The sequence below is a fragment of the Homalodisca vitripennis genome, chromosome 5, assembly GCF_021130785.1.
Source record: "Homalodisca vitripennis isolate AUS2020 chromosome 5, UT_GWSS_2.1, whole genome shotgun sequence".
NCBI lineage: Eukaryota > Metazoa > Arthropoda > Insecta > Hemiptera > Cicadellidae > Homalodisca > Homalodisca vitripennis.
The window spans coordinates 177,003,827-177,062,322 of NC_060211.1; the positions used below are offsets into that span (position 1 = coordinate 177,003,827).

Genomic DNA, 58,496 nt, shown 5'->3' on the forward strand with positions numbered 1-58,496 from the left:
CATATTAATGTTTGGTGAAAATGTTGTCTATAGTTGTGGCTGATGACTCCGTAATTCTAGTTGGAAATTTTACTAAAGAGCACATTCCATTAGAAACTAACAAGTTGTTCAGTTTCAATGCACTGTTGGATTGTCCCATCATATCAATGTTTATATCCCCCGCTATTAAAAATGTGCCTTATATCTTTTGTCTACATGTTCCAATAAAACTTCCATACTTTTTAAGAATTCTGGTTCATTTTTTGTTATGGGATTTTCTGTACAAGCCCACCACTAATAATTATAGACTGTTTTTCGAGAAAAAATATTTTTTATTTCAACCATGCAACATTCAAATATTTCATCCTTCAATAAATATCCAATGTCTGGAATTTTAATTTCTTTCCAAATCACACTTGTTTTGGATAATGTGTTTGGATTTAAATGTGTTTAACTATTTGCAGAAATTTGTCGCATATATAAAGTAGTTTTAGGGTACTGGTTTCTGTTTATCTAGTGACATAACACTGACATCAGCTGATTTTTCACTCATGGCCACGTTGGAAGATACTGTTGCTTTGACATACGTGTAAGCAGTGGCATTTTGTCGGGGCGCAGTGTTTATGTTCTTTTTTATCAATAAGGATATTAATTAAAGGTAATTAGTTTTCCATAGCATTAATTTTAATTAATTATTATTTTTAATTCTAAGCTATTTTAAACTTGTACTTATATTACGTTTCATAATTCACATACCCTGGTTTATTTACTAGGTTAGGTTATTTTTTGCCGATTAATATTTTAGATTAAAATATTATTTACGAAAAGCTTGGTACTTGTTTTAATTTTTTTTATCGCTACGTTGTTGGCAATTTTATTTAGACTTTAATTTTTCCTAAACTTCTTTTTGAAAATAAAACTTTCCACCCTTTAGATGCCCATTGAAAACTCCCTAAAAGTCTATCAGTGTATCACAACTTAATAAGTTTGTACTGTTTTATGATGTAAAATTTTCAGACTCACTTTTCAAAATTTAATAAATATATTCATTTAGCGTTAACACAATCTGCTATGATTTCAAATGCTCTGTGCAACAGTATAGCAAAAGAGGTGGATTTCTTGGCTAACAGTCTACTTTGTGTGATGCAAGGTAGCTGTAAAAGTGGACAGGCAAATCAGCTAAATTTAGGAAGAAAATATACATAGAATACCTGGAACAATGACTCCCTTACTACTGTCTGCACTCTGGTCTAGAGATGAGACAGTATTTCAGTAATCAGTACTTTGTAATGGTTACTTTTCTCCAGTATCTGTAACGGTTACTGAGAACCAAAACTACTGATGATGGATACTTTGTATCTAGTACTCTGTATGGTTACAAGATACAGGTATTTTCTCGTACCGATTACTTTACTACTCCTAAAGTACTCATATATCCTTACTAATACCGAATACTGATATACTGACTTGAGGCTGACAAATACAGTATAAATACTGCGATCATAAAGCCCCAACTGAAAAATATTGCTGTTTCACAATGCACCAAAGAAAATTAAAACTACTTATAAAATAGATTTTTATTGTCATGACCTTAAAAACTACCTAATGTAACAGCCCATTGGACTATATTCAAAGAAGTAGAGTTTAAATTTATCGTACAATTCACCTTTATTACATCTCAAAAAGTATAAACTTTATGATAATAATAAATTAGGTTTATATATTTTTTACATACTTGCACAAACTTTTGAATACTATTGAATACTATTAATTACATCAAAGCATTTACAAAACTGTGTGTTTATTAGGGAAAATACTCAGTATATTAAATGTTACAAATAAGAAATACTGACTTAGAGTATCTAGCATTTAAAGCGTGAACAGTATGGAAATACTGATTTCAAGTATCCAGTATTTGTACTCAGTATCGCTGAGTAACGGTATCAGAAGTAACAGTTACATGTATGTACTAATTTAGCCCATCTCTACTTTGGCCACCTCATTGACCTTTGAAAACCTGGTGGCAGTCGGGTGAAGCATCTAGTGTCTTGACAGTATCTATGATTAGTTTTAGGGTACTACAGTTTTGAACTATTTGACTTGTTCAGTGTCATCTAATGTCTGCTACCATACATGTTACTGATTAGTAACTCAAATTATCGCCTCAGGGAATCTTTTTGAATTCTTAGTTTAGAAAGGCAGTTTTGCTTGCTAATTGTTATCTGGGTCTAACCTGAGACAATATAATAATTTAAGGAGACTAATTATTCTGTTATTCAAATATTTTAGGCCTGATTGAAATGTGAGAGAAATAAACCGATACAAGAGATTAATCGATTAGAAGATTATGAATGAGGAGCGCACGGACAAACTAACCTTTTTACTTTTTAACCTTAAAATCAATAGAGCTCTTTCGTGGATCAAGAGGAACGTATGTTCAGAGTTTCAAGTGTCCAAGACTTTTCCATTAAAAGTTATTGACCCTCTAACCTTTTGACCTCAAAATCAATAGGGTTCATACTTTGACCAAAAGGAACCTATATTTCAAGTTACAAGTTACTTTGTATAAAAATATTATCGCACCAACTGCCAGTGAGACACAGATGGACTGCCCTTTGACCATATAATCAATAAGATTTATCCTGTAATGACAAAGTGAACCCAAGTTTCCAAGTTTAAAGTCTCTACCTTTCTGTAAATAATTTGATACAAATAGGTAGATAGACCTTTGACCTTTATATCTCAAAAGTATAGCAAGAGAAAACTGTACAAAAGTTTTAAGTCTCTACGTTCTTTCTATCAAAAGTTGTCATACAGATGGGCAGCTGGACATACAGACAGACTTCCCTTTGACCTTTTCACTCCAAAATCAATAGTGTTTATCATTGGACCAAGAGGAACCCATGTACCAAGTTTCAAGTCCATAGGACTTTTTTTATAAAATATCAGACGGTCAGACAGACAGATTGTTCTTTATCCTTTTCACCTTAATAGGATTTATCCTTTGGTCCAAACCTATGAACCAAGTTTCAAGACTCTAGGACAAATTTAGTAAACTACAAGTTACTCACTAAACCTTTCATTTATTTTTTAAAGATTTTTACAATTGTGTTGTTGGTATTCTTATATAGGCTTGTTAAATGCATGAGAAGTTTTTATAAAGTATTAAACTTTTTATAAAAAAACAAAAATACATAATATATTGATTTGGAATTATAGTACTCTTTTCCTCCTTCAACAAAATCTCCTTTATTCTACTTCTTTCAGTGCTCCTACCATTGATGGAAACACCTCTAAAATGGATCCTTTTCAGTTACTGTTCTGCATTTAGTTTTCTTTTGATTAAAATCCGGTTCCTCTCAGAGGCATTTTCAGTTTTAAAATAAACCAAAAGTTACAGGGAGCACTGTAAGAAGTAGGGAGCCTGGGTAACCAAAGGCGTGTTGTGTTTGGACAAAAAACTGAATCAGATCATGGTGGTGGAGTTGGCTTTGCTGACCACAGGATCATTTGCATTGTACAGCATCACAAAGGCAACGAAGAACTTCCAGGTAGTTTTCTCTCAGTAATGGATTGATCTTGTGATGTGTACTCATGATGTACCACTTCATGAGAGTCGAAGGAAATGGTCAACGTTATCTTGACTTGGCTGCTACTCTGTAATTTTTATCTCACATGACAAGTATCTTGTTATCTGGGTCATACACATAAACGTATATCTGTGTCACCTTTTGATCACATTGTTAAACAAAATATCATTTATATTGTTTGTCATGTCATTATTAACAATTTCAGAGCAAGTTTTGCAGATACTCTCCTCACGTTCAAATCCATGGTCAAAATAATGTGATCCCTGTTTTGTTTGCTAATTTTCAGACTGTGACAATACTCTCCTCTATTTTTTAGAGTCTGGTTCAGTGGTTCACTGTCGTCGCATGTGTGGCCAACTTTAAAGCAGTTTTACCACTCCTTTACTTGTGAGTTGCTCTTAGCATTGTCCCCAAAAGCCTGCTTTGCATCTCACCTAGCTTTTGGCAAAATTTGATGGTGTCACTGCTCAAAATGTTTGTAATTTTGTTACTTAATGATAGCACATAAGCACTAACTACACTTTCCCACTCTTAGGCTGATCACCAGCAGTTGGCGTTTTTGTGCTGGCAGGAAACACTGCACAACTGTGCATGACTGTCCCCTCTGTATTTTCACCGAAGGACATCTCCCACACTTCATTGGTTTAATGTGTTTAGTGTGCCAAGTGCACTAAGGCGCAGGGACAGTTTGAGTCTGCTCAGTCTCACTCAGTGTAGAGCAGCAGTGAAGGTGTTAAATGAGAAAAAGGAAAGTTCAGTACTTTTTGAACACGCCTTATACCTGCACCCAGTTCCTGTCTGATGGATATATCTGGCAACTCTCAGAATAAGTGTCCAAAATACATTGTAATCAAAGAGTTTGAATATTTCATTTGGCAAATAAAGCCATCATTGATTCATTCAATGCTGTAGACATGTACAATATTTAGTGAGATGACCTAGAATTTAACTCTCATTTTATTGCAGTTAATTATACTAGTTCATTTGTCTCATTAAAGTCTGTCTGTGCAGGAGTTCCCAACTGCACCAAAATGAAAGTAAAAGAATTGGACAAAACCGTGAACCTAGCATGGTCACCGGCCTATCAGGTGCCCGTGATGTTGGCTGCGGGGACCGCAGCTCAGCAACTGGATGCGTCATTCAGCACCTCTGCTGCCCTGGAGATCTACGACATAAACCTGAGTGAACCTGGCTTGGATATGGAGTTGAAATCTAGTATCCAAAGCCAGAACAGGTAATCATTACCCATATTCCAACTAAGGGAAGCAATGTAGTAAATTTAAATAGACTTTTCCATATTGTGCCAATATTAATCATTGAGATAAATTTTATTTCTATGCCTCTTTGTATTTTTTAAAAACAGTTGGGATGGACTACCTTTAGTTTTACCCTATGAGAACAATGTTAAATTTATAACACTCTTGTGCTCTTGTTTTTTTGTTGTAGAATTGTCATAGATGACTTATTTTAAAGATATGATTATATATTACACATTAAATGCTTTTTAGTTTTTCCTTTTTATACATTGTACAATTAAGCGGCACATGTTGGTCCGAGGGTTGTGTGGTTGGTGGAGGGGGAAAGAGGGGAAGGGACCTGCATCTGCCTCTTGATTGTAAATTATTATTGGACCAGTACTTGCCTTTCATTTGTAAAACACCAAGATATGATTATATATTTTAAAAACATCAAATGCTTTTTAGTTTTTCTTGTAATAATTAAAAAAAATTTAAACAGTAGAGTAATGAAACCAATAAAAATATAAAAACCGAAAAAGCTTTTGTATGCATATTGATCACATCTTTTAAATGACCTATATAAAAGACCGGAGTTCCTACGGGTCTAAAACCAAGGTGGTCATCAGTACAGTCGCTTAATGGCATAAAACATAGGTCATCAATCTTAATTTTTGAAGGAATAGGTCAACAAATTTGATGCATGTAACCCACAGTACTTTATTTGTACTCGTAACTAATTTCCTACTTCTCATATCTCTGCATTTTATGAATGTAGTGCTTGTTTGTTTTCTTATTGCAATTTTTTTCATCCCAATGAGAACCAATTTAGTGATTCAACAAAAAAGTAATATACAAAGAAAAGAACACTTCTTAGGGTTAATATTGTTGTAGGTTCACCTACAATTTTTCTTGTAGTAACCCTAATATATAGCCTGTATAAAAGATTAGTGATTGAAAATTGTTGTGGTCATTGAATACTTCTCATTAAAGAGAAAGCAAACGACCATAGAACACCTCTTGATTTTATTATGGTTTATATTGCACACTGCTTATCGCATGGTAGCTTTAAGTACAATGGGAACACTGTAAGCCAAATATATTATTTCATAAAGATGACTTTCTGTATGCCATTGACTCTCAGTCTGGAGTATAGCTTGCTCACCTGATTTGCATGCCATGAAAGTGATGAAATACTGAAATAATTTGTCTCTTACTTAACGACAATAAAGTTATATTTTTCATCTGCACGATCACTTGCATGGAATTTTCTTGTTTCAGCGAGCAGACTTTTTTATATTATTATTATTTTAGTTCTTACAAAAAATTGTTTAGTGGTGTGGGATCTTACTTGTCTGAAACTTTGTATATATGATAGACAAAATAAAATAAAATCTGGTATTTCGTACTTAAATCACATTCGTGACATATAAATAGATTAAATTGTGAATAGACCATATTGTTGCTAGTATGACAAAGAGAGACACCTCCAAAAATAGGGTTCTGCGTAACACCTTCTCTGGATCTGTTTTCAACATTTTCGTTTATCTTCACGCAAATTTACTTTAACGATTTATACCCTAGAACAAAGCATAAAATGTGGGCACCCCCACACTTACTGCAGAACATTTACTGGTTTCTTTCATCCTGTTTCCTTTGTGCATTTATTTTATTCAATAATTTTGTTGGCAGTTTTAAAAATAAATAAAAGCAGTTGAATTTTTGTAAGAAACAGTTAGTTTTATTCGAATTTCCAATGTAATAACAGTAAAAAGACAAATGGACTGGTAGGTTCCATAAGCTGGTGTGGGGAGCGACTGGTGCCGGAGGGAATGGTGTTATTGTGGGCGGCTGTGACAATGGACGTCTCCAGATGTACAATGCCTCCCGAGTGTTGGCCGGGGACGACGGACTGCTCTGTGCTCCTGAAAGACACACCGGCCATGTCAAAGCTGTGGATTTCAACCCTTTCCAGGTAATTCGGTAGTGTTTGTCATGAACTTAATTTTGATTTGTGATTTGATCATGAATGAAATATTAATCTAAATCAACTGTATTAATTTATTTTGTCTTAACAAAGTGTGAGCCTATACAAAAATTATTGATTGTGATATATAAAAGTTCAGTAAATACTCAAGAATGTGGATCTGTAACACCAATTGTTTGTTTCACGTAATGTATCCTTACTCTATTTCTATTAACTACAATACCACTCATTGTCTTCGTGATATTGATTCCAAGAAACGTGTTTCCAGTCCATCAGTTTTCGGAAAATTAGCTAAATCTGGGAATCAACCTAACTGAGTATCATGATTCTAACCAAAGATCATTGCCCGAATAAGGTTTATATATTTCTTTTTATAATTCTCAATCAACCTAACTGAGTATCATGATTCTAACCAAAGATCATTGCCCGAATAAGGTTTATATATTTCTTTTTATAATTCTCGTATTGAAAGGTTACAACGGCTGTCTAGAAAGTAGATTGTTTCAATAACAAAGTATAAAGAAAAAGATTCTATTATATACGTTTGAAAGTAATACTAAAATACTATTTTTCAACATAGTCACCATACAAATTTAGGCACTTATCATAGCAGTGAACTCGTTTTAAAACTGCACATTATAAAATTTTGCCACGAGAGACTTCAACCCTCCCGCAGTTCCACTCATCACAGACAACTATGTGCTCCCCTTGAATAGACAGAAATTTGGTTTCGTAATTCACGTATTTTACCCTAGTCTCATCTCCTACAATTATTCAAACGAGCAACGAGTCACCATATTTTTTGAAAGTATACAAATATTTTAATGAAGCAACCATACGTAGATTTTTATGGGTTTCTGTTAGGATTTTTGGTACCCATCTTGCGCAAAATTTATGGTAACCTAACTTCTGTGTAACAATTTCTTTGAAATTTGAGGAAAATTAAGAGAGAGTTCTGTTATTGTGAATCTGCAGTCTTCTTTAATCTTCTCATCGACTTTAGAGACAATTTCATCGGTTACAGTGCTTGGCCATCCACTTCGTTTGTCATCGTGCACAATTAGTTCGGTCATTTTTAAATCTAATGCACCACTGACACACTCCACCTTCAGTAATCACATTGTTCCCATAAACTTCACAAATTAGGCAATAAATCTCAATTGGTTTATTGTGCTTAGCCAATAAAATCCATATGGCTGCACTTCACAACTTGCAGGATTTTCAATTGCGTCACACATTTTAATTGTAAAACAACAAGGAGCCGCTGAACAGAGAAACGCTGTGACATCAAAATGACCCCGATAGTCCAGCCCCTACAGAGGGCAATGTTATCTACTTTCTGGATAGTCCTCGTATATTGTACCTAAATTCATTGTTATTTTTGTATGAGGTTTTCTTAAATTAATACTCTTAGTGGCTGCTACTAATTATTGTTATTATGTTTACAGACGAATTTGCTATCTACAGGAGCATCAGAAAGCGAGATATTCATTTGGGACTTAAACAACGTAAAGACTCCAATGACGCCAGGAGCAAAGTCTCAGCCTGCTGAAGAAGTTGTTTGGTTGGCATGGAATAAGCAAGGTTAGTTGAGTTGCTTGAAGTGACTTGTAATACATTTCAGTTTGAGTGGAAATACTAGCAAAGGCCAGTAAAAGATATGTAGTTATTGATGTAGTATATGAGCAACCATGATAAGTACAGTGTACAAATTATGTTCTTAACTTTGAAAATTACTAGTTGAGAAACGCACTAAATAAAAAAATAAAAGATTATTCTGTATATAAGAGCTTATATTTTATATATTCAATTGTGTAGTATATATATTTGATATTAGAACGTCTACATTATTAATCAAAAAATATATATAAACCATTTTGTTTTCACTATGTGTTCATTCATTGATTTGTAGACATGTTTGATGGTATTAATGTGAAGTGTATGAGTTTTGACTAAAGTTTTGTTTTACATTGTGGGAAAGATGAGTGTTATTTTGTTATATCATTATTGTGATTATTATATAATGTTTAACATATTACAAAATCCTGCAAATACTGATACTACTGCGGTTTATTGTGTAGATACTGTAGGCTATTTGTGATAGTTTAAGTAAGAATTTAACCCTCCGAGTGCCACATACCCACTCCCTTAGTGCCACAGCTTTTTTGGTGTTTTTACAGTTCTCATTTTAAAAAACCGTATAAAATACAATTTTGTAATTAAATTGTTCATGTTATATATCAATCTATTCACAACACAATAAGGAATAAAAGAAGTATTACAGTATTGTATTTAACCTCTGTCTGTTTAGATATGTAGCCCTCCGAAGTAAAAAAAGTTTCAAAATTTTGTCATGTCCTAACATCCACTACTCAAGATTTCACTATGTACACAAAAACACAGTTTCAAAATAGCCATATTATTCCAAATTTAATAAGTAAGTGGAAACATTCCCTGTACACACCTGTATTACAGCCAGGGCACCAAAATCTGCTTCTGTCTTTTTTTTTTGCTTTAGCAAACTGTGCACTGGTGTAATTTGGCCCTAGCTTGAAAATTCATTAGGGTCTGGTTCGTACTTTTTTCCATTGCCACTTAAAAAATCACGAAGTGAAATGTCTGAAGGTATATCAGGAGCTTCATTGTCACTTGTATAGTTTTCACAAGATACATATTCATCTAAAACATCCCGAATTTCACTAGAATGTTCCAAAGTATCACGATCCATGTTTGTAAAATCACGCAACACCGCAGTCAGCTGTTAGCAGTACGCAGTTGTAACATATCGTCAAAACAAAGTATGACGTAATGCACTGCCTCCACAATTATGCATTGTCGCGATTATATGCACTGTAACAAATCTTTATCTTTCAAATGATATAGAATTTGACTATTTTGCTTCCATTTTAATATGAATATAATACAAAGCGCTGTTATATAGTCGCGGGCACGACTCTGGCCGTCATAATAGGTTTTAATTAGTCGTGGCCACGACGAAAAGCGCTCGGAGGGTTAATAAGTAAAATACTGTACTTATATTATTTCTTTTACAATGATTGTTTCCTTACTATGCTTATTTTATTTTTAGTTCAGCATATACTAGCTTCAGCCTTTTCAACCAGATGTGTGGTGTGGGACTTAAGGAAAAATGAACCAATAATCAAACTCAGCGACAGCAATTCAAGGGTAGGTTTAATTTTAATACCATTAGTTTTTTTACAGATTTTCATTTAAGAGTATTATTCAGAGTGTGTTTAATTACAGACCAATCGTCACTGCACGGTTATAATAATTTAAAGTAGTGAACGGATCTTTTTCAAGCATTGTTTTAGTTAGATTTGAATAAAAACCTATGAATCTGTAAATTTTATTGTTTTCAGAGGAAATATCCTTATTTATTTTATTGGAAATTAGTCTTAAAAATGTTGTTTCCAAACTTGTGAAGAACCTTTCAGAAGCATTTTGAAGTTTAAATAAGACATAAATACAGGGAGTGCAAATGTTTTCTTTCTGTTTTATTTTTTGCCAAATTACCCTCGAAAGATCTTATTTCAATTATAGTAACAAAAAAAAATCTGTGAAAAATAATAAAATTTTAATTCCAGGAATATGTATATATTTCAAGTAAAAACTTTGGCTTAAGAAAATATTTCATACACTCCGAGATAATTTTGCAGGAAGTTTATATTAAAACGCAATAATTATTCTTTTTTAAATTTGTAACTGTTTACAAACATTATCAAATTTTGTGTCTTAATTATTTGCCATGAGAAAATGTTTGAATGAAATTAAGCTTGAAATTCTAGGGCCCCTATCAGTGGAATGCTAATACTCCAAGTAAAATATTGATTTTTTCTTGTTTTTTTTAATGTTAACTTTGCTATTAAAAAGTGTGCATTTTTACCCCCATAATATGGTGCTGAGATGGTTTGCGTAGGTTCGTAAACATTTGTTTTTTTAGTTTAATTAACTCTTTACTGTACAAGATAAGAGTTATGTTTCTGTAAAAATCAACAGTGTTTCTGGTAGAGAGCCAAGTTTATCAATTTTCAAAGAATTAAAAATAATGACACTTCCAAACCTGTATGTTTATTGCTGCATGATCGATGCAGCAGTAAACATACAGGTTTGGATCTTTAAATACTCTTCCTACAAGAAAACAAACTCATGATTATTTTACTTGGAAAAACCATCTTCTTGACATAGCATTAGTAAGATTAGAAAAAAACCAGAAGTAGTAAATTTTTGGCCTGTGATATTAGTATATTTTTTAACATTTGAATTTTTTAATTATGTGTGTTTGCCTCAGTTTAATAGCTATTATATGTCTTTGTTGTTATTGTAAATTTTATTTTAGTATTAGTATTTTAATTTAAAATCACATTGTTGTCTTTTCTAAATGTGTTATCTATAGAACAAAGTTTATAATATATTTTAATTAGGCCATTGCTATTTTTTAATCTCATTCAATTGTTAATCTGTGATTATATTGTCTGTTAAACAATATATAATTGTAATTGCTTGTAAATATGAACAAAATAATTATTAGTCTATGACTTTGTCAATTGCACTGTTTGTGTTTAAGGACAAGAAAAAATTCTTGAAGATGTGTGCCCAATGGTGTTGAAATTAATGGTTTTTATTTTGATCGATAAGGTGCGATGGAAAGTAGTGGCTTGGCACCCGGACGTCGCAACACAACTCTGCTTGGCCTCAGAAGAAGATTCTAATCCAGTTATTCAGCTGTGGGACCTGCGTTTTGCGACAACACCTATCAAGACCATGGAGGGCCATCACAAGTAAGACCATTATTTAATCGATGTTACTGTCACAATGTGTTATTTTTATTGGAACACTAATTTGATTACTTTTCTCTGCTCCTGGTGTTATTGTTCAGCTGTAACAATGAGATGGATGTGTTACAGAGGCGTGCTGTCCATAGCTTGGTGTGCTCAGGACCCTGAGTTGCTGGTCAGCTGTGGCAAGGACAGCCGCATCCTGTTTTGGAACCCCAACTCATCTCAGTCGGTTTGTTCTTTTCTCTTTTACCAAACAAACAAACAAAGCAATGATCTTCAGATTTAGTCGGTATAAAGTTAAGTTAGTTGGCTCCGATTTTATTGAACTTTTAGTTTAAAGTAATTTCCCATAATAGTATTAATTTATTATTATGGTTAGGTTATGTTAGGTTACGTTATGTTATGTTAGGTTACGTTAGGTTTTCTATTGTTAAACCTATGTACGTTTTATATACTGATGATTTTTGTTAACTTGTGTTATTTTTATGTAAAATATACTATATTTTTGCAGTTTTGTTTTTGTGCTGAAGCAGCTTAAATTGGACAATGTTGCAGGGAGGCGAGATGGTGTGCGAGATGGAAACCAGCAACCAGTGGAATTTTGAGGTGAACTGGTGTCCTCGCAACCCGTCTCTGGTGGCCACCAGCAGCTTTGATGGCCACGCCAGTGTCTTCTCCCTGGTCGGTGGGCAGCAGCAAATGCAGACTAGCAATAAGGTTAGTGTTTCCACACCAACCAACAGTCAGAGGAATTGCATTGTCTGAACAAGCTGTTAGAGGACTCCTAATAGTAAGAAAAAAAAGGACAATCCAGATAGTAGATTACATTTTGATATAAGCAAAAAACAAAGTAAAAGAAAAAAAATTTATTGTTTATATTTGAAAGTGTCACTAAAATACAATTTTTCAACATAGTCATTATACAAATTAGATACTTATCATAGCGGTGAACTCGTTTTGAATTTCTAGCTTTATAAAATTTTGCCACATGAGACTTCAACCAGGTAGTCACACCCTCCCGCAGTTCCATGTCGTCATCATAGACGACCACCTGCCCCACTCCATAGACTGTAATTTGGTTTCGCAATTCACGTGTTTTACTTAAGTCTCGTCTCCTGTAATGATTCAAACAAACAACAAGTCACCATCCCATTTGTACTTACTTACTCCCAGGGCCATTTATATCGGAGGTGATATTTAGCCGCACCAACAAAGCCCTCCATCTTGAACGGTCCTCTGCATCTTCCTCTGAAGCGCCCACCTTCTCCATATCAGCCTTCACCTGGGTTCCACCATCTCACTTTCGGTCTCCCACGGGTCGTCTTCCTTCTGGGTTACCGTACATTACCCTCCTCAGTTTGCATTCCTCTTCTCTTCTCAAAACATGGCCTGCCCAACGGAGTCTTCTGCACTTTATTTTCTCCTATTACATCCGTACTATTGTAGAGCTCCCCTGATTTCTCTATTATGTTTTCTTCTCCATACCCCTTGTTCATATGATGGCCCCATAAATTTTACGTAAAATTCTATTCTCGAAAACTAGAAGCTTTTTCTCATCCTTCTTATTTAGCCACCACGTTTCGGATTCCGTACAAAAGCACTGGACATATAATTGTTTTGTATATTCTAGTTTTTAGTTTTGTGAGAGAGAGATTTGGTTGAAAGTATCCTATTGCATGCATATACACATCTATTTGCTGAGTTGATCCTATTTTGTATCTCTGGTTCATCTGTGTTTTTTATTTAATATTGTGACCCCAAGGTACTTAAAGTTCTCCACTTGTTCGAAAAACATGCCCATCAATTTGTAGGGGTCCTCCTCTTTGATTTTGATTCCTTCTAAAGTGCATATATTTAGTTTTTTGCATCATTCGTCTTCCAACCCCCACTTCTCTGCCTCACTCAAAAATAGTCTAGTTAGTGACCTCAAATCATCTACATTTTCTGCAATATTACAACATCATCTGCAAAAGCTAGGATGTTTAGTTTAGCTCCAACTTCCACCCCTAAATCCCTCTCTGCTTACACTCTGAAGTGCTTCTTCTATGGCAATATTAAATAAGATTGGAGAAAGACCATCTCCTTGTCTGACTCCTGAGTTTATCCCAAAAGGTACACAGTCCCGACCATTAATTCTTACTGAGCCTCTTGACTCTGTGACACTCATCTTAACTAAGTTTATTAATTTTCTCGGGATGCCAAATTTATCTAGTTGTGTCCACAACTCCTTTCTGATTATTGCTATCGTATGCTTTTTGAAAGTCAATAAATATGGCAAAAAAATTCTTTATTATATTCCCAGTATTTAGCTAATATTTCTTTGAAAATGAAAAATCTGATTTGTGGTTGATCTGCCCTTTATGAACCCTGCCTGTTCTTCCCTGATTATTTCATTTTTATAATGTTCAAGTCGGTTTAAAACAATTTTGGATAAAACTTTATATGGGATGCTGAGTAGTGAGATGCCTCTGTAGTTACCCACACTCTTCTTTTTCACCCCTTCTTGTGTATAGGTATTATTATTGCTTCTTGCCATTCAGCTGGCATTTCTTCTTTCTCCCAAATACAAAGTATTAGATTCCATAGATTTTCCACTATTATTTCTCCTCCTTTCTTCAAGAATTCTGCTGTTATTTCATCCTTCCCAGGAGCTTTGTTGGTCTTTAGCGCTTTGACTGCATCCTTTACTTCTTCTATGGTTGGTGGTTCTATATTTTGGTTGAACATGATAGTATTCACCAACTTGCTCTTCGTCCCTAGTTTGGTCCTCTACATTTAGTAGCTCGCAAAAGTACTCTCTCCATCTTTCTATAACTTTTGTACTTTTCTGTCACCAACTCTCCATTTCTGTTTTTTACCCCATATGGGTATGGAGTAAAAACCTCTTTTGAAGAATCTTATTTTCCTGTAGAAGTCCTTTTGCGTTATTTGCTGTATTATCTTCCTCAGCCTTGTCAAGCAATCTATGCAGATACAGTCTTTTTTTCCGCGCCTCAGCAACTTGTTTGCCTCCCTATTTGCTTCATTATAGCTTTCTCTATCCTCTACCCTGTTTACTATTCATCCACGTTATTTTCCTTTTAACTCGTCTTTCAGAGCTTGCTCGCATTCCTGATCAAACCATGGTTTTTTGTTTCTCTTTTTCCTACTACCACATACCTTTTTCTGCTGTGTTCAGAACTACTTCCTTAAAATTTAGACCATTTGGCATCTACAGTTTCATTGTTCTCTATGTCTTCCAGGGCCTTAAATCTATTCTCCAGTTTCAGTTTGAATTCATCAGCAATATTCTTAAGCTCAAGTCTACCTACTTCTATTCTTCTTTCTTGCCTTACTTCCTTTCTTCTCTGGATTGCTATTCGCTGACACACTTTGGCTAAAACTAATGAGTGGTCAGTTCCACATTCCGCCCCCCTAATGCTTCGAACATCAGTTATACTACTTTTGTGCCTTTGGTCTGTGATCACGTGGTCAATTTGGTTTTTTTGTTGTTCCACCAGGTGATGTCCATGTATATTTGTGTATATCTTTTCTTGGGAACATCGTGCTAACTATTTTATATTCATTTGCAATTGCAAAACTTGCCAGTCTGGTTCCATTGTCGTTTGATTCTTGGTGTAGGCTCTCTTTTCCAATAGCAGGTCTCCAGACTTCTTCTCTTCCTACTTTGGCATTTGCGTCCCCTAAAATAATCTTCATATCAAAACTTGGTAACCTACCACCAGTTCGTCCAGAAGACCATAGAAGTTATCTTTTTCTTCCTCTTCTGCTTCTTCAGTTGGCGCGTAAAAGCTGACTAGAGATATGTTACTAAATTTTCCCCTTAACCTAATATTGCACAATCTATTATTAATTGCTTCATAATGTATCACAGCCTCCGAAATTCTCTTGTTTACAGCAACACCCACACCACCGTGGTATCTGTCATCTTCACAGCCACTATAATAAATGAAATTAATCTTTGGTGTTAATTCTCCCCTGCCAGGGGCCCACCAGGTCTCCTGAAGTGCCACAACATCCATGTTATACTTGTGCAATTCTTCTGCTAGTATGTCACTCGCCCCTGGTGCTGCCAGTGTTTCTTACATTCCATGTACCAAATCGTAATTGTTTAAAGCAAAGCCGGGTCTTTATCCGTTTTATTCCGTCCAGTTTCTACTCTTTGTTGGTGATTCGTAACAACAATTTTTTATGAGGCGGGTCGTCAGCCCAACACTCAACCCCCAACCTGGAGGACCAGGGTATCTCTCTTAGTCTGGCTCCTACCTCACGAAGACCTGTCCGGCAAGGGAGGCCCCTACCAGTAGCTACGCTACCGCCGGTATAGCTCTTGAGGTCGTTGGAGCATTTCTAAGTGTACAAAAATTTAAATGAAGCGTTTATACGCCGATTTTTATGGGTTTCTGATTTTAGGTACCCAGCTTGCACAAAAGTTACGGTAACCTAACTTTTGTGTAACAATTTCTTGTAACAATCTCCTTGAAATTTGAGGAAAACTTAGTGAGAATTCTGTAATTGTGAATCGGCGGTCTTCTTTAATCTTTTCACCGACTTAAATGACAATTTCATCAGTCACAATGCTTGGCCTCGCACTTCGTTTGTCATCATGCACATTAGTTCAGTCATTTTTAAACCTAATGCACAACTGACGCACTCCCATCTTCAGTAATCACATCGTTCCCATAAACTTCACAGGGTTGGCAATAAATCTCAATTTGTTTATTGTGCTTAGCCAACTTAAACCGTATTACCAACCGTACTTCACAACTTGGGGATTTTCAATTGCGTCATTCGTTTTAAACTGCTATTGTAAAACAACAAGGAGCGACAGTAACCTTTCACTAACACGGCTGGATAGCTACTAAATGGAGAAACGTCCTGACGCCCTGACATCAAAATGTCCCATCCCTATCAGCTATAGATCAAAATGTCCCATCCCTATCAGCTGTAGATCAAAATGTCTCATCTCTATCAGCTGTAGATCAAAATGTCTCATCTCTATCAGCTGTAGATCAAAATGTCCCATCCCTATCAGCTGTAGATCAAAATGTCTCATCCCTATCAGCTGTAGATCAAAATGTCTCATCCCTATCAGCTGTAGATCAAAATGTCTCATCCCTATCAGCTGTAGATCAAAATGTCTCATCCCTATCAGCTGTAGATCAAAATGTCTCATCCCTATCAGCTGTAGATCAAAATGTCTCATCTCTATCAGCTATAGATCAAAATGTCCCATCCCTATCAGCTGTAGATCAAAATGTCTCATCCCTATCAGCTGTAGATCAAAATGTCCCATCCCTATCAGCTGTAGATCAAAATGTCTCATCCCTATCAGCTGTAGATCAAAATGTCCCATCCCTATCAGCTGTAGATAAAAATGTCTCATCCCTATCAGCTGTAGATCAAAATGTAACTTACTTTCTGGATAGTCCTTGTAATTCTCTTCATGTGACAGGTTTCTTATTTAAAAGTTTAAACAGTTATGCTCTTGTGGTATTAGGTTAGAATACAAAGAAATTAACTAAACATAACATTATATATTTTAGTTGTAAGAATTAATTTCAATTTCTAAATGTCATTAATAATTTATTAATATACACATAATACCAAGCACTTGAATTAAGAACGCTGTTAGGGCTAACTGGCAGTTCTATCAAATTGTGTGATGATTATGTATATGATTCTGTATCCAATAAACATGATTGTAATGTAAAGTGTTGCCTAATGCAGATAGCTGACTCGTTTCCTGGCATGGAGCAGTACGCAGAGGCTCCTGTAGTACAGCCGCCCCAACACGCTCCTCTCGCCGTGGAGCTGCGCAAGGCTCCCAAGTGGCTCAAACGACCATCTGGAGCCTCTTTTGGTGTAAGTGAACCTTCTATGTCATGTAACAAGTGTAACTGAAGCATTCGGAGATTGAGCAAATTTCTAAAATGTAGAGATGGATTGTGGCCACTGGAACTGCCTCTTCACAGCTCCATAAGTGGAAGAACTATAGAACCAAATGAAAAATTAAAAGATGGCCCTGGAACTGTTGCGACAACATGAGCTTTGTAACGAATGCCTGCCATGGTAACGGATTCCAGACTGATTGGTAGTAGTACAGGAAAAATAAGATAACTGCTACACTATACGTTGCAACTTGGCTAGGCTGGCTATATTTTTTATCCCGTGATTTTTACTCTTCCCCAATTCTGTTAAGTCTGAGTACTTCATTTCTATTCTATTTAACTTTTTAAATTTTTAACAATGTTTTTATTCATCCATAATTTACATCTCTAGTGTAAAAAAGTGTTATATTTTTATTGTTTATGGTGCTATTAACATTTAATTACGATATTATTCAAACTAAATTAATATTTTTAGCATACTGTATTTTGATATTGTTTGTAGTATTGAATCTTATGAAAACCAAATAAATGTTCTATGTTGTAAAAATATTTTAATTCTATTGTTTTTAAAAACTGTTAGAATTTTGACCACCGATTACCGATTGGTATGTCTTTTAACTTAACCACATTGCAATTCAACAGACGTACGCAACGTAACGAGACGTAACAAAATGAATATGGCATTTCATTACAGCGGCTCTGTTGGCTGGAACCTCCTATCAAGAGTTAAGTGTATGGAATGGCTTAGCACACCTTTACTAGATTTTTATCCACATAGTTTATGTGAACTTATATATTGACTGATTAATCATATAACAGTCAGGCAGGTCCTTTTGTTACCTCTTTGTTTATGTTCCTGCTTTAATGAGGAACTGCTAGCAGTTCTCAGGAATCTTGACCCAAAATAATACAATATATAGGCAGAGAAAGTAGCAATAACAACATAGCCATTCTATTTCTTGCTTAAACAGCTCAGTTGGGCAGGCGATCACACGTACGTTACTGTTTCAGTTTGGTGGCAAGCTGGTGACGTTCTCCAGCGACAGTCAGGCCGTGAGTGTGTCACAGGTGGTGACAGAACCGAGTCTGGTGGAGCGCTCACAACGGCTACAGCAGCTGCTCGCCTCCGGTCAGCTGAGAGAGGTGTGTCACAGCAAGAGCGACCCGGTGTGGACCTTCGTGGCCGCGAGTCTGGAGCCTGACAGTCGCCTCGCCATGCGAACACTGCTGGGCTTCACGCAGGATCAGCTGGAGGTAACTCTCTACCTACTCAGTATAGTAACTAATTATTTCGTCACATCTTAATTTACTTACATTGTGATGTGTCTGAAGAAGATATCTTTGATATCGAAAGGCCTCACAAAATAATAAAAGTGTAAAATATTGGTTTAATGTTTTAATGTAAGTAAGTTATCAGTACCAATATAAGCTCCATCTACAACATATCTTAATTTAACCCTTTGTGCTCCAAAGGCCAGCAGCACTGGCCACACCAAGGTTGCGGACAGCTCACGTTAGTTTTGCCGTAATTTACCCTTGCAACTCGTACGCCCAGTACAGATGGCTGCGCTACTTTCATTGACAGTTCGGCGGCCATATTCGTTGTTTGCCTCTCCAGATCAGAATTATTTTTCAATATCTTCTGTGTTATTTGCATAGTTAACACGTTCGCTACCAGGCGGCGCATATTTGCGCCGCCCGGGTCACCGTAACAGACCAACGTTACAAAATGTGGTTGTTCTACACAGACCGAGAATAATTGGTGTGAGACTAACCATAGACCAAGGATAAAATATTGTCGAATTGAGCTATAATTCAACAAAATAACCTAAAATGTACGTCTGTACTGTTCTTATTTGATATATTGCTGATTTGCGTAATTTTTACGGCGGCGCATATGTGGGACGTTCGGTCTATAGCATCAAAATCTTAACATAGACCAAGCGTCCCATATATGAGCCACTATTTATTTGCTCAATTACTGTAGGTTTTAGGGTAAGTTTCAATCAAACATGCATATCTTATTATGATAGTATTTTAATTCATGGTACAAAAGCTCAAACAACAGAGTCATAAATACAAGTTCATTGAATGTATTATCATACATATCTTATTAGGCTATAGGCCTACAAGAATTTTAATGTTAGAAATTAAAAAAGTTGAATATAAAAAAATAGAGTAGAAATAAACTTTATTTTATTTTAAGGTACAAAAACATAAATGGGGTTCTTTTAACTCTACAAGACATAATACATGACTGTTAACCCATATGTCATAACTATTTAACAAAATAAGTGAACATTTATTAAATAAGTTATTAAATTTACACTTATATTCAGAATTTTCCACGCTACATTATATTTAAGTGCTCACATATTCATAGTCTAATTATTGTGCCACTGGTTATAACAAGTTGGCATGATAGGCCATGATAGGACGTAATTTTTAAGATAACCAGAGACCAAGCGTCCCACATGTGAACCAGACATCCCCATAGACCAATACAAAAGTATCAAGCCTATAAAATAGACCAGTGATTTTTCATGGCAATAATAGTGGCATGCAAACAGCGGCGCAAATATGGGACGTCAGTCTATTTGAGGTGCCCCGAGCGGCGCATATTTGGGACGCCGGTGCACGGGAAGAAACCATGCGGCTCATATTTGAGCCGGCTGGTCTGTAGGTATACGCCTTTTCTTAACATGGTGGTAGCGAACGTGTTAATTCAACATGTTTAAAGAAGAAATGAAAAATAATTTTTAATGTATTTTTAATCAATTGTTTCTAATACAAATATAAACGCATATTTGGGGAATTTAACTCTTATACGTATATTGTTAAGAAAGATGTGTAAATAAAATGTTATAAAGTAGGAACTTTATACTCAGACATGAACTATTTTACATTTTTTTCAGTCTTTACATTTAAAAAAGAAAATAAAACTTGTAAATACACACCTATGTGCAGTCAAGAATAGTTGGGACATGTCTTCTAGTAAAATGTTCTAGTTTCTATCACTTCAGTGTATAGACCCACTACGCGTTATTCGTATTCGTTCTTATTTGCACAGTCTATGTAAAGAAAAGAATTACAGGATAATTTAAAATGTACTGCTTGACCTAAAATTACTTTTAAAAAAAGATGCTCGATAGGTTTCAGCACTCACCATTTATTATAAAACAAAGAGAATATTAGAAAATTACTGCTATGTTTAGTGGCCAGTGGTGCTGGCCTTACGAGCTATGGACGTATTATATATTGGCCAGTACAGCTAGACATATGAGCTCCAAGGACAAATTATAAATACTGCCTTTGAGTGCATTGGGTTAAGTTTCAAATGCATTGCAATGAAGAAAAACAGAAAACTATTATAATTTTTTAAGTGGACTCAGTTTACTCAGGGACAGCTTTATAGAAAGTTTTTGGATACATTATTGTTTTTTATTAATGTAATAAAGTTAATTGAACTATATTGATTTGAATTTCCCGCATAGTCGTAATAGTTGTGATTAATTTGAGAGACCTTTTCTCAAGATGTGTGTTTGTTTATTGAAAAATGGTTAATTATTGGTGAGTTTTTATTTATGCTGTGGCAAGTGTTAATCTTTTGAACACAATTTGCAAGCATAATAATCTATTTAACGCTCGAAGCGAGTATGCCAAAAATTACGTTTTAAAATCCTAGATGGCATAGTAGTTCTCAAAATTTATACAGATGGCAGTGCAAATAATTTTTGCTGTCTACTGCTGTCTGTTAACGAGGAATTCCAACATGTGTTGAGTATTGATCAGTAACAGCTGTTTATTTGGGTTATTCTGTGTGCTCATAGCGAGTAATCCTGCCACCATTACACCTGTCCTTACTCACTCAGTGTTTGTACAATTTTATTTGGTTTATGATGTAGTTTTATTTGTTTATAATGAGTTCAGTATGTTCTAGAACTTTCTAAATAAATTATAATTTGTATTGTATATTGTATAAATTATTATTTTTATTATTACTTATCCAGGTGACTTGAACAATTTTTTTTTTGAGAAACAATATTGTAAAATAGTATCATGTGTTTATACTTCTTACTTTACTTTTTCTTAATTTACATTCTGTAATAATAATACTGTAATAAAAATAGTTTTGTCTAATGTTTCTATATATATATTGATTACATGATGTTAAGCCCATTTTTGTGGTATTTGCATTCTGCTTCAGGAGATACTCAGTGTTCAAATACTCAGGTTATTGTAAACCTCCAATGTGTCACTGAAACCTATATCACTCTGTAATACATTAAAAAGGAGCATGAGTAATTATTTACGTAGATGGTTACTCAGTAAAATTGCCAGTTCATAAATACAGTTTGTTATATCTATTATAGAGGTAAGTAGTGAGATTTGAATATTTTTAGAGCATCTAAATAATTGTTTTTAACAAGAAAGTCATTTAATGCTTTAACATTTTTTCAGCTTGACAAATACATCGGCCAGCCAGTGAATGCGAAGCTAGGCGATATCGACGGGTTGGCCGAGGATTTTTCAGTATTATCACAGGTACCAGTGCTAGTCTTTTATAAATGTTTAAACTGTACGTAACTTGATGTATTACACCAAGGTACAATATTGTACTCAAATCAGCTGTAAGAAGTACTACAATTTTTACCGCTTAGATATGCAGTAATTAATTTTGTTTTATATCTTTCAAACGTTTTTAACTAAGTTTGAGGGCAAAGAAAAAAAACACTCAACACAACTTGAGGAATAACCTCGTGTGACATTGTGGCCTCACAGTGCTCCACCGAGCCTGGAGCAGAACTCCGCTCTTGTCGATACAGGTTGAGGTTTCAGCTGTACAATATTAATTTTTATTTTTGCGAGGACAAATTAATTTATTTTGTCAATGTGGACATATTATCCCTAATAAAAATTTACGATTATTAAAAGAAATTACAATTACAACACACTTGAATGCTTGGGAAATATTTTACATAAACGAGAATTAAAAAAACTTGTCAATAATGAAACCGGACTTATTAAAAATTTAATTATACTCTCATCTCAATCTATAAGAACAATTAAAATGTAAATCTGAATATTTTATACTGGCTAACCATATTTCTAAATCCTTTACTATATGTTATGTGAATATTTATTATTTTGAAACACGTAAATATTTATTTATTTGTGAGTAACCTGACGATAAAATTTGTGATTTTGAAAGCTCTCGCAAAAATTTTAATCAATTTGGGGAAATGCGTGATCATTACTAGGGGTATCAGATTAAAATCTTTCCAATTGCTCTTAGAATATTTGTTGGCAAATAATCTAAGGTTTATTTGACTGATAATTCTCTATGTACACGATTGTATTTCACAAGAATTAAACCTATTGTATTGCTATCTTCAAGGTAGGGTTAAAAAGTTTCTGGACTTAAAATTTGCTGAAAATATGTACAGTGGATTTCTAACTTCAAAGTACACTTCTGTTGCATCTACACTTGTTCTACGTTTCATAAAACTGTTAAAATATTCCTGAAATCCTATTTTGAAACACAATTTATGTTTAGATTCTCATGAGGAGTGTTGGGAACAGTCAAGTTCATAGGCGATAGCATCAATTCTTATTCAACTGATAGTGTACATATTTAAAAAATCATCAATATCATAAAAGGAATGATTTTGATGTCATTGACATTCATGCCAATGTTCAGGCAGGGTAGTTTTATCTACTGAATAATCAGGAACAACTGACTTGTAGTACCTGAAAATTAAAGTCAGAAACAATAAGTACTATAACAGTTTTAGGACTAATTTATGATTAAAATTAGTTTGATATTTTTAGATTTATCTAATTTAGTTATATCTTATTCACTAGTGAGCAATATTAATTTAAAATTTAAATTCTATAGAATGCAATCGAGTATATATTTTTAGATACAAGCATTGCGTATTCACACGTATAAATGTATTTTTATGAAACAGTAGGGAATCTTATATTTAATTTATTTTACTACCATTTTAAATATTATAATATCAATAATGTTTTACATTTTTAGGATGGATCTGATGAGGAAGGAAGACTGATGAATGATTCTTCGTTGGTTAGTTTTGATTTATTTTTCACTTAACACTAACAAACACTATTACACACTATTTACTTAACACTATTTTCATTTCAACAAACACACTGAAGCAACTCTTACACTATATATATGTTGTACTTGCAGGTATGGTTAAATAAAATTATGCATGAAGCTATCCATAAACTCTGAATAGTGCATGTCAATAGAAAATATTGTTCATAATAAAATTACGCATTTCTTTAAGGGCATGTTCAGATAATTAAAATTGAGCTGTAATTTATAAGTATCATAATGGTGGATATACAGGTTTGTCTGTAAAGTAATGAGGGTACCCGCCGTGTTTTGCCCAGTGGTCCTCGGTATGTCCCCTGCGGTGGTTTTGGTGGAAATTGCATTTCAGCTGTGATGCATAGAGGTTACAATAGCTGTTTTAGACTTATTGTCATGATCCAAAAATAAAGATGTTTGTTGGACCAGCGGTTCACGATTAAATTTTGCATATTTTTAAGCAAACTGTTTCTAAGAAGTTGCTTTCCTTGGTTAAGAAGTTTCAGAATTGTTCAATGAGTTCAAGAACTGATGGGATATTTTTGAAGACTCAATGACCTGGATGCACTTAACTCTTTTAGGACGAGTTTGTTGTCCAAGAAGACGATGCGGACTATACGTAGCCTGCTTTTTGTTTTAATGTTTAAGTTACGAAACATCGTTAAACATGATTGTCTATCTTATAACCTTTCTACAAATATTTACACGGTCATGTTGTAAAGATTTCTACTTATGGTAAAGAAAGTAAGAAATTTAAAAATTTTGTTTCCCACAGTAAAATTATTTTTTGTCATTATAGACAAGACATCACACAAAGACATCACACAGACACAAAGACATCTACTTATGGTAAAGAAAGTAAGAAATTTAAAAATTTTGTTTCCCACAGTAAAATTATTTTTTGTCATTATAGTAAGCTAACAGCAGAAAAAACCTAAAAAGCAAAGTAATATATAATTTTACTTAATACCCAACCTAATTACTTTTAAATAACGTTATATTGTGGAGCATTTTATTTTGAATAATGGGATGAAAATTATACGTATCTTTTTTAATGCCACACTTATAATGTATTTATAAAACTATTTTTACCTTTGTCTCCTTTAGTATAACCTTCAGAAAAAAGTAGTGACTTCAAGTATGTACCAGAAAAAATAACAAAGGTTTTCTTCGTCTTAAAAGAACTAAACAAGTAGTATAAAAAAGTACCAAGTGAAAAATTTTCTGGACTCAGACTAATTTATACTTCAGGATGAACCTTCCACACTGTTTTCTATGAAGCCCTTGTGCGCCTGCACTGAGTTATCAAGGAAACAGTTGGTAATTACCGACAGCTGGTAGCTGTACCATAACACCACTACAGCCCAAAACCCCCCCCCCTCCAGAGCCACCAAGTGAACCTGAAAAATGTTTTCCTGTTCCAAAAACTCAAGAAGAATCCCAGCAGGCCACAGTTTCAAAGCTGTTCCTGGCACAGAACAGTCTGTCAAAAAACCTCTGAAAAAGGAATTGGCAATTGACTTCAAGGGTCCTTTTTGAAACGTGAAATTTGCAATGGGAGTGGTAAATCGTTGTCTTAAAAAACTATAATGAAGACTTTGAACCGTATGCATTGATCGAACCTACAAACTATTTTAGTCAGTGCCATTCTCATTACCTTATGGATGAAACCTATTGTTCAAAAAGAAAAATAAATGTATAATATGATAAGATCTTAATTAAATTGATTCAGTCAATTTTAAAAGTTTGATATTTGTTGCTTTTCCAGGCTGGATCATTCAGTGTTGTGCAAAATAATTCACACGAGTTCAACTCATTAAGATCTGAGAAAAGTTCCATCGATAACAACAAATCTCCATTTAAAATCAAAATAGGTGAAGGTAAGTTTGTGTCAGTATTATCTTGTACTTTCTCTAACTACTCATAGACGAGTTTTACTATGGCCAATCAGATGGAACAAAAGATTTTGTGTACACTAGAGATCCTTTATGAGATCAATATGAAAGTGGTCATATTAAAACATTTTAGAGTCTGAAATGGGCAAATTTTTAAGTTTAGTAGCATGATATTTGTGTCTTAGCAGATAGGTTTTGCTTGTTTGTTAATGATCAGTTGGAAAGAATGAAAGTCATTTACATGTTGTAAATAAACACTTCTTAACTTTCCATTGCTTTCTCAAAGTAAAATATTTATTCATCAACATCTTTTAACAAGTTAGTGATATCCATTGTAATAGTCCTTTTGAGACTACAAAGACTTATTCCAGAGTCTTTGCCACATTTGGAAGCAAGTCTTGAAGGCCTCTTTTCTTTCTTCTTCTAAGCTGGAACCACTTTAAGTATTACTTCAGCCTAGAAGTGTCTAGCCTCTGTAAACTTAGACGGGCATCTTGTCACAGCTTTCATAGGCCTCCCCTCACCCCTCATCCTTTTTCTTTTTGTGAAGAATGTCATGTACAAATCTTCTGGTTGCATTCCACATGTCTTCATTTTTCAACATACGGAGCACAACACAGTCTGGGGCTAGTTGATGATTTGAAGTCAAGTTCAAGAGCTCCCATTCTTCCTCCCATCGTTGGCATAGAAAGAAAGTGTGGTATGCTGAGTCCACCTCTCCACAGTACCAGCAACCATCGTCATCTGTCAGGTGAAATCTCTTCAGATAGCTTCCAAAGCTACCATGACCAGTTAAAAACTGAGTCATGTAGAAGTCAATTTCTCCATGCTTTCTCTCTGTCCAACTTCTTGTGTCCTTGATGAGAGTTCGTGTCCAGTGAGCCATTTCCTGCAGCATTCCTTCGCCATCTTTCCTGCCATGCGCTGAAAAGATCATCTTGATTTCCTTGCCTATTCTGGTTCTTATAATTCCTACTTCGTTCTTCGGCTTGTAGGTCGATGGGTACAATTCCTGCAATGACTTGTGCTGCCTCAGCTTATACTGTTCGGTATGCACTGCAGACTCGTAAGGTAAGCCATCTCTGTGTTCTGCCAAGAATTTTGCAGTACATACTGCATTCCACCAATCCATGCAGGTTCTGCATACAGTATGATCGATTGCGCTACCAAACCAATTATCTTTCTGGCTCTTGGTCCTCCTAAGTTTGGCATTAGCCTGCACAGAGATTGTGCTGGGCTCTCAGCTTTATCTGAAACTTTCTTGATGTGAGTTCTTCCCTTGATGTCTTTTGCCATGCATACTCTAAGATACTTTATTTTGTTTTTGGTTCTTACTTCCACACCTAGATTAGAAGGTCAATAATGAACTTGTAACAAAGAACAACTTTTTCAGGGCACCCTGACCTACAATAATTCTTTTATTATTATATTAATTTTTAATACTTAATTTTCAATATTGTATATTACAATTTTATTAAATACTGTAATTATTAGTATTAATTATCGTACTACTGTTTCTCTGACCTAATGTTCACTCCTATTTCTTTTTCTAAACTTCAAGACCGTCGTGTATATCCGAATTTTATTAGATAAAATTTTTTTAAATTTTTGTTGTACTTCAGTGTGTAATAAAAAGACTTATTCCAGAGCCTCTGCCACATTTGGAAACAAGTCTTGGAATATCTTTTGTACTGTTGCAGACAAGGAAGGAGTGATCTGCAGAGCATTATTGGCTGGCAATTTGGAGCTAGCGGTGGACCTATGTGTGCAGGAGAGCCGCATGACAGACGCCATAATCCTAGCCCAGATTGCAGGTCCTGACGTGCTGGCACGGACACAGTACAAGTACTTCCAGGCAAGTAACAACCTGTCAGTGTCATATTCGTTAAGTAATAATGTCTTTGGAACAGTGACTACAGAAATTCCAGGTTGAGATCAATCTTTTTTTATTTTAAAGGAAATGATTTTCTGCATTTGAATCTACTTAAGGCTACGGGTGTATTCACATCTAAGTATCTCAAATAATAATTTTAATTTGTCTTGTTACTTTAGATATTTAAGAAATATATGTTACTTTGAGTGCCAAGTATTTTTCAATAAAGAACTCAATTGAAGTCAATTGATCGGAAGTGTACTATAACAATTTATTTAGAAAAGAAAAATTCTTCATGAATAATTTAATATCATATTAGTTTAAAAATATAAATTTTTCGATTTTTATTGATTTTTTTTCCAAACGTCCAGTAAAATTGGACATTGGCATTCAAAGGGTTAAATACCAGATCAATTGCGAAATATTTCATTAAATATTTCGCAATTGAACTAACTAAATTCATATATTTCGAATATGAATTTAACTAAAATTCATGGGGGGGGATGGCGTGGGCAGCTCAAAATTTTTAAATAATGTATATACCCATTAAGTGACATCTCATTTGAAAAGTCTTGATGAAGAATAGTGGAAACTAGAGTTTTCTATCCCAACCCAGTATAAAATGGCAGCTCATTGAAATTAATTTAAAATCAAAGAAAAAAAATAAGAAAAGCATTTTTTTTAACTACCTATACTGGTTGGTGCAGTGTACACGTATCATGTCATATGCATAGGTGGGCCTTACCACTGTATCCGCATGCCTTGTCACACATTGTAGATGCAACAATGATAAAGAATAGCACTGGTTATTGATTTATTCTTGGTGTGACACACATTCCAGTTAAAATTTATCAATCCCAGAATTACAGGCCATTTAAAGAAATACTCTGTAATGTGTCAAAATCAATTTCAACACTCGCTCAGGTTGAATCTATAAGGTGAATAAAAAGTCAGGACCCCCCCTCTATTTTGTTCTAAAGTTTATAAAAGAGGATATCCTTTGTGTAGTTGTGCAATGTGAAAAGGAAGTTTTAATTGGGTGATTTTTTAAAAGTATTTTGTGTCCAGTTTTTTAATTGGACAATTCATAATTGACAACTTGTTAAACATTTGAGATGAGTTTTGTAAATTTGTGAATAATAAATAAATAAAAAATATGTGCAGCAAAACCAGAGCTACCTGAGCCACCTGCTGTCTGCCGTCGTGACAAAGGACTGGAATCAGGTCGTATCCTGTTGTGACCTGAGCAGCTGGGCCGAGGCGTTGGCAGCTATCCTGACCTACGCCAGTGACCACCAACTGCCATCACTTTGTGGTGAGTGGTTACGTCACCTACACCGATTTGATGTCAAGACGTATTGATTATGAGTTATTTTCAGTACTTTGGTATTGTTGGGAGTTTACTATTTTTAGCCATGATCAGGCTTCGGTAGCGCCATTACGTGAGCGCTCATAAATTTTTACTTTTTTAATTCGTAATACGTGTGTGTGTATATTATACCTGCTCATATATAACAAATAGTAGATAGGGGCAAAGTGGTCTCCAGGTAAAACCAAAGTACCTTAATATCAAATTGAGAGAGGATTTAAGTTCCTATATTATTCAAAGAGTGTTAACACGTTCGCTATCAAAGGTTATACTAGCAGTGTGTGGTGTGTCTCCCAACAGTCACTGTAGGGCTATAACTTGTGTAATATACAGTGTGAGTGAAAAGTATGGATACACTCTGTTTAGGTTTTGCTGGATAAAGATGGAGGGATGGAACTAGGGACGCTTTTCTAGGAAATAGAAGTGAACCTTTTAGTCACTGTTACAACTTTGCCCATTTCCCCAAAATGGGATTTTGGGGGGGGTTGGCGCAGGCAGCTCAAAATTTTTAAATGTAAAGACCCATTAAGTGACACCTCATTTGAAAGGTCTTGATGAAGAAGAACAGTGGAAACTAGAGCTTTCTATCCCAACCCAGTACAAAATGGCAGCTCATTGAAATTAATTAAAAATCAAAGACGAAATTAAGATATTCAAAGTCTAAACATTTTAGTGGTCGCCATTTTGAAAATACTAAAGCTAATTTAATGATATATTTTTTTAGTAACTGGTCTTGTTATTGTCAAAATTTGAGCCAAATTTGGTATAGTATAATTTATTACTTTAAGATATTTATTTTTTTATAAAAAAAATGTATACAGATAGACAAATGGGGAAACTAAGCATCGGAGACCCATGTTCATATGGTGAAATACGTTTGTCTTGACCTGAGCAATAACGTGGTATACCTTTGTCCAGAGAGTTATGTGATACCCTGGTATATACAGTTATATACAGGCAGGTATTATCTATTTTCTCTCATGAAAAATGATGTTGTTTCGATAATATAATTAATATTTTCTGTCTTAAGTTGAAAATGACCATGGTACTACTATGTTAGATTTTGTGACTGTCCACAGAGAGGCTGGGAGACCGGTTGGAGAGGGAGGGAGGGATGGACAGTCGCAGGAACTCTGAGATCTGCTTCGTAGCCGCAGGTCAGCTGGGACACCTAATACAGAATAGGATAGCTTCAGACCTCTCTACAGAAGCCTTACAGGTCAGTGTCAATACTTGCAGGCAAGTGGGTGTTTGTTGCTTTTTTAACTATCTTGGAAGTAGATATCGATAGATTAGTGTTGCTTGTTTTACTGTCTACTTGAAAGTAGGTATATGATTACCCAGACATGACACAGACCTTGGTTGCGCAGTGGACAAATGTCGCTGCGCGTATGCTCAGCTCATCTGATCAGCACAGACATTTCTGTCTGCTCCACGAGTAAAGTGCGTACTAGCGTCGCTAAAAACATAAATATCAGTGCTTAAAATGGACACCACAAAAGCTTCGGTTTAGAAAACTGTAAAAAACTATTAAATAATAAACAATGTTTAAATATATGGAGAAACAGTACCCCAAAATAAGTAAGAAATATAAATAAAATGAAATGTGTTTATTTTCACTAACCAACAGTGGTTGCAATACACATAGTCAAACTTACACTTAGCTTTGGTGTAGCCATAATCTCAGGTATTAAAGGTTACGTGTAAAATTAAATGGTTCAAATAAAATGCATTTATAGTCAACAAAAATTAATAATTGCAATATCTACATTTAAAATATATAACAATATGTGTCTTAAGTTAAAAAAAAACATATAAATAAATTAAACACAAATAAATAATATAAACATTCAAGTAAGAAACACATTTTTACATATAACATCTTGCATTAAAATTTTACAGAAGAGAAATTCCCATTTTCAAATTCAGTTACATTACAAAATGCTTGGCTAATCAACCAATTTTTAATTTTTGTTTTAAAAGCGTTAATTGGAAGGTTTGTAATGTTTAAGGGCAATTTATTAAAAAGTTCCATACAAACAAAGCTAAAAGACTTTTGGGTTTTACTCAATCTAGCATATCTTACATCTAACAGATGTGCTAGATGGTGTTGTAACAGTGGATTGAACCTCTTGAAATAAAAGTATTTAAGTTTTCCTTGACATGGGTGAGACTGTAGAAAATGTGAGACTAGGTGATGTGAGTATTTTAAGCTCAGGAAATATAGTTTGACATGAATCTCTATCCCCAGATATTTTATACACCTGATGTTTTTGCCACATGGAAACTTCTTGTGCTCCACTGGAATTACCCCAAAGAGTTACACCATAAAGTAAACGTAAATGAAAAAATTCATAATAAGCTTGGATCACTAAATCTAAATGATTTAGACATCCAATGACATTTTTAATTTACGGATCAGAAATAAAACTCTAGAAAGGCAACTCTAAATTATAGTGCATGCTTAGTGTACCTTCTTCCTGAAGGGCTTCAGCATTTTTTTTAATTATGATATTTGATTTTGTATAATGAGAATGTTGTTTGTAGGAATTGGTAGAACTGGTATTGGTAGCCAAGAGGGGAGATGTCCAAGACAATGGAACAGCCTACTTGCTAGACCGCTACGCCAAGCTGTTAGCTTCCCAGGGTGACTTCAACACTGCCCTCGCTTACCTGACTTCTTCACAACAGGTAACACACTACGAATCTATGTAGGCCGCTGTTTTCATATTCTAATTGCAAACCGTGTTGGCCACAGTATAATATTAACCCACTGAGTACCAATTTAAGTTCAAATATTTTTATCCTCAATACCACTGAAGTAATTGTTCATTTTTCATTGGAAAACATTGTGTAGGTGTTTAAGATCAATAAAAAAATATTAAACTATCATATAACATGTTAAAATTGTATTGTATTACCTTATATTTTAAGTTTTAAATTATGTGGATCATCTGTTTACCTTGTCCACTGCCAAGTTTGAAGGTTAGGTCTTGTCACATAATTTTCTTAAATTTCTTCATCACTACTTTCATTCAAAATATTATTGTCATACTTCATTGAGTATGTTCTCCACAAAGGTATTAAAACTCGCAGAAGACAGAATGCTATCTTGCCACGACACCATTTCAGACAGCAACTAATCTAATCAAACAATCAACAGATGAAACGGTTAACAACAATCGATTTCAAGAGAGCCATCTTCACTCAACAGATGTTAAGCCGAAACTGCTAATAATATGCATCTGTCTGTACAGTTGAGTTGAAAGAGGGTGAGCTTTATTATGATTTGCTGAAACCAATGACCAATATGACCAACAGTGATCGATATTTTGTTGAGACTGCCAGCTTTTGAACAATTTGATGCTACACTGTTGTGTAGCTTAATTGTTGAAAAATAATCTTCTTGGCCATGAAAGCCTCAGTACACTTACTTTCTGGATATGCCTCGTAAATCCTATGACCTTTCTGCAAATATTTTATGCAGCCATGTTGGTAATATGTAATCTACATCTTCTTTATCGCATAACAGCTGTCACATCACGTCACTCCAGCTGTGTCATCAGACAGGCAATTGTGTTGTGCATTTGTGTATTATCCTTATTTTCCAACAAATCAACATTGTATTTTGTACTCTTATATAAAATAAAGTAAGAAACTGACAAATGTTTTTTCCTACAGCAAAATTATTTTTTGTTCTTATAATAAACTAACTGAAAACAAATATCACTATTCAATGACAATGTTATTCAATCAATCAATCAAAGAGAACTTTATTCATATACATCGAGTACAGAATATGTGTCAATATGTATGTAAACATTTTATCTAGTTTAAAACATAGATCAAGATAAAAATGTCATGTCCAGTTTAAAAATTCCTCGATGGAGTAAAACGTCCTGTCAGCAAGCCATGCACTGAGATTCCTCTTCAACACTGACTCTCTTGTTATACTCTTGAGGTGTCTTGGTAGGAGATTGTAAAATTTTGCACCTGCATAAGATGGCTTCTTGGTAGTCATGGTGAGTCGATGAGGTTGTAAAGACGAAGTCTGTCACATTGTCATTATTGTAAAATAATAAGATAATATATATAGAAATAATATTGATCAGCCAATAAATGTGGTATTCTTTAAAAAAAACTTGTATATATATATATATATATATATATATTATTATTATTTATTATTACTGTACTTATAATGTATTTATAAAAGGTTTGTATTTTCACCTTTATCTTCTTCAGTACACGCTATGAAAAAAGTAGTCACTTCAAAAAGATTTACTGGAAAAATTACAAAAATTGTCGTTGTAAAAGGGTTAAAACATTATAAATATGTGTTTAATTGTACTGTACCCATTTTCTGGTATTCAGTCTCCACTATATTATGAATATATAATTTTACAGGAAGATATCGAGGAACTGCGAGAAAGGTTGTACGTGGCGAGTGGACAGAAGCCATATCCTGCTTCTCATGTACAGCAGAATGTCCAGTATAAGGTCAGATATTCAATAAAACCAAAGCAAATTTGAATAAACACATAATCTTAATTAACCCTCTCCCGCTCCCATTGTTTCCAGGCGCTCACGGTGCTTCTAACCTCAATTAATTCGCTCTGCCGGTTGGGCTCGGTCAAAATACGCGGCGTCTGAACTTACATACGTTCTGTCATTGTAATTAACTATAATTATATATATTAATTATTTTACTATATATTGGTTCAATGAAGTTGATTGTACGAGACCATGGAGGGGGCACACGGACAGCTGGGCGCCGGGTTGTTTGTTGCACAGTTACTTGGTGAAGGTCATTGTCTGGCTCGCCGTCACTGCCCCTGCCACTGTGATCACTCCGAACTACATCCTCAATGCCACTAACCACTTCACAAAGCTCTGGTACATCACTACACTCACTTGAATCGTCGCAATCACTACTAATAACGAGATCGATTTCACTGTCACGAAGTGTACGACTACAACCCGCCATTATTTCCGCACAACTAATATAAATAGCAAAATAATAGAATAAATCTACTTTTAAAGTAAAGTAAATGGTCTCCTGATAGCAAACAACCCGTAGTAGTACAAACTATTGCTACTCGAGAGCAGCAGTTATCGGCTCTAGTAGATAAAGCAGTGTGTGTGCCGATCTGTACCGTTTAGGCTGCAGTGGCTATATTGTGGCCGTGCCGATTCATGCCTTGCGAGTGGGAGAGGGTTAAATATTTTAGTGTTGGGTATCTCTATTTCTTATAAACAACTTTAGTTGTGGATTTTGTTTTCTAAACATATAACATGATGGATCTGAGGCGATGTTAGGATTAATTTTCTCTGGCCAGGCTCAGCTCTAGTTGAGTAGCTGATGCTGGTATGATGGGTCAAGGTGAATCTTTAGGAGAGGAGGAGTCTGGCCAAGGCATTTTGCCATGATTACGTCAAAGCTGTCCACACCCTTAAAAGTAGTTGCAAACCTCAACTTTCTATATCATTCTTTGTTATAGTTGTAAATTTTCTTTTGGTTTTGTTTAAAAAATATTGTACTCTGAATATAAATACAGTCATATTTTATTATAATTGACTCCATCCCAGCGGAGCAAGTGCTTTTTGTAATTCAATGTTTATTGAAATTATACATATACATTGTTTTATACATTATTATGTATATTACTGCACTTACTGTTGTTGTTTAATCCAATATTGTATATCCCGGATCCAACAGTCTGTTCATGAGGTAGAAGCAACACAACGTAATTTTGATTTGATGAGATTTAAAAGCTGAAAATTCCATCGGCCTGTAATAACATCCTCTTTTTAAGCAGCCTCATCTTTTCATCCATGTAATATATAGTACTTTAAATCAAATTGAAACATATCGGATTTGGATGTAAATAGTAGCCATGCGTTTTAGTTATAACTAGACAATTTTATTTTTTGGCGTACAAAAGTTTTTATGGGGAACTTCTTCATTGCTCATTTTTGGAAAGTCACCAGTCTGTTATTATTTGTCAATAGGTCATGTTCATTTATGGGTCTGGCCTTCCAGACACGAGCTTATTTGCTTTTGTTTTATTTCATTTGTATAATAGTGACACAAGAATCCTTTCACGAATAATCAATTTTTGATAGTTAAGGATTTTATTTCAGTTAGCTATACAAGTTCATTCGATTGTTAATTCTTTATTATGATCATTCACATATTACATTCGTTATTCTTTATATGGATCTACGTCGGCAAAAAATTTTGATTCAATTTTAATCATAATAAAAAAAAAACAATCCGTATTATTCTAAAATTTCAATGAAATGAATCAGTTAAAACGCATTTCCCTCGATTAAGAATAATGACAGTTTATAGTGTATATATCTATAGCACTGTACTGTCAGTCAAAAATCGTGTAAGTAACATTAGTACTTGTGGGGAAATTCACGACTATAATACCCGAAATAGAAATAATATGATTATAGATTGTCATAATTTGCAATTCCATTGTAAAAAGCCAAAATAAATGGGTCTAAAATTCTTTAGTATACTCCAAATTACTTAAAATTAACGGAAGAGACTAAAATTTTTCAAATTAAATTGCGGAATTACCTAACCAACTTACCATTATATTCCTTCTCTGATTTTTTGAAATTTATAATAGATAAAGATTGTATTTATTTTTGTTGCCCTTTTATTTCATATTTATCTAAATGATTCATAATTAATATTGTTTATATTTATAATTTTTTATGGATTTATTGTGGACTTCACAAAGACCCACTTATGTATTTAAAAATATATATTGTTTTTATATTCTTGACACCATTCATGTACACCATGTGTAAATTTTGAATAGAGATGTTTCTGATTCTGATTTAGATATTTTTCTATTTCCAGAACACCATGCAGACGGGGCACTATGGGAAGGCAGTGAAGCAGCAGCAACAACCCCCCTCCTACCATCAGCCCCCTCTGTCCTCATCCGCGTTCCCGAACTCTGCGCCGGCTCCTACGTACTCCATGCCTGCAGCTACCCCTTCCCGCAAACCTTCTATCAGCAATCCTCTTGTCTCCTCTTTCCAATCGTCCGCTCCTGCGAACTTTGCTTCTCCCATGTCGAACTTTCCACCACCCAACACCCCTCCCTCCTTTCCTACATCACAGCCGCTATTTCCCCCACAACCACAACCCTCCTTTCCCACTGGACCTCCAGCTAATTTCACTCCAGTTTCGTCTGCCTTCGCTCCTCCCCTGCCGTCCCAAAAATCCTATCAGCCTTCAAGTCTACCTCCTCCCCCTCCTGTGTCACGGACCCCTGTACACTTCAACTCCGAGACAGTTCCTCCTCCACCTTCAGTCACTCCATCTGCCTTCTCACACAGGGGCAATCCAAGTCCTTCTCTCGGAGGTAGAGTCACTCAAATTTTTAATCTAAGAATTTGTAAATATAGTTTTACTTGTTGAAGTGTTGCATATGGTCTTTACATTAGAGGAATTATATCGTACCATAATAGAAAATCAAAGTTTCATGCTGTGATTCTGATGTAATAATCTTGCAGGCAGTGCACGTAAATATGTGGTGGATCCATCCGTAGGCGGTGGATCTTCTTTTAGGAGCCCATCCAACACACAGTTCAACAGTAATCCGTACGTGCCACAATCTGCCCCACTCCCCTACAACGCGATGCCTCCGCAGCCACAATCGTTCGCCCAGCCTGCGTACAACAACCTGCCTCCGCAGCCACAGCAGCAGTCCTACAATAGTCTTCCACCACAGCCGCAGCCACAAATGTACAACAATATGGCACCTCAATCACAAGTGTTCAACCCTCCATCTTCTCTACCACCCATCACAAGCCAACCAGGTATTGTGATTGACACGATAGTATATATTGTAGGTTATATCTCAAAGTCGATACTTTCCTGAAAACCACATTATAATGTAATTTTACTTTTTCAGCACACAAATACCATTTACTAAGCTGTGATATTTTCTTTGCTTTTAAAGTTCCAGATTAAACTGCTTGTTTGTTCTGTATCAGTATACTTAAGAAATGTTCTTATTTCAAAGTTGAGGTTATAATTGACATTTTTCAGAGCATTTCCCCCCGCAACAGTTTGTGCCCAAGGCAACTGCTGCGCCAGGGTGGAACGACCCCCCAGCACTCTCAGGCTCTGCAAGAACCCAGGTAACTCTAGCATAATTAGAAATTATATCTGTATTTATTTCAATAAGTTAATAAATTACAACAATTTGGCTAATAGTAATGGACCAAAATGAATAAGTTAGAGACTTAAATCAGGCTCGGACGACAAAAATGAATAGTGTTTAAACGAATTAACCCTTTGTACGCCACTAATGAATTCCAAAATCTTCCTTTAAAGCCAAGACATTTATAACAATATATCTTTTTTTAGAGTTAAATGCTAATTTATATTATAAATATGCTGTAAGAAATAAACGCAAAAAAAATATAAAACAGGACATTTTAGTTCAAATTAGCGTAGTTATTCATAAAAATCTAAAAATAACTATTTAACATATTGTTAATTTGATCTACATTCAAATTCATGGTGCAATCTAATAAAACTAAAAAAATTGTATAAACTACTAATTATATTAGAGCATTTTCGTATCTAAGGTTTCGTAGATAAGGTCTATCATATTATTTTATCATCTGGGCAGCCAACGAATATATTTGGTTATGGCTCTGTAGGACACACAAAACAGAGAAGCAGGGGGACGGAGCTAGACAAAGGGCGATCCCCCCTCCCCCTGCTGCGGAATGTAGGTTGTCTAAAAATACTTTCTAGACAACCGTGATAAGCAAGGAGTGTGCACCTGCCGTTCTGAAGGCTAAAACTAAAAAAACTCCAAGGGACACAATTTATAATTTCAGATATAATCATGTTTGGTGTTTCGGTCAAAGTCTATCATTGGAATATATCCGTCTATGGCGTGGGAAGGGATAATAAACTTTTTTGGTAGGATAGAAGGTATACAAATGAAGAAAGGTTAAATAATATAGGACTGCCAAACTCTCCGAAGTTGTCTTCATCTGTCACACAGCGCAGTACAAGAGTAAGATTCACCTTCTCATGAACGGATTGTCACAGGGTCGACACACTATCTGGACAATTGAGAATAGTTTAGAGTTCAAACTATACAGTCAGGCAGTGAACTAAGAGTCCCTTGTCAGTGTGGTTTAGGAGAGCGTGGTAAAATGGAAAACCCACAACACAACATTTAAACACCGTACAAGAGGGACGAAGCCACACACCTCATAAAAATACAAGATTTAGTGAATCATTTTAGAGGCAAGCGACTCAATGTGCTCAGCCAAAATAAATAACTCCAGGTATGAGACAAACTCTAGAGTGACTCAAGACTAAGAGGGCTAAGATATGCTACGGCCCACACCTTGCTATTTCCAATTCTGTCTATGGGGGTATGTTGTATTGCTCCAGCCAATCGGTGACAAGATGAGCGATCACAGATCATACAACAACCATCTGTCTGTATGCAGCTAGGTAATGCAGAATTATATATAAAACTACACATATAACTAAAAATTAATCTTAAAGAATGAAAATTATATTATAACAGAGTAAAGTTATAATGTTATACTCCGGGACATTCACTGGGTTGCCCAGATTTAAGTGTAACATCGGTTTTTGCTGTACCCAGTATAGTTTCTACTGGCAGGTATAAACCAACCAGAACTGAACCCTCCTGGGATCATTTCGCTATTTATAGAAGAACCGGTTATACTCATATAGCCAATGAGCACTGCAAGCCCTAAAGGATTTTTATTACTGCAAAAAGCAGCCTTAACTATATTAGGGTTAATATTCAAGGATGCTGAAAAATATCAAAACAGTGCAAAATTATACTGCAAAAGTATAATATTTTTGTAAAAAGGAAATTTGAACTACCTTTAAATTTTTATAATTTTTTTACTGCCATAAGGCTGTAAATTTTTACACAGTAAATTCTTTGAGATTGGTTTGTAGCAAAAAATTTTCTTCTAGTCTAGATTATAACATAATGTACAGCTGTACACCTTGGAGTATACACATACGCTGGCGCCGAGTCTTGCGCCAGTTACGTTTTCTGCATTTGACATTTTACTGCTCATTTAGTTCTTCGTATATCACTAGATTTCATTGGGATATCCCTTACTAAATTTTGGATGCATAAAAAAACTGAAATATTTAATTTGCGTGAGCGTGGCTAACCTTATTTTTGTTAATTTTTATTGTCTGTTTTGCTTGTCACCAGTTGGCAGCTCTGCTGTACACTGTATTGTCTGACAGTTTGTTTATATTGTGTATAGTGATGGATCGTGAAAACTGTGTGATTGTGAAGTTGAGGTTTTGTACAGTTATTGTGTTTTGTGATAAGTGAGATTGATTTACTTGTGAACAATTCCAAATGCCACTGCACCTTGAAAATTGTTTCAAGGCTTTTTATAGTGTAGTAAATTACTATAGAAAAATATACTTCTATGAAAAAAGTTTGATGACTATTTTTGTATTCAGTGTGTGAATTACGATTTTTTTCATAAAAAAAATAGTCACTGACTATTCCATGGAATAATTGAAAAAACACATTGGTGTATATTTTCAGATTTTTGTTTGATATGTATTAGAAATTTTTTAGATATGTATTTAACTATTTTTCCCTCTGTAAAAACCTTTATCAACAATTAAAAAATACTAAATCACATTTAAAAACTGTTAAAAACATTATCTTGTTTAATATTTTTAATAAAGTTTTGTATGTAAATACATAAATCATTTGTTTCGTTATTTAACTTTCGTATAAAACAATATAGAACATTTATTTTAAATAAGGTTTCGAATTTCATTGCTGTACCATAAACCAAAAAATTTATTGCTGTATAACCAAACTTCTACATTTTCACCAAAATTAATTGCTGTAACCAGGTCTGCAGAGACTTAAATAACTGCCACATCAGTGTATTAAAATTATCATGACGTCTTCCTTTGTCTATCTCTCCGTACAATTATCTAGCCTATATCTAAAATTAACTGATCATGTTCAAAACGATCACCAAGATTTACTATTAGAAGCTGTCAAATTATACAAAATATTTAACCATTCTTTGACTTTTTATTTATGTTTTGTGACTTCAATAGTCTTCCTCTCATATAAATTATTATCATACAATGATGGTACGGGTTAGAAACCCATCAATGTATTAATCACTCAATTGACTGTCCCTACCACAAATGAACTATTGAGTGTAAGGCGCTCTAATGGGTTGTGTGCGGCAGTTGACGGGGGGCTGTATGTCGGCCCGAACACGCAGGCACACGTCGCTGGGGCCACATGTTGGCACATAACAAGGTATTCGTGTCATGCTGCACCATGCATGAACACAGTGTGACTCTAACTGTCTTTCTCCCACCATAACGTGTTGGAGTGCCAGATTGTTAGATTACGTATTTTGTTTTTGTCTTAGAGCTATTTTTTTTTTTTTTTTTTTTTTTTTTTTTTTTTTTTTTAATGAAAACCCCTGTTTTCCTTGTGTTACTCCTGTTTGTAATTTATTAGTATTCTGTTAGGATCTATGAGCAGTTTCAAAAATGTTTTAGATTATAATAAATATAAACATTTATTGTATTACCTTAATTTAAACTGATGAAGTGCTACAAAGTGCAATTGTAACCATTTGTTTCATAAAATCTTTGCATGTCTGTGACAGAAAAGTTATAGAGTAAATGTTGACAGTTTGATTTACTACTATTATAAATAATAACCTCAGATGTTTTCAAATTAAATCATTTACAAGTTTTATAGTTTTTAATATGCCTGTGGAAGAAACATGATACAGTGAAATGTTGACAGGTTGATATCTCAATTAATAATAATTTCGAATTTAAGTCATTGATTTATATCTGCATGTTACAAGTTCACAGCAAGTCTGTAAAACTTTAACAGTTGTAGTTAACAACCATAACCCAGTGATGAATATAAGATAACAACCATAACAAAAAGAGGAATTGTAGTTAAAAACCATAATCCAGTTATGGATATTAGTTAATATCCATGATACTAAGAGGAATTGTAGTTATTAACCAAAACACAATGATGGATTGTTGTCAACAACCAAAGCACAATTAGAGAAAAGGATTCAGTGATCAACCTTAACACAGAGATTGTAGTTAACAACCATAACTCCAATTAATTGTTAACAACTATAACACAGTGATAGATTGTAGTTAACAACCATAGCACAAAGAGGAATTGTACTTAATAACCATAAAAGAGATGGATTTGAAAAGTAACAACCATAACATAGACAAATGAACTGCAAGTTAACAAACATAACACAGTGATAGATTGTAAGTTAACAACAGTAACACAGCAATGGATTGTAAGTTAACAACCATAACACAGAGATGTATTTTAGTTAACAACCATAGCACAAATAGGAATTGTAGTTAATAACCATGACACGTGGATTGTAAGTTATGAATTATAACACAGAGATTGTAGTTAACAACCATAACATAGAGAAATGAACTGTAAGTTAACAAACATAACACAGAGATAGATTTAAGTTAACAACTATAACACAGCGATGGAATGTAGTTAACAACCATAACACCAATTAATTGTTAACAACTATAATACAAAGATGGATTGTAAGTTAACAACAGTAACACAGAGATGTATTTGAAGTTAACAACCATAGCACAAATAGGAATTGTAGTTAATAACCATGAGACAGAAATGGATTGTAAGTTAACAACCATAACACAGCAATAGATTAAAGTTAACAACAAAAACAGAGAGAGGGGGGTTGCTCTGAACAGCCCAAACAGAGAGAGATTATAGTTAACACCAATAACACAGTGATGGATTTTACATAACAATCATAACATTATGGTTAACAACTATATTATGTGTTCTGTGTGCACAGAAAGAGAGAGGGATGCTGTTAACAACTCAGACACAGAGATTGTAGTTAACAGTTATAAAAGTGTTGGATTTTAGTCAACAACCTCTTCATGGTAAATGTTTATAATATTAGAACCAAATTAATGCACCATTGTAACATGAATTTATAGAACTAAAAACATAACATTGCAAGGTTTCCAATATAACTTTTTCATAGCAGTAAACTCCATTGAAAATTAGCAAACGACATTCCACTGTATACTCAGTTAATTCTGAAAGGAGATGTTTTCTTGTTAGAAAGTAGTGAGGTTCAAATAGCTAAACTTGTACTTCGAGGCAGACAAGTTTAAAATTAAAGGTAACATCTCAGAGATTAAGAAGATTTGGAATTTAAGAATTAGGTACATTCATCCTCTGCTGTGTAGCAAAACAAAGCATCTTAAATTTATTTGGAATTTGCCTGACAAAATGCTGTGGCAAGGCAGCTAGTTATGCTCTAACCACACTCTCTATAGTTGAATTTTTAATTTTTGTTACTCAGTAGTATTAATTAATTTATCAGACATTTTTGAAACTGTTCAGTTTTCACAGTTAATTTATACATATTTTTAATACTTTATTAGTCGAGACAAAATTGTTTTAGTTGAATTATTTATATTCTATAGAATTTTTTTCTGTTTTAAATTTTAAATAAATTTATCAGACACTTTTTTATATTAAATTTTTATTAATTATCTACATATTTTACTTAAATAGTCCAGATATATTTTATCTACCTTCTTACTTGATTTTCATTGGGTTTTTCTTTCTCTAAGTGATAATTTATTATAAGATGACTTGGAAGTGGAGAACATATGGATAATATTTCATTATTTCCATACTCAGTTGGTAAAAGGCTGAATAGATTGATATATTTCACATTGAACATTTAATGTGTTCTTTTAAAATATTATGTGAATACATGAACGAACTATCCAAATTTTCTATACAAAGTGATCTTACTCAATTTTTTTATTGTTGCTTTAAGCAATTCAAACTGATTTCACCAAACTATGGACTACTTGAACAGTGTCTATAAAAATCTATCAATAGTTTATAGTATAAAAATTCAACTGACTTGTTTTTCAGATTAAAGATGTTCAACAGCCGCCTCCTCCACCGATAACACATCCTCTGTTTGCCGTTCCCTCTCAGGAGATGCCTCTACAGGTAAGATTTTGTAATCTTGTCCTCATTCTTGTAACAACATTTTCAAACGTACTTTGTGTGATTCCTCTTAAAAACCAATTAACCTTTCATATTGACGTTAGATTGTGTTGAAACAAAACTACTCCAACACAACCAACATTTATAGATTTGTGTATTTGTGATCAAAGTTTCTCAGAAGTAACAATCTCAATTCTTGAATGATGGCTTCTCTCATGCCATCAGGTGTGCAATCAAGCAGGGTCCGAAGGAATTCGTTTTAAAAAAGGGGGTTTAAATTGTGTCTTACTTAAACATAACAATTAATTGTGATTTTTCTATTGTGTGTTGGCTTCAATCAGAGAACCGGTATGAAAGATCTGTATGGAACACTGTTTGACATCTTGAGAAAGTCCTAGCACAATTAAATAGTTCAAAGCCTTATCTGATGTTATAAATGAAAATGATGGTAGCTCCAAGGCAAGATTTATATTCGATGATTTAAATAAAGATTTCAAAATACTTGTATCAAAAACAACTTGACCTATGTACTAAACTGTTGTTTTTTTTTTCAATTTTTTATATTTAAAGGAGAGGTCGATCCCCTTTTAAACCTTATTCTGTCAGTCCTCATGAGCCACTGGCCTGTGCAAGGATTTTATCAAACAGAATAAATGGGAGAGTCGATACAGTACAAGGTCGATGGTACGGATAAAAAGTGCAACAGTCACTGACAGGATTTGAACCTGCGCTATCTCTAGCTCAGACTCAAGTCCAACGTCTTAGACCGCTCGGCCATCGGCACTCCCAGTTCCTTTTATACTGTAGGCAGGGGTCTGAATCTCTCTTTTATTAAGTATTTCAATTTCAATTTTCTAATTAAAATTACAATTTAATTTTTCACATTTTGTCCATTTCCCACAGACAAACTGACATAAGGATTGTATTCAATGTTATATATCACTATCAAAAGATCTTGAGGGAACTCAATCTATAATATGCTACCTTTTACAATGTTATATTAGCACCAAAACGCGTTATATAACAAAGGTTATAAATTGTGTCCACTGATCACCTGGTGTTTGTTATGTACAGGGAGTCCCTCCGATCTCAGTTCAGCAAGGAGTTGGTGGGGAAGGGGAATCTCACCCAGGGTACAACTTCCCCACCCATCAAGTCATGCCCCCGACTCAAGCAGCCCCTCCCCCTGCTCCCCCCGTAGCCAAGGCTGTGGAACCCCCCCGCCCCAAGCCACCATTGCCCGAGGAGCATATGTACTTGCAGACTGTTTTTGATGAACTCTGCAACAAATGCATATGTGCTGCAAATAATCCAGTAAGTAATTTTTTCAATCATAATTGATTTTATTATCAGGGTTGCTACAGGAGTCCAATAATGAAATTCCCTGACTTTTCCCTGATTTCCAGACCAAATTTTTCATTATTCCCTGACTTTTTTCGACGCAATCCCCAGGGTTTTTGGCAATTAATGGGTGGAAAAAAGTGGTGTTGAGGCTAACAGGGTGGCAAATATAAAAAAGCAAAAAATAAAGTGAACACAGTTTAATACGTACAAAAAGATTGACTTAAATGATCTTTTACAACACAGAAGTAAAATACAGGGTGGCGCAGAGAAATGGGAAATTTTTAAATAATCATATTAAACCAATGAATTGTACTACAAAGTTTTTAATGCTTAAAATGTGTTAGGCAAGAGTGGAAATTACATGAGAAATATTGGAAATAACAATAAAGTTAAAGTACCTTTTTTTTAAATAACATCAGTTAAGTGCTGTCCAATGCGCCCAACACATTCATTCAATCGATTTAGAAAACTTATCATTGTGCGACACAATGTGTTCTCTGGGATGTTGGCGACGTGTTCTTCAATCTGAGTCTTGAGCTCAAGAAGATTTCATGGGCTAGTCTGGTACACAATGCTCTTTAGATGTCCCTATAGAAAGAAGTCGCATACTGAGAGGTCTGGAGACCATGGAGGCCAAATGACGTTAGCGTTCCTTTAAATTATGCGCTCCCAAAACAAACGCCTCAGTGCTGCCATTGACAGATTGGCAGTGTGTGAGGTGGCTCCATCCTGTTGAAACCAGATTTGCTGAATGTCAATATCTGGAAAAGATGGCTCCAGCATATGAATGTAACGTTCAGATGTGACCGTTGCAGTGGAACCATTAACATCCTCAAAGAAGTAAGGTCCAATTATCCCTCGACAAGACACTGCACACCATACAGTAACTTTAAGGCTGTGTAGCGGACGTTGATGAAGTTCTCTGGGATTTCTGTGAGCCCAGTAACGCATGTTCTGCTTATTGACATGTCCATTTAAATGAAAATGGGCCTCATCAGACATCCAAAGATTTGCGAGGGAATTTGCGTCCTCAATGATTTCAGTCAGTAGTTGTTTACAAAATTGTAAGCGTAACTCACCGCCATTTGGTTTTAGAGCTTGAACAATCTGAAGCTTGTAAGGATAAAGCTGCAGGCCGTGGAATATTCTTTGCACACTCCGACGCTCAAATCGCAATGATGAGGCGATTTTTCGTACAGAATTATGTGGACTCCTTTCCACTGCGACTCGCACTGCATCAACATTGTCTGAGATTCGAACAGTCACTATACGCCCAGGAGGTTTTTTCTTTAAGGCCGAACCAGTCTCTTCAAAATTCCAAACCCATGATGATATGGCTTGTGAAGAAGGAACTCGACTGCAAGTAGGAAACTCATAATGGTGTCGGAACACTCGTGCAGTTGTTACACTGTCGCCATTTTTTGTAATACACTCTCACGGCAAAGGCATCCTCCGCACCACTCCACTACTCCATCTCAACTAAATGACCGTTCCTACTTGGCGACATGACTTCCGTCCCCCGCTCCTACGAGACTTACAGGTGTACCAACAACAACATCAAAATTTCCCGTTTCTATGCGCCACCCTGTACTTTAGAACACTGCACCATAAGTAATTAGTAGCACATAGAAATTACAGAGTTTATTTGTGTAAAGGGATTTTATATTTTTCCCTGACCAACGTCGAAATTCCCTGACTTGAGACCGGATTCCCTGACTTTTCCCTGATTTCCAGTCCTGTTTTTTTTCCCTGACCAGTAGCATCCCTGATTATGGATTTGAATCACACAATAGATATATAAATAATAATAAAATTATTATTCATATTTAATTAATTTATATAATTATTATTATTAATTAATAATAATTAATTTAATTAAAAATTATTAATTGATTTTATTCTTTATTGGTTAATAATTTTATTTTTGGAATTTAATTATAACTTATGCTCCAAAATAAGATTAATTTGCTTATTTTATGTAAAGTAATTTTTGGTGTTCAGTGTTATTTAATCTTATTGGAAAAGTGTATATATACATACACTGATGGATATTTTCCAAACATTTATTCTTACTCTGGATGGGGGAGAGATCCTATAGTAGGAGTTGTTAGCTAATAATTATAATCGTAGTACCTTTGCCTATACTTTGTATGTGAGAAAATAAAAATGAGTAGGCATATCTACTTTAAATGAGTCCACAACTGAAATCTTAGGAAGTCCAAGCCGGACATTATAATTTAACCCTTCGCACACCACTAATAAATCCATTAACTTTCCTATAACGCCATAACAAGTAAAAGAATTTTCCCGTAACAACACTACCAAACGATGAAGAATAATAACGAGATATGTAGTAGACTCACACTCTTGACAACCGAGAAAGCAGTAATACACGCCACGGATATGTTTGGTTATGGCTCTGTAGGAGACGCAGAACTGACGAGCAGGTGGTCAAAGTTAGACAAAGATTGCTCCCCTCCCCTTGCCGCTGAGTGAAGGTTGTTTATAAATACTTCCTTGGCAACTGCGATAAGCACGGAGCGTGCATCGGGCATTTCAAAAGCCTTTTGTGAACTAAAAAACTCTCCAAGAGACATAATCTATAATATCGGATATAACTGTATTTGGCATTTTGGTCAAAGTCTATCATTCTAATATATCCGTCTATGGCGTGGGAGGGGTTAAACATGGAACCATACCTTTTTATAGAGATTTTTAAATATTTTTAGAATTAATACAATCTCCCAAACATAGATTGTATAAATATTTTAATACAATTATTGATATTATAATTCTTTATAAGTGAATAATGTGAAAAATTGTTATTTCAGCAATTGAAGAGAAAACTTGAAGATGTAGCAAGAAAGCTGGAAGTACTCTATGACGGGCTGAGAGAAAACAAGGTGAGAGAGGTTATTTTCATTTATAACCGTGCTGTTATTTTGAATAACAAACTTCTCAAATTACTTTATTATTCTTAAAATTGCCTTCATAAAGAAGTGTTTCTTTCTTTCTTTTTCATCTAGGGAATTATTTATACTTATTTCCATTACTGTTAAAATCTTGCTTTATCATATTTTTATAACTTGATTGTATAGTAGATATTAATTTTTATCCTTTTCCCTCTTATAAGTCATTGATTCCTTCCTAGTTCACTTTTATGTTCCTCCCCATATATGTTTTTAATGTTAATTAAATATAGAGTTAATTCAATGTTTTTTAAGCAAAATGTCTATATTCATGAATTAAATATTGTAAAATATTAAAATTTAATTCTCAGAAATTGTTGATAAAATTAAACAAAATGAAAAATTCTTTATTTAACAGGCAAAAGCTAGGGGTCACATCACCCTTTCTTACATTAAACACATATAAACGATAATTTTAAAAAATTGACTGTATATACTACAATTAAATTTAGCTAATATATAAATTAACAAATCTAGTAAAATTAATTAACTGATAAGACTTTCTTAATTACATTATTAATTAAATATAAAAACAACTAAACGAAACAAACAAACAAAATGAATTATTTTAGTTATTATATTTATAAATGGACTATATACAAATACATGTAACATGCAGAAAGACGAAAAATTCGTACAAATAATACTACTACTATTGATTAATTAAACTAGAAACAATTATTAAATATTTTATACAAGTAATTATACTGGTAATACAAGTAATAAAAAAAACTAACACATACATGCACACATTCATCCTTTCACCAGACCCACACTCACAGCTCCTCAGGCCAGACTCGCATATGTGTTTATTTATATGAGGTTATGTCTGTGGCAGTTTTCGGGCACGACTTTGACCAGCTTGCATCAGTTGGTACAACTGGTACAGAGAGGCGACTACATGAATGCCTTGCAGCTACACACACAACTCATCTCCGGGCACGACTTCTCACAGATCTGTGCCTTCATGCCAGGCCTCAAGGTGCTCATCCAGTTAGCCCTTCAGTTGGGTGTCTATTTACAATAGTATTATGTCATACTTTATCATCTGTAAAGATATATAATCATTATTTGTAAATTATAAATAAAAATATTTTATTGATTACTTACGTATATGTTTACTTACCTCTCATTTGAGTTTGAGGGGGGTTATAAGACTGGTCTGGATGAGGATAGGCCAATCGTGTACCTACAGTGCATCTGATATATCTTTCAATGTTAACGATGTAATAAGAATTTTTCCACGTTGTGATAAATTGATCTTTTTCAACATTATCAGTAATTTTCATAACATATTAGGTTAGTATTTTTGCCTGTGTTGTCTTAGGATTTTACAATGGTAGCTCTTATCGGTTTGAAAAATATGTTAACATTGAACAGTAATACTAAAATTTGAATATCCTCAAAAAAAGTATTATTAAATCGCTGATTTGTGTAAATGAAAAGCAAAAAGACCTACCATGTAGAATTATATACAATCATTTTAGTCGCTCTGTACTTTAAAATTGAATGGAGTGATTTCTCTTTGAATATTTTTTCAGGATTGAAAAAAAAATGTAGGTTAAATGAAGCCTATGAAAATTTTTCATAGATTTTGACATAGTTACCATGATATTTTATTTTAAAATACTGTTTACTGATTTGACGACAGGGACCTATTACATGGTACAAGTTAAATTATCTTACATTAAACATGAACTATTGAATAAATGACGTTAAACTAGAAATTTAAGATTTACACTTTAAAATTAAATTTGATAAATGCATAGAGTACTTTGTCAACAATATGAACATAATCTACAAAAAGTCAGACCCAAATACTGTTTAACTATGAGAAATCCATTCTAGTATTTTTTCTTTTTTTTTAAAAAAAAAAGGAGAGACCAATATTCTTTTAAACCTTATTCTGCCTGTCCTTAAGGGCCACTGTCCTGTGTGAAGATCTTATCAATCAGAATAAGAAGAGTCAATACAATATAAGGTTGACAGTACCGATAAAAAGTACTATGGTCAAAGACAGGATTTGAACCTGTAGTATCACCAACTTTGAAACAAAACCCAACATCTTAGTTTGCTTGGCAATCGACGCTCTCGTTCCGTAATACATGAGAATTCAATTGATGATACTTACATTTACGATAGCAATATTCCAACATACGAGTATTATTTAAGAAATTTGTTTCGTCTTTTGTAAATTGTCTGGTAGAAGGATAATTTAAAGTTTGATGTTTCCTCATGATTTACATGGTTGATAGTTCTTTCACATTTCAGAATGTGTCTTTTTTATATTCCAAATTTTAACTCAAGACACCAAATTATGTTTTTTGTTCTTAGATGTAATACTATTTATCATTATAATTTTTCTTTATTAATAATTCAGATGTTTATTAATTCTAATGGTGGTGTTAATATTTTTATTATCAGCGCAAGGAAGTTTCTTAGTTGTGTTACAATATTGTGTTTTAAATTTTTCTTTTAATATTGATTTGATCTCTGCAGTAATACTCATAAATTAATTTTATTTTTAATTCTTTTAGATAATGAAGAAATCAACCTTGTTTTATCTTGATCTAAATTTTTATCATTAATTATTTTTACTTTTCAAATGTTGATAAATTGTTATGTTATGTTTTATTGTTTTGTTCACTTTGTTTATATGTGTTAGTTTTTAGTTATATTTCTTTAAATTGTTTTGTTATATGTATGTTTTGTTATAAGCTATTTACAATTTAAATATTTACTTAGACAGATAGATTATTATTATTGTATGTAACTGTTTTATATATTAAGATTTTAAAACTTGAATTTTCTGTATTATAAAAGCAAAATAAAACTGGTTCTCCTTTAAAGTATCTACCAATCTGTTCCCAAAATTTAAAAAAAAAATTGTTTAAACCCATTTACAGTTGGTTTTATTACTGATTAATACAATTATGTAATTGTGTGAATTCAAATAATTTTTATGGATCATAACTTTTTTTTATCCCATTTATTTAGAATTCTTCAAACCATGTTGTATGGACCTATAAACTATCAAATAATTTTGGTATATTGTTGATATAACAAAGTCACAAAATTGAGCCCAGAATAGAAGCTTGAGGAACAGCAAATGACACTGTTTGAAAAACTGTAGATCTTAATTTTTTTATTTCTTATAAAATGTATTATTTCAACCTATTGTTTCCATTTTGATATGAAGGATTCAAAAGATTTGTAGGCAACAATTTTTTGTTGCAATAATTTTTAATTTGGAAAGAATAATTTTATGAATTAACGCTATCAAAAGCCTTAACGCATATCCACAAATATCCCTAATGTCTTTTCTGCTTTATCAGTTGTTTCAATAACTATATAAAAGATGTTGCTGTTATGACTACAGTTTTATTTGATCAAAACCTGTGCTAGGAGCTGTCCCCTCTTTCTAAGTAGTCTCAGAAAGCACCTTCGTGAATCCAATATGTTGGAAGGATGTTGAGCAGTCTAGGCATGGCTGGAGAGGATTTTGACATCTAAATATAGCATGCCTTTTGTATGGGTTGGTGTTTGAGCTATACCCATAATTTGGTGAGAGAAGCTGAAGCGAGGAGTAACACAGAAGATGAGCAGTGTGCTCGGAGGTAAAGTCACACATACTCCCAGAGTCAAACAGTGCTCTGAAAACATGAGTGATGCCGAGTGGTGAGGTTAGTTGCACTAATGTGGTGCCTAGAAGAATTGCAACATGACCAGCAGAGGGTTGATATTGAGATTCTATTACCACGGATGTATTTTTGTTTGGGTAGAAGCGTTGTTGGAGGCATTAGAGGGCCTAGTCTCTTGAGACAGCTTTGTTTGAAAATGTAACAAACTTTGGGGATAACTTGAGCACGTTGACTAGGATTTACATTGTGATTTCCTGAACACAACACACAACGTTGTTCTCTTTTTATAAGCTGTTGCCGTTCTTGAGGAGTTTTAGCTTTAAACGCTTTACATTTATAGATTTTGTGGTCATTTTTACCACATGCAAAACATGGATGTTTAGGTAAAGGAGGTGTAGTAGGTTGAGCTACGGGTTTGTCCCTGGAGTCCCATTTTTCAGGGGAAAACTCAAACCTTTTTGAATTTTGATGGGAATAATTCACTATGTTGGGCCTTCATAGAGCTAGAAGCGTGATGTAAACTAGCACCCCCATAATGAGAGCAATCCTCATTTAAAAATGTTATTATTCATTGAGTGTCGGGTAGAGCATGAGGTTCGTTGCCGACACGTGCATGATAAAGCTAGAGACTCTTCCTTAACCTATTATCCATTTTGCGAAGCGTCATCGCAGAGAGCAAGAGGATAGACAGAAGTAGTCACATTCAAGAGCCTTGAGGGCTTGAGTGTGATCAAAGACTAAGTTCAAGAAAGATCTCATTGTTTTTGTTGAGTTTGTGTGAGATTTCCGGCAAATCCACGATGTGATATAAGTGGAGAGCTGTCAAACGACGAGGATTGTGATAACGATCACAGAATAGGTCATACGGAATGGTATAATCTGCAGCAGTCAAGTTGAGAGATTGAACAAACGTCAGCTGTTCATCACTGAGCGTGGAGAGAAGATATTGCATCTTTACTACATTGGAGAGTGACGCATTGCGATGTATATAGTACTGTTGTATAAATTTATGTTAAACGTCCATTTGGTGAGTTCGCCACCAAAGTTACGCAGCTCCAATTTCGGGAGTCTAACGAGTGCTAAAAGTAGAATATGCTGGGGCACTTCATTGCGCGTTGCAGTGAGAGGCAACGGTGATTGTTTAATTGGAGCTAAAAGTGGTTCAATAGCACTGGAAGTTTGGACAAACACAATCATTTATATTTCCCGCCATTTCAACTTGGCTTAAATTTGCCTTTGACTCATCATCAGTATGTTCTATGACGCGTACGAGATTTTCTTTGAATTCACTGCGTATCTACTTGCTAGTGATGGGATAACCGAATGGATTTTATAACCGACTAACCAGTCAGTTATTTTTGTCGTTAATCGGTTATTTTAGTCGAATGAATAACCGATTACCTTTTAAATTCAATCCACATTTTAGGGATGGGGTGGTGGGGGAATGAACCATTCCTGTTGAGGACAGGTACTCGGCGCGGCGCGGCCAATTTACTCATGGCCGTACTTAGCTTTGGCGAGCCCTGGTAAAGATATTCGGTCGGGCCCCGTCGTGTCCCCCCACCAGACACAGTCCCTTCATATAGACGTGTGACTGGCTCCGGAAGAAATTGTACGAAAACCCGGTCTGAGTTCGGACCTTAATATACAATCAAAAAATCCCAAGCAAACCCTCACTGGCAGAACCGTAATTGAAAACGAAATTCTGTAATTGTATTATTACTTTTTTCTGTGCATACGTTATAGTCATAACATTTTAAAATGATATATTATCATATATCATTTATAACACTACAAGATAATTACCGTTCAAATTGCAAAATTATAATTTATTTTAATTACGAATCACGAAAGTTAATCGCTAAAGAACGATATTTCAGTAATAAAAATAACTTATTATAATAAACGAGCAATTCAAGTATAGACTGTCTGCACAACCAGTTAACTTACAGAAAATCATTCGGTATAAAAACTAATCTAAAGACTAATTTAAAATAACCGATCAGAATCAACGATTAATTCAAATATAGACTAAGTCCTTCACAACCAGTTAACTTATAGAAAAATTAGACGGTAGAAAAACTTATCTAAAGACTAATTTCAAAATAACCGATCAGAATCAACGATTAATTCAAATATAGACTAAGTCTTCACAACCAGTTAACTTATAGAAAAATTAGTCGGTAGAAAAACTTATCTAAAGACTAATTTAAAATAACCGATCAGAATCAACGATTAATTCAAGTACAGGACTAAGTCTGCACAATCAGTTAACTTATAGAAAAATTAGTCGGTAGAAACACTAATCTAAAGACTAATTTAAAATAACCGATCAGAATCAACGATTAATTCAAATATAGACTAAGTCTCACAACCAGTTAACTTATAGAAAAATTAGTCGGTAGAAAAAACTAATCTAAAGACTAATTTAAAATAACCGATCAGAATCAACGATTAATTCAAATATAGACTAAGTCTTCACAACCAGTTAACTTATAGAAAAAATTAGTCGGTAGAAAAACTTATCTAAAGACTAATTTAAAATAACCGATTAGAATCACCGACTAATTCAAGTACAGACTAAGTCTGCACAATCAGTTAACTTATAGAAAAATTAGTCGGTAGAAAAATTAGTCTATAGACTAATTTAACTGGATGCAGCAAAAATAACCGACTAATCGGTTAAAATAAAATAACCGAACTAACCAGTTATTTTCATCCAGTTATTCCCACCACTACTACTTGCTTTCAGTGAGATAGTTAGCTAAAGTTCGCAGCACTGAGGGACCATCTTGATTGGCAAGTTCATTAACCGCTGCCTGGATGGTTGTCAACCTTATTTTTATTACAGCCGTTGACCATTTATAGGTTAATAGCTTGATTGTTTCATTAGCCATATTAAATTGCAAAAATTAAAACAAAAGATATGTATAGTACACAAAGAACTTAAAGAATAAAAATTATGGTTGCCTGTAAAGTCGGTTTTACGGGCGAAGATTTTACGTGACAACGTCTTTTTCTCGGTAGAATATTTATTGATATGAATATTATTAAATTGCACAATAGGAACAAGGAATTGAATGAAAATAAGAATTGCACAAATTTTAACTATAGAAATATATTTTGTTTACTAAAACATTGCACATAATTTGAAATTAATTAAAATTTGTTATTGTAAATGGTAAAGTTGAATAAAACATTTACTAAAATTGGAATTTGAAATTCTTGCTAAACACAGTTAAATTCTAACTCCGCGCGTGGTGATTGGTCGGTTTAGTTCGTTTGTTTGGTCGCACTGTTATGACAGATTAGAGGTTATAATTTGTTATTTTAAATGTTTGACTAGCAATACGCGCTGTTTCTTCTCAATCGACTGAATTACGATTGATTGCAGAGTGATTTAAACTAATAATTTACTTAACACTATCAACATTTGTCAATAGTATGACATAACCTATAAACTCAGTTTCTCAACTTTTGTGTCAATCTAACAATTAATCAATCAATCATAGTTTACGATAATGAAATATCAGTGTACAATTATTTACCTTTATTGTTGTAGTTGTTGTAAATGACGAATCTAAGCACTCCACATTTTCACGAATAAACATAGTTATCTGCTTTATCCCGTGCGGCGGACCCACAGTTATCTGCTTTATCCCGTGCGAATCCCGTGCGGCGGACCCACTGGACGGGCATCGTAACGTTACCGGGCGTTACACTTTTTCATGAGTGACTCCGAACCGCAACCTAATTTAAGACGTTGTCACGTCAAAAAATCGCTTTAACGTTAAAAAAGAGTTTCTAGCACGATTTAAGAAATTTGCTATTATATGTATCAAGTGGTTCGAAATATTAATTTAATTATATTAGAAAATAGGCCGGTAGACACGCAAATAAAAGAAAAGAATTTATTTAGTCTTAAACTAAATTTCAGGATTTGACAATATGTGTATATAATTTATCAAGGACATCTAAAACAACATATTAATATTAAATTTGATTAATATGGAAATTACACAGTAATTTTATTGAAACAATAAATAGAACAAATTAATTGTTTGTAATAAAGCAAGTAATTGTTTAGAACCAACTATTTACTTGAGATGTGATTATACACAAAGCCTATTACATTTGAAAAACAGTGTTTAACAGCGGAAAATTAAATTGATTAATAAACTAATAAAGTTGTAAAATTAAATCCTAGAAATTTTGAAATGGATTTATTCTAGAGAGAACATTAATGTATTGCGATGAGTGTCAATAATACAAGGGTCAACGTCCCGATCACCTGAGACGGGTATAATCGATTGAGCAGATTTAAAAATCCAACTTCAGTTCAGTAAGCAAGATATAGTGGTGCGGGGTGCAGGGGTAGATAAATCTATTCCACGCTAGAATGTCACTGCCGACTAGGCTCGTTCTTGAGGGGAAGTGTAGTGCCCTTTTTATTGAGGCTGAACTAATAATCTATTATAAATTACTTATTATAGAGAGTGCATACTAACCTACAGTTCAAACAGTTGAGTGTGAGAGAACGAGAGGGCAGAGCAACAGAACAACAAAGTCATACATTAAGTTATATGAGTGACAATGAAACTAATTTACTTGCTTAAATTCACGATTAGCGGTCTGGTAGTTTTTTGTAATATCCGTCAAAAACCTATTCGTTATAACAAGTAAACATAAACAAGTTTTACATCACAATAAAATTGGCAAATGAACAAAGTTATTATTAATCCAGAGCGTGATTCTATAGCTTCCGGCCCGGAGGACCAAACAATGTAGTGTATAGAAAAGAAATAAACTGAATCAATCTGTTATTTAAGAATAAATATTTTTAACGTTCGGAAGACCAGTCAGGTCAGTCTCCTGCTTCCGACAATTTTAAAGGAGACAATTTGAGGATAGGAAATTTCATAGACTGTGCCTAAGAAGTCTCTCACCAAGGGAAGTTGTCTTTTTCGAGCACAATCACAAGAAGAGTCACTGGATCAGGCATACGAAATCAGAGGACGACGAGACCAGAGAGAATTCAAGGAAGTCTCCAGAGGTCCTTACTGCCGGATAGTCCAGGTTTGGGGCAGAACATACACTTTAGCACGCACAACGGGCTAAGGGGTGAACAAGGGATAACAAAATAGGTGTAAAACAATAAAGGAGAGTAGTTAACTAAAGAGGGTAAGATATGATAATTAACATAGAAGTGAATGTGTACTCAGATACAGGAGTAATGTAGGAGATGTAGACATTGCTATCATAACAGTAAAAAGATGCCGCCCCACTGACAGCCAAGCGGCGCGAGCACAGAGATGGATTTAGAATTGGTATTTGAGTGACAACAGCTGATCTCTCTCGCTCGCTTATTGATGAAACTTAATATGCATAATTAAATAAAAATATTACCAAATACAATTAAAACTAAACACCTACCAATTATATACCTTAGTCTACCGAGAAGAGATTTGTGACCATTATATACACAAATATAATTGATCAATTACTAGCTTACCACTATATATTCAACCATGACGTTATAGTTTTTTCCTTTAATTCGATAATATTACCTAACTAAGGTAGAATGCTAACCTATTAGCTGATAAGATTAGATGTAGTATTGTGTAAGATAAGAAACTACAACAACCAGAAATGGTTATAAAAACATTTTAAAATTTATTCAACCAAACCACAAAACAAATATCTTCAAACAGTTACTCGTATTTAAAAATTTACTCCGAAAAAACTCAACACGATTCGACAAAATCAGCGTATATGTGCTGAAGATCGGTCATAAAGAAATTTTTGAGGCACGCTTTGCATAACAAACAATTCACTACAGGAATAAACCTTTGTAGAAAAGAGTGACTTGGTACAGATAAAATCAATTTTCATAGGAATGGAAACCAACATTACGAACCATTTTCCATTAACACTTCTACTTGCACTCTCGAAAATGTTTGAATGGGATACTGTGCGACCAACTGACTCACTATCAGAAAGTAGCAATTCATATTTGTAATGGACATGGTCAATTTTTTTAATCAAAGCTTCGATGCATTGCATGCTCTGAATGGTTGTTTCGCAGATATTTCCAAAGAGTTTGACTGCGATAATGCCAACATTCTTAAAAAAAAACTTGAACCTTTTTCAATAAAAGAGCAAGTCATTGGTTGGCTTACTTTTTTCAAATCGAAAACAATTCACAACAATTTCAAACCAGGCCACATTTAAAGTCAATTGTCTTTTTTCACCCAAAGAACAAAATATCACAAATAGTCCTTTGTTTAAAGGTTGTTTTTGACGATGGAAGGATTGTGAAGGAAACAGGATTTTTCCGGACATTTGCCATCGTTCAGTGAAACAAGAAAACAGTAACACTACGTTTCGAGATCTGCAATCTGATCTCTTCTTCAGGTAAAGAACTAACCTAATACATAATTACAAACTAAGTTAAAATAAACAAATCTTACTAAAGCGTTGTGGCACGCCTAAGTCAGGAATCACAACCTACATGTTGTTGTCAACTTCACTAACACTAAAGACATGCACTTAATACAAAACTATACAAAACACTAATCATTATGAATTGGGATGAAGCCCACATAATACACCGGGAACCACATTTCTTCAAAAGGAAATTAATTGAGGCAACATACATTAAATTGGCAGACCAACCAATCAGTCAACCATCAGTCGAGATTAGGCCGCTTTGGTTGCCAATTCTAAAAAATGAACTAAAGAGAAAACCAAAAGTATCAAACGGATCGGGTATTTGTAATAAACCAATGCGGAGTCACAATATGGTTTTAAGAAGTTCATCTCGCATGAACCAATAATAACGAAAGGGCCCATTCCTGTTCCCCTTCCCTTGTATTTCCGCCATCTTGTTTTAGCCAGCCGTCACGATTGCCATTGGCTAGTCCCTCTGGTCAGTCGTAGGTGGTCAGTAGACGAGTGAAGACGCATTGTGACCTGTTTCCGTAGTTTACTTTTAATGATTAGTGTTTTGTATAGTTTTGTATTAAGTGCATGTCTTTAGTGTTAGTGAAGTTGACAACAACATGTAGGTTGTGATTCCTGACTTAGGCGTGCCACAACGCTTTAGTAAGATTTGTTTATTTTAACTTAGTTTGTAATTATGTATTAGGTTAGTTCTTTACCTGAAGAAGAGATCAGATTGCAGATCTCGAAACGTAGTGTTACTGTTTTCTTGTTTCACTGAACGATGGCAAATGTCCGGAAAAATCCTGTTTCCTTCACATCACAAATAGTGTTCCGCAGGGTCGGTCTGGGACCAGTTTTGTTGGGGCGTATATCAACGACATCCCGGATGCAGTGCCGGCATTTTCATGTTTGCGGACGATAAAATATTTTTTCCAAGACTAAATAACGTGAAAAGTCTAAAAATTAAGACCTTAACAAGATTATATCAATTGGCAAATTTTTTCTAATAACCAGTTAAGAACTGTGATAAAAAGGAGATTCTTCGACTCAAACCCAACAGAGAGTTAACTCCTTTTCAGTTCTTGAATCAAGTGTTGTATTGGGGAAGAAAGATTGAAATGTTTGATTCCGCAGATTTTTTTGGATTGGTTGGACAAACCGTCTTACACGGTTTACAACATCGAAAAACTAAAAAAAATATCCTATGGGGATTTTGTTCTAAGGAGGACAAGTAAATTG

General features: G+C 34.3%; 1 protein-coding gene across 3 annotated transcripts; it reads left to right on the forward strand.

The window, feature by feature from the left end:
• Positions 1 to 506: 506 nt before the first annotated feature.
• LOC124363228 (protein transport protein Sec31A) lies at positions 507 to 48,277 on the forward strand. 3 transcript variants are annotated; one of them, XM_046818395.1, is made up of 25 exons: positions 507 to 637; positions 4,581 to 4,803; positions 6,596 to 6,779; positions 8,240 to 8,375; positions 9,880 to 9,977; positions 11,448 to 11,590; positions 11,717 to 11,819; positions 12,146 to 12,307; positions 17,321 to 17,455; positions 18,493 to 18,735; positions 21,943 to 22,026; positions 23,528 to 23,572; positions 25,371 to 25,482; positions 27,198 to 27,352; positions 28,535 to 28,685; positions 29,819 to 29,958; positions 31,287 to 31,430; positions 33,147 to 33,239; positions 35,620 to 36,130; positions 36,282 to 36,587; positions 36,820 to 36,911; positions 42,782 to 42,862; positions 43,934 to 44,173; positions 47,035 to 47,106; positions 48,011 to 48,277. In XM_046818395.1, exons 2-25 carry the CDS (start codon positions 4,601 to 4,603, stop codon positions 48,197 to 48,199), a joined length of 3,822 nt encoding a protein of 1,273 aa, XP_046674351.1. In that variant the 5' UTR covers positions 507 to 637; positions 4,581 to 4,600; the 3' UTR covers positions 48,200 to 48,277. The 3 variants fall into 3 exon arrangements, 2 of the variants coding, with proteins under 2 accessions (XP_046674351.1, XP_046674352.1); XR_006922530.1 differs by lacking the exons at positions 47,035 to 47,106; positions 48,011 to 48,277 and adding an exon at positions 40,024 to 40,096 and having other exon boundaries at positions 43,934 to 43,994; XM_046818396.1 differs by lacking the exon at positions 23,528 to 23,572.
• The last annotated feature ends 10,219 nt before the right edge of the window (positions 48,278 to 58,496 follow it).

Bases quoted from the DNA above. Each gene is read 5' to 3' on its own strand.
- LOC124363228 (XM_046818395.1), top strand. From the start codon at position 4,601: ATGAAAGTAAAAGAATTGGACAAAACCGTGAACCTAGCATGGTCACCG. The intron at 36,912-42,781 runs GTAACTCTAGCA...CTTGTTTTTCAG, and splicing joins CAGGCTCTGCAAGAACCCAG to ATTAAAGATGTTCAACAGCC. The intron at 47,107-48,010 runs GTGAGAGAGGTT...TGTCTGTGGCAG, and splicing joins ACGGGCTGAGAGAAAACAAG to TTTTCGGGCACGACTTTGAC.